This window comes from Narcine bancroftii, chromosome 3, assembly GCF_036971445.1.
Source record: "Narcine bancroftii isolate sNarBan1 chromosome 3, sNarBan1.hap1, whole genome shotgun sequence".
In the NCBI taxonomy this organism is placed as follows: Eukaryota; Metazoa; Chordata; class Chondrichthyes; order Torpediniformes; family Narcinidae; genus Narcine; species Narcine bancroftii.
The window spans coordinates 117,592,658-117,664,746 of NC_091471.1; positions in this window are offsets into that span (position 1 = coordinate 117,592,658).

Consider the following 72,089-nt stretch of genomic DNA (forward strand, 5'->3'; position numbering starts at 1 on the left):
TAATACTAATTGTGTGCATTAACTTGAAAAAATAATAATTTTTCTCTCTCCACTAAACCTGTTGAGCATTCCCAACATTCTATGTTTTATATTATTATTTGTGTTTTGTTTATTGAGCAATTTGTACCTGGTTAATTGAAGCTCTTTTCTACCTTATTGGAAGTAGATGCTTTATACAAGCAAATTGCCTTATCATTAATTTTCTCCTTTTCTTTTGATGCTTTATATACAATACATTCTTCAGTTCTAATCATAATTTCTTAATGATACGACACATTAAATGATGGTTCTGGCCATTGAAATCTGTGCTGCCCAATTGCACCCAATTGTACATTTTTGGAGGAGGAGAGGAAACTGGTGTGTCCAGGAAAAAACCCATGAAGGTCATGGGGAGAATATTCAGACTCTCGATTGACAGCTCTGGATTCGAACATGGGTCGCTGGCAGCTGTAATAGAATGACGCTATCTGTGCTGTCCTGTGGTTTCAATGACTCCATTGTTCCAGCATTAAAATGGAATTTTGAATGATGCACTGCAGTCTCCAATATTCTTCCTTTACTACTTCAGTAAGCAAGAATGATAAACTCCCAGCTCCCCCAAACTCAGGCCACAATTTTGATAATACTCTGATAAAGGAACTTTAAATCAATTTGTTTCTGAACATCACCAATTTCATGTATAATTATCTGTGCCATTATGTGTATGGAACTTGTAATCAAGTTATACTTCATCAATGTCCCTTTTACAAGACGGCCATATAACAAATACACTAATGACACACAATGTCTTGTACAAGGTGAAATATCGAAGAAAGCAACAACAACAAAAAAAAATTCATTAGCATATTTCTCAAGGATCACTGGGAAACATCAAACAAACTGCAGGAGTCTGTTGTGGTTGGTAGCACCATGTGTGAGAAGCTGCTTGGCACTTCCTCTTATAACTGCGGGAATCTGGATCTTCTCAGAGTATTGCCCGAGATCTGAATTCCTGAGAGCTGAGGAAATTTGGCCTTGCATATTAAAGCTGACACTGACAGTTTTTAAAAAAAAACTCTCTATCTCCTGCCTTTTTCTTTACTCAAATCTGCTGATAATTTCTTTTTTTCTCTCTGTGCAGTCTTCAAATTGTGCTGCCCTTGCTCACACCAACTGTGAATCTCAACATTAACTTACTTTGTTGGGAATTTTTCAATGGGCCAGGCTTTGCTAGCTCCATGTCACTGAGGAAATTATGACTGAGTTACTTAATAGGCTGATCCTAGATTCAAACATTTCAAGCTCCTATGGTTGTTTCGTATTTGGCAAATTACATTTTGGAAATATCTCATGTTAGCTGCAGAAGTCTTGTTCATGCATTCAATATGAACTCAATAGAAGGAGTAAAATAAAGCAGATGTTTGCAAATTAGTCATGAACAATCACAAAGCCTTAATTTTTCATCAGTCCAATATTCTAGCATGGTTCATTGGAGTAGAATTAGACACAACCTAAGACCACCCTTACTTTGACTCGTACAACCACCAGCAGCTTCTCTTCACCTTTGCTTGGTGCTACACTGTGAACTTGTTTCGTTCTATGCTGCCATTACAATGTGATTGATGTATGCACATGGCCATCCATTGGGTCATCTGAAGAATTCAACTGTATCAATGAGAATCCTTGAAGAAGCTGGTGACCCTGTGATATCTGTCTCAGAGGCCAACATCAGAACATTCAAGAGGGTGAAACCTTGTAATTCGTCAGGTCCTGATGGTGTAACTAGCAGGGTACTGAAAATCGCTGCCAACCAACAAGCTGGAATGTTCAAGCATTTTTTAAATCTCTACTGTTGGAGGTTCCTACATGGTTCAAAAAGGTACCTAGCAGAGCAAAGTCAGATGCCTCAATGACTATTGCCCAGTAGCACTCACATCTACAGTAGTAAATGTTTTGAGAGGTTGGTCACAGCCAGAATTAATTTGTACCTAAGTAAAGACTTGGAGCCACTGCAATATGTCTAGTGCCACAATTGTACCATACCATATGCAATCTCACTGGCTCTCCACTCAACCTTAGATCACCTGGAGAACAGCAACATGTACATCAGGCTGCTTTTCACAAATTAAAACTCAGCTTTTAACATAGGCTCACTGTCATGGGGTACCTGTTGGTTATGCCCCCACCCCCAAATAAGTTATTGTGCCCTCCCCACCCATCACATTTGCACAAACTCCTCCACAAAGAATGAGGAAATCCTCCCATGCTGGCTTTTCTTGTAGGCTTTGCAGGCATATGGAGGGGCGCTTCTGATTGTTGGAGAAGTGCTTCATCACATTGGTAACAAGAAAAAGCCCAATCAGACAGATGCTCATTCACCAATGATCAAAGAACAAAACAACAATCATGGAAAATAACTGGCAATCAACATCTTGGAGAATCAATCACAAAGAAGTCTCATCATCATCAATACTTCATGAACAGTTTGAGGAGATTTGGTATGCTACTAAAGACAAGAAATTTCTATAGGTGTACTCTGGCGAACATTCTGATGGATTCCATCACTGTCTAGTATGGAGGTGCAATGCACAGATCAGAAAAAGGCTATAGTGGGATGGTAAACATAGCCAACACCACCATGGACATCAGTCTTCACTCCATTAAGGTCATCTATAAGAGGTGGTGTCTCAAGAAAGCAGCTTCTATCATCAAGGACCCTCACCACTCAGGCCATGTCCTCTTCCAACTGCTACCCAGAAAAGAGGGTACTGGAGTCTAAGATGAAAACCCAACATTTCAAAGACAGCTTCTTCCCTTCTGCCATTAGTTGTCTGAATGGACAATGAAGCATAGACACTATCTCAATTTTTCCTCTTCTTTTGTACTAAATTATTTATTTTTAAATTGCATTTTTTATGGAGATATAATTTTTGCACCTGTAATGCACAATACTGCTGCCATAAACAACCTTCATGACACATGTTCATGACAATAAACATGATTCTGATTCTAATTCTGCTGCTTATTCCTGGTACCATAATTAGCTAATTTCATACAATGCTTGTGTTGGCACGAAGGATGTGACAAGTTGCTGTGCCTTCAGTGCAATGTTGCTAAAGGGCAGAAGTATCAAACATGCACCTAATTAAAGTGAGGGTCAAAGTAGTAACAAAAGAAAGAAATTGAAGAGAATAACAGCTTATTGGGTTTCAAATTGGTTGTACTCTTCTCTTTTAATCTCTCTCTCCCTCTCTATCTATCTATCTTTCAGTTTTTTTCTGCTACCTCCGTCTCCTGTCCCCCAACTCCAACTCTCTCCCACCTGGCATCATCTGTCCATCATCCTGACTGCTCTTCTGTCCTCCAACCATCCATTGGCCCCAGTCTCATCACTTCCCTCTCCACTCTTGACCGGCTATTTTGTTTTGACACCATTCTCCTAAAATTGATACAGGATCTCAAATCCTTGAATGCTACTCAACCCCTGCTGAATTCTTGCGGCAATTTGCTTTCCTGCTCCATATTCCAGCATCTGCAGTCTCTTATGCCACACCTCCACCACCCCCCCCCCCCCCCCACCACCTCCCCCTGTTTTCTTTGACCACATACTTTAGTTTTTGGATTGTTTATTGCAAGTTGAGAAGCAAATTTACTAATTTTGCAGCTAATTCTGAGAGAGAAGTCTTTCCCTTTAAAGTGGATTAAATAAATGCTTGAAAGATTTGAGTATTATCTAATAAAGAATGAGCAGTATAGCCAATATCAATATAATCCATTTCACAGCCTTGACATTTTGCAGTGATTCGGGTACTCTTTGCTATAATATTTGGTGAAGACTATCTAAAATCGATCTGAAACATCATGCAGATCCTCAAATTGATTGATGAAGAGAACAGTACTCCATCAATCTAGCATTCTCTCAGCATTCTATTAGTGTGCAAACCTAAATTATTGGTTTAAAAAATGGGTGTGACTTCTAGATTGGCACAAAAGTACTATAAAGTGATAGCCAGGCCTTGCAAAGGGTCAAGTTGATAACTCATGCAAACCCAGAAATAAAAATAATAGCTCCAAATTAGATCAACCAGGATGAATTGCAAAGATGATTTTCTGATTCCAGTATCCTATTCTTGGCTTTCCGTATTTGTTTTAAATTTGTTGAATCTTCATTCTTTTAGATGGGTGACAAAATTAATAATGTTCAGTCAGTCTAAAGAGACAATTTTCATGTCAAAACAGTGGCATACTCAATTTATGTCATCAGTAAGAGAATCCATGTTAATGAAGTTTCAATAACCCTTTCTGTACTTTGGTATAGTCTCTAGCATCTAAATTGATTAAGTTGGGGCGAGCAGAATTTTGTTCTTAAATTCTATAATTTTCCTCGGTGAAAAGGCATAATTTTAATACCATTTCTTAGTTTGAGCAGGGAAATAAGCCGATGAAAACTTTAAATAAAACACTCGCTGCTTCATTTCCACCAGAGACTTGATTTCTGTGAAAGCTGTCAAACAGTAAGGACTCCCAACAGGAACTGCAGAGGGAGCTGTAAGTAACAGAAGCTGTAATGGAACTGAGCCTCAAATACCCAATCCAGCATTTCTTTGGAGGCAAATAAAGGCTGTCAGAGAGCACTATGAAAACATTGCTTCTGATTTTTCAATATGCCTCATTGCATCACCCTCACCTCTTCTTCCTTTGCACTCCCGACTCACTGCTCCCATTGCCGACTTTCAATAGATTTTATCTAGTCTCTCTCGAGGAACCATAGATTTTCCACCAGCTTCAGTCTAAATGTTGCTTACTACTTGCCCATTGTGGCAGCTCCCTGCTATCGCTAGATAGTACCAGAGAACAAACACAAATTATTACACCAAAAATCAATCCATTGGAGAAATGCAGTGGGTAAAACAGCAACAGTGGGAGAAAATCTGTTCAACCCACTGACTTCTTCCAACAGATTGATTTTTGCTCTACATTCCAACATCTGCAGACTCTTGACTCCAAATGATTACAATATTTAAAAAAAAACACTGACACACGAGGTTACAGCGGACACTTCTGCTCTTTACAAAGGTGAAATCCACTGTCCTACGCCTATTGTGTAGGATTGGGAAACACAAGAGAAAATAAAATTATGAGCTGGACTCTCAAACTGGAGGCTCAGACTAGTTTGCCATTCAGTGGTTTTAACTTCCCGGAGGAGACAAACCAACCTGCAGTAAACCATGGAGTGGATCACTGGAGATGTGTGGGAGGCCATCGGAAGAGCTGTGCAAAAAGACAGAAGCATAGCAAATGGGTCAGCATCTGGTTAGACTGAGAGTTAACCCCTTCAGGTCCACATTCCTGATGACCTTACTCCCAAATGTAAGATAGCTAGAGAGGAAAAATTGATTAACTGAGTCTGCATTTGGACCAGAAAGAAGTGCAGGGAGGCTGTGCTCTGGTGATTACAGAAACATGGCTCCAGGACTCCATTCCAGATTCAGTGATCCAGCTGGATGGCCATATACCCTTCAGAGCACTCAAAGATGCTCCTGCTTCTGGCAAGATGAGAGGAGGGGGTCTGTCCATTTACATCAATGAGAACTGGTGCACAGATGTCTCTGCTGTAAAGACCTTCTGTTCAGCAGAGATAGAGTATCTAATGGTGGAATGCAGACACTTCTTCCTCCCCAGATAATTCATGGCCATGCTAACTAATGCAGTTTACATTGTGCCTTCACCGAAAAAGGATGAACCAATGAAGGAGCTATATGGCATGACGTCTCACCCTGAAGATTGTATGATAGTAGCTGGTTACTTCAACCATGCCATCTCGAAAATTGTTCTACCACGGTTTCAGCACCATGTCAGATTCACCACCAGAGGAGGGAATACCCTAGATTGAGTGTACACCAGTGTCCCCAGGATGCCCCTTGCCCCCATCTTGGATACTTGGACCAAATATCCGTACTACTAACCTTGACTTATAGTCTGCTGGAAAAATGAATGAAGTCAGATAGCTAGAAGATCAGGAGTGGCTGGGGGAGGGGGATGTTTCTTTAAGGGGGTGGAGGGTGGGTGGGTGCACAGCAACACCAGTGACAAGAGGCACAAGTGGCAAGGTACAAAAACAATAATGGATCACAAGAGAACCTTGCAAGTCAATGACAACAATGCCTTCCCTATGGACAGACTAAACATCGTATATGCATAGTTCGACAAGATGAACAAGTTGATGCCAAGTAAAGATAATTCTTCCTCTGAAACACAAGCCCCTTTTGTAGCCGCATCTGAGGTGAGAAGAATCCTATTGAGAGTGAATTCACATAAGGCAATGTACTAAGGAAATGGGCAGACCTACTGACAGTGGTCCTGACAGAGATTTTCAACACATCATTGTGGCACTCCATCATCCCTAAGGGTTTCAAGGCAGCTACCATCATCTCAAGGAGAGTGACAGTAACAGGCCTCAATGACCACTGCCCAGTGGCACTGAACTTTAATATTATCAAATGGTTCAAATATCTGGTGTTCAATGTTTCAAAGTGCACTTTCTAGAGACACTGGACTCATTTCAATTCACCTACAGACATAACTGTTCCACTGATGATGCTATAACCTTGTAACTCCACTTCATCCTGACCCACCTGGAGAATGACACCTCATGCACCATTTAATACAATCTAACCCCAGAGGCGGGTGGAGATGCTGTCCTCGCTGGGAATCAATGCCCCTCAATGTAACTCAGTTCTGGACTTCCTAACAGAATGACCACAGTCTCACTGGGTGGCCAGCAGAACATCGAGCATCATCAAACTGAGCACTGGTACACCTCAGGGGTCTGTGATCAGTCCACGGTTGTTCACGCTACTGACCTACAACTGCAATACCGGATTTGGCTCCAAAAGTGCCATCAAGTTTGCAAATAAAATGACAATGGTCGGCCTCATCAGCAAAAGCCATGAATCGCAATATAGAGAAGGAGTGGAAAATGTGCAAGAATAACAACCTGAGTCTCAATGTGGACAGAACAAAGGAGATGAGTTTGGACATCAGGAGGACTAGATACAACAACCTTCCATTTCATATTAATAGCTTGATAGTAGAGAGCACCAAGTTGTTCGGAGTCCATTTAAGAAGTAAATATCTTGGACACTTGACATCTCCTCACTTGTCAGGAGGGAAAAACAGTGACTACACTTCTTGAGAAGGCTGAGGCAGGCAAGGCTACCAGCCACCATTCTGTCAACGTTCCACAGGAACTCTATCGAGAGTGTCCTGGCCGGCAACATCACAGTGTTTCATTTGGTTGCTGTGGAGCATTGGATCGGAGAAAAATCCACAGGCCCATTAGAGAGGATCGCTGATGTCTCCCTCCCCCCACATCAATGTGATTTACCGGGATCATTGTCTAAGGAGAGCTTTCAAAATCATTGAGGATCCCTGTAACCCGGCATGTAATGTCTTGCAGCGACACCCACCAGGAAAAAGATAGAGAAGTATTGGAGCCAGAACCTCCAGGCTGAGGAACAGGTATTTACCACAAGCAGTAATACTGCTGAATGCCTGTTAAAATAACTCTCTCAAGCTCTACTATGTATTAATTGATATTTCTATTAATATATGTAGATATGCTCTGTGAATGCAAATCATATGTCTCTATGTGTGTTTTACACTGTTCTGTAGCATGGACAGGAGAATGCTATTTCATCGAGTTGTACTATACAATCAGATAAAAAATACACTTGAACTTCAATTTGAATATTGTCAAAAATAGGATCAGCCCCCACCATCATCTTATTTTTCAATTTCAATGATTTTTACAACATTTATTTAACTATCAAATGGGACATCTTAAAATTACTATTGTCCAGTCTTACATTTGTATCCAAATGTGTTATATAAATACAAACATTAAATGGTGGAAACATTCAGCAGGCAAATCACCATTTGAAGTGCAAATCTAGCATCTTCAGCTCCTTTTCAGATCCCAAGCGTCTGCATTCCTATTTTGATTTTCACCTAAAATATGCTATTCTGATTTAGGAAGCTGAACTTGTCGTGCAAGCCAAAGATAATTGTTTTAGTCTTCCTCACACTTGTTCGTTGGCAATTGCTTCTCAAAAAACAACAGACGTCAATTTAACAGAGTAACGAATCTTAAGAGTGTTGTGACCCAGGGAGGTGAAAATAAGGTTGAATTGACTGTTATTATGCCTGCTGTGTCTTTTAAAGACATTGCTGAGAAGTGACAGGCTGATGAGTATAATAGAATTTCTGAAATGGGGTGTGGTTCTGGCTCTGAAGTTTATAGTCCGCAATGAAAGTGTTTTATCTTTCCAATCAAGGTGTTGGAGACATTCGGAGATACACCACATTCATTCAGAAAACTGCTACAATCTAACAGACACACTTTAAAGACACAATGCTTGAGTGAAGTGGTTGGTGTTTTCTGTTTAGGGACAGAAACAGGCCATTCGGCCCACTGACTCCATGACAAACATAAAGCATTGTTTTACATTCATCCAACCCAAAACTATTTAATTCATTCCACATTTCTAACAACTCCTAGATTCTAATACATTTATCTACATACAAGGAGCAATTTAAAGGGTCCAGTTAACCTAACATCCTGCATGTTCTTAGTCTGTAGACCATTTGAAGGAAACACATGTGGTCACAAGGAGTATGGTTTATTTTGTGTAGCTGTGTGAATCCTAATAATAATTATTGAGGATGAGGCGGTTCACCACAAGGCAGGCGAACTGACTCCACTTGTAAGCCACGCGGCGGAGCAGCTGGCCAAAATGGCGAAGTCGGGGGTGTTCCCTTCCTCCCAGCATGGGGTTCAGAAGCCCGCGCTTGGGGACCACGTGATGCCTGGGTGACGTCAGCGCCCTCCAGCGCGGTTATCAGCCAGGTCCGGGCTAGGAGTATAAGTGCAGCCCAGCAGCCTGCAATAAACTAGTCTGCTCACTGAGCTCAACCTATCTTGTTGTGTGTGTGTTATTGCAGGAGCAGAGTAGCTGCTGCTACAATTGGTCACCCTGACTAGTTCAAACATCTTTGAACCCATCACGAGCGAGCCTGAGATCAGCGCTATAGCTGTGAAACTTCCTGAATTCTGGGTTCAGGAGCCGGAGACCTGGTTCAGCCATGCAGAAGCTCAGTTTCACCTCAGCCACACTTCGTCCATCACGACCAAATTCTATCATGTGGTCACTGCCCTGGACTAGGCCATCGCCAGACGCGTGTTGCACCTTGTTCAGCACCCACCCTCTGAGGACAAATACGAGACCATCAAGCGAGTGCTTACCGGGTCCCTCGGACTATCCAGTCACCAGCATGCCGCTCAGATGCTACACCTCTCCACCCTAGGGGACAGGTCCCCAATGGAGCTGATGGACAAGATGCTCGTGCTCATGGGTGAGCACACCAACTGCCCACTCTTCGAGCACATCTTCCTCGAGCATATGCCCAAGGACATCCAGTCGCTGCTAGTGCAGGAGAGCTTCACTGACCCAAGGAAGGTCACCCAAAAGGCCCAAGAGCTATGGCTCGCAGAATTCCCGGAGGGCTCAGTGGTCCAGCAGGTCACGAGGCACGGGCACGACCACCCCAAGCCTGCCCCTAGTGCTGCGGTAGAGCACCCGGCTCCTGCAGGGGCCCCCAAGAGCATAACCAAGGCCAAAGCATCTGCTCCCGGCTTCTGCTTCTACCACCAGCGTTGGGGAGCAAAGGCTCGGAAGTGTCGTCAGCCCTGCTTGTTCCAGGGAAACGACCAGGTGGCCACTGTTAATGGCTGCAGTGGCTGGCCAACGACACAGCCTCCTCTACCTGCGGGAGTCAGTCAGTGGGTAGTTCCTCATTGACACTGGAGCCCAGATCAGCATCATCCCGGCCACGGCCATTGAGTCCAGGAACTGACCTCATGGACCTCTCCTCCGTGCAGCTGATGCAACAACAATCTGGACATATAGAGACAAGACAGTCCACTTCCAGATCGGCCAATGGAATTTCGCATGGAGATTCACCGTCTTGTCCCTCCCAACTGCCATCCTGGGTGCAGACACCCTCCTCACACATGGGCTTCGAATGGGCATTTGAGGTAGGTGCCTGGTGGACGCCTGTACCTTCCAGGCCATTTGCTTCAATGTCTCCTGTTCAGAGCAACCACAGATGGCCACAATCAGCATGCCCAGAGATGAGTTCCAGCGAATCATGGATGAATTCCCGACACTCCTCAAGCCACAGTTCTCCTTTGCCTCACCGCACCACGGGGTGTTCCACCACATCCCTACCCAGTGCCCACCGGTTCACACTAAGGCATGCCAGCTTCTGCGTGAAAAGCTCCAGGTAGCGAAGGAGGAGTTTTCACACCTGTTGGAGCTGGGGATCATTCAGTGGACCGACAGCCCAATGGGCCTTGCAGCTCCACCAGGTCCCGAAAGCCTCCGGTGTCTGGCGTCCCTGCGGAGACTATTGATGGCTTAACGAGGCAACTGTTCCTGACTGTTACCCCATCCCTCACATCAAAGACTTTACGGCCTATCTGCACGGTGCAAGGGTTTTATCCAAGGTTGACCAGGTGCACGGATATCACCAGATCCTGGTGCACCCTGAGGACATACCCAAGATAGCCATCATCACCCCCTTTGGCTTGTTAAAATTCCTGCGCATGCCGTTCGAGCTCAAAAATGCCGCTCAGATCTTCCAGCGCCTCATGGACTCTATGGGCAAGGACATGGATTTCGTCTTTATTTATTTGGACGATATCCTTGTCGCCAGCAAGGACTGGATGCAACACAAGGCCCACCTACATGATCTTTTCTCCTGGCTGGCCAAATTTGGCCTTACCATCAACCCGGCCAAGTGCCAGTCCTGGGCCATACCATCACAACTGAAGGAGCCATGCCCTCCGCTGCGAAGGTCGCCGCTATCAGGGAGTTCCCAGGCCCAGACAGCCACAAGGGGCTGCAGGAGTTTGTGGGTATGGTCAACTTTTACAACCGCTTCATCCGGGAGCTGCGCGCATCATGCAGCTGCTATTAGCTCTCTTCACGGCCAAACACAAGATGCTTGTTTGAAACCCAGAAGCCTGCGCTGCATTCGAGGCTACCAAGAACACCCTTGCGAAGGCCACCATGCTCGCCCATCCGCACACCGACCTGTCAATGCCTCTGCCACAGCCATCGGTGCCATCCTGGAGCAGCAGGTGAATGGACATCGGAAGCCACTGGCATTCTTCAGCCGCCTGCTCTGCCTGCCGGAAAGTAAGTATAGTACCTTTGACCATGAGTTACTGGGCATGTACTTGGTGGTGCGGCATTTCCGCTATTTTTTGGAGGGGAGGACTTTTACCATCTTCACTGACCACTAACCCCTACCCCAGGTGCTCGCGATGGCAAAGGATCCCTGGTTGGCCCACCAGCAGCGTCACCTCTCCTTCGTGTCGGAGTTTACCACTGACATTCGGCACAAGGTGGGGAAGGACAATATGGTTGCCAATGCACTCTCGCGACCGGCCATCTGCGTGCTGACTCCCGGCCACGACTTCAACCAGCTCGCCTGAGACCAGGAATCTGATGAGGTGAGGAGACGAGGGCCTTCAAGATCGCCATCATGGGCCTGCGGTTCTGAGACCACCCGACTCCGAGCAGCGAAGGCACCGTCCTGTGCGATATCTCCTTGGGCACCCCATGGCCAGTGGTTCCCCAGCAGTGGTGCAGGCAGGTCTTCCGTCACATCCATGACCTTTCACATCCGTCCATCAGGTCCATGGTCCAGATGGTGACAGAACGATTCGTATGGCATGGGCTATGGAAGCAGATCGTGGGCTGGGCCAGAACATGCACACATTGCCAGATGTCCAAGGTGCACAGGCACACCAGGGTGCCCGTACAGGAGTTAAAGCACATCCGGGAACAATTCAGCCACATTTACGTGGACATCGTCAGCCCCTTACCCATTTTCCAGGGCAACCGTTACCTGCTTACAATGGTGGACCACACCACGCGCTGGCCTGAGGCGATCCCGATGCCAGACACCTCCACCGACTCCTACTCCCGAGCACTGTTGCATGGTTGGGTCACCAGGTTCGACGTCCCAGGTCACCTCACCAGTGATTAGGGTGCCCAGTTCACATCTGCACTCTGGGCACAGCTCGTCAACAGCTTTAGTTGGGGATCCAGCTACACCGCACCATGGCCTATCACCCGCAGGCTAATGGATTGGTTAAATGTCTGCACTGCCACCTTAAGACGGCACTCATGACTCGCCTCACTGGTCCCGATTGGGTGGATGAACTGCCTTGGCTGCTCCTGTGCATCCACTCCACTCCCAAGGAAGATCTGCAGGTGTCATCTGCTGAGCTAGTCTATGGTGCACTGCTGGCACTCCCTGGTTAGTTCGTCAACGCACCTCACAATCCCCTGCAGTCACCACACAAACTACTTCCTTACCTTAGGGTTTGAACCCCCACTGCCGCCCAGGCATGGCACTCGCCTGTCTCATGTTCCCAACGAACTGCTTTCCATGGAGTATATTTTTGTTCAGTGGGGCCCGACCGTGGCACTTCTGCAGCAACCGTATGAGGGGCCATACAGTGTTGTAAGTGTTCCGGCTCCAAGTTCACACTGGACATTGGCGGCAGACGGGAGCTGTTTACCGTGGACAGGCTGAAGCCAGCGCATCTCGATCCCACTGAGCCCGTGGTCATAGCCCAGCCCAAGAAGCGAGTCCGCCCAGCGAAAAAGGACATTTGTGCCGGTTCTGGGGGAGTTGTGTGGCAGCTCACCACTAGGCAGGTGAACTAGCCCCGCTTGTAAGCCACGCGGTGGGACAGCCAGCCAAAATGACACTGTCGGGTGTGTTCCCTTCCTCCCAGCATGAGGCTCAGAAGCCCGCGCTGGGGGACCACAGGACCAGCGCGGTTCTCAGCCAGGTCTGGGCTGGGAGTATAAGTACAGCCCAGCAGGCTGCAATAAACTAGTCAGCTCACTTAGCTCAACCCGTCTGGTTGTGTATGTGTTATTGCAGGAGCAATGTAGCTGCCACTACAAGGGAAACAATACAATTGTAATTATGTTCAATACTTAACTGAAAAATCAGCCAATCATTAAGGGTACATTAATCACTAATTGAGATACACACATAACAGATTTCAGATTTATTGTCAGAGTACATACATGACATCACATACAACCCAGAGATTCCTTTTTGCTGCAGGCGCAGCTGAATTACTCCTTAATGGTAATGGAAAAAAAAACCTGTACACAGCATAACACTTGTAAACAAAGAACTGTAAACAGATAATGAATGCAAACAAACTGATTGTTCAATATAGAGAGAACAAAAATAAAATCAATTAAGTGCGCAAGTATAAGTCCTTAAATGACTCCCTAATTGAGTTTGTTGTTGAGGACTCTGATGGTTAAGGAGTAGCAGCTGTTTGTGAATCTGGTGGGGTGAGTCTTGCAGCACCTGTACCTCTTTCCTCATGGCAGCAGTGAGAACAGAGCATGTGCTGGGTGGTGAGGGTCTTTGATGATTTCTGCTGCTCTCCGACAGTAGCATTGCTGTAAATGTACTCAATACTGGAGTAGGTTTTGCCTGTTATGTTCTGGGCTGTGTCCATTACCTTTTGAAAGGGTTTATGCTCAGGAGCATTGCTATTTCCATACTAGACCATGACACAACAGGTCATCACACTTTCCACGACACCTGTGTAGAATTTTGCCAGGGCTTATGATGTCATATCAAACCTCTGCAAACTCCTGAGGAAGTAGAGGTACTGACATGCTTTTTTTGGATTGCAATTGGTGTGTTGGGTCCAGGAAAGATCATCCAAGATAGTGACACCCAAGAACATAAATTTGCTCACCCTCTTCATCTCTGATCCCCCAATGAACACTGGACTTTCCCTTCCTGATGTTCACAATCAGTTCCTTAGTTTTGGTGACATTGAGTGGAATGTTGTTATTGGTGCACCATTCAGCCAGGTTTTCAATCTCCATCCTGTATGTTGATTCACCCCTTCCTTTATACAACCCACTAACTTGGTATCATGGGCAAATTTTGTAGATGGTGTTATTGTCATACCGAACCACATAGTCGTAGGTGTAAAGTAAGTAGAGCATTATAAATTTAATTAAATTTAAATTATAAATTTAAACTATCAATGCAGAAATCACATTAACATTTATACATCTGAAATATCATCTGTAGCATCCTGGCTGGGGACTATTATGGTATTTCAGTTTTGATATCCACCCACTGTTTTTCACAAGCAATCAGCTTCCCATCTGTGCAGTTAACTCAAACTTGTTCTATCCCATTTATTTAAAAAAAAATGTTGCAAGGAAAAATTAGGCTGGTAATTATGTTGCAAAAGGAATTGTGATTTTGGGTTTGTGTCTTTCATTACTTATTTGTGCTAAACAAAACAATATCCGTCAAGCTAGAGATTTGCCTGTGTCATTCTTCTGCCATTAAAACAGTAACAAAGGGTGAATGGTTACCTGGACAAATGAGTGGGAAATCACCGTATCTTCAGAGTTTAAGAAAGAATGTAATTTGTGTTCCCCTGAAGTTCGAAAATCTGTAAAAATAAATCTCAATATTCCACAGAGTCATGTGAAATGCTATATTATCTGGTTTCCTTATGCAACACATCATTGCTTCAGAAACATCAGGCTTTACTATAATCCTGCAGCTAAATACTTATACAGCTGCTGGTACTTCACCATATGTTATGATCGCATTCGTCACACATTAAAGACAAAGGCTCACATCACCACCATCACACTGCAAGGTGCTCATGCATTTAGAGACCTTCCCCAATTATTTTTGAGGAGAGGGTCCATGGTCCCAGTTTTAGTGAATAGGACTTGCAGAATCAAGTGGATCATTTCTCCTTCTGAAAGGATATGCTCTGTTGAATAGAGCTGTGGAGGCTTAGGACTACCAGAAAGTGATACAAATAGAACGTTAGCATTGAGATTTGCCAGGAGTAATATTGGTTGTCCTTCTAATCATGTGAAAGTAAAAAACAAGACTTCACAAGACCAGCTAAGAAGTATCCTCAAAGTTGATGACTTTCTCATTTCTTCTTCAACTTTCACCCTCTCTTTCATTCATAATCTGCAAACATTTCGTCAAAATGGGTGGGTGGCATGGTTCAGGTAGCAGTCAGCACAATGTTATTACAGTGCCAGTGACCCGGGTTAAAATCCACCACTGACATGCTCTCCCCATGTCTGTGTGGTTTTCCTCTGGGCATTCCGGTTTCTGCCCATCCTCCAAAAAATGTATGGTGTTTCTAGGTGAATTGGAGCATTTGGGCAACATGGACATGTGGAATGGAAGGGACTGATACTATGGTGCATGTTTAAATGTTAAAAAATTCAAAAATTGTATTTACTTTACATCGGCTCTGGAAAATGCTTCTGTCTCCTTTTGCCACTCGGCCTTTTTCCCTGTTCTCCTGTTTTCCGTAAGCCCCTCTTGTCCTCTTCCTTCCCTTGCAGCTTTTTGTTGCTTTTTCCCTTTTCTGATTGCTGCAGCTGCTCTCTTTCTCTGTCTTCCCTCCTATCTCTGCTCTTTACATTTCTGTATCTCTCTCTTGATTTCTTTGTGTCTCTCCTTCACATGCCCCTCTCCTTCTCTTTCCTACCATGTCTTGTCTTGTCCAACTTTCTCCCTGCATCTCCCTCTTCTTAATATCAGAGATCCAATAGAGCACAACAAGTGAGAGCCGACTTCAGTCATGGAGGAGGATTGCTGGATTGGATCCAGGCACCCCACGAGAAGCAAAGGATGTTGTAGATATACTTGGTATAATTTTCACCTCAACACCACCTCATATGTCAACACTTGTACATAAGGCACAAAAAAAAACTGCTGATATTTAACTGAGAGGAAAAATTGAAGTGGAATACTCTATTAATCAGGCAGCAACCAAGGAGAATAATGGAGAGGCAACATTAGGTCAGGACACTTTATCGAGATTAAAGTGGGACGGGACATGGAAAATAGTGAGCATTAAAGGGAAGGGAAAGAGCTGGGGAGACACTAAAAAGTAATGAGTTACTGGACAGTTGGGGAGGTGGAGAGGGTTACAGGTCAAGGAGATGAACATGAGAGGTGGGGTACTTGGAGTGGAAAGCTATTTTTGGAATGGAATAGAAAAAATGGGAAAGGACAGATGGAGACAATGGAGCAGGATCAGGGTGGGATTACCTTAAAGTGAAAAATTTAATGTTCGTTCCAGGGATTACCCAAGTGGGATGTAATATGCTGTTCCTCAAGTTTGTATTTGACCACAATCTTACAATGGATGAGGGTGAAGTCAGACATGTCTGTGTGGGAAATAAAATGGCATACAACCAGGAGTTTCAGCCAGTGTATGAGGGCTAACCACCCTGATTCAATCAAGAATGAACCCTGGCCAACCCCCACCCCCATTTACACACACACACACACACACACACACACACACACACACACACACACACACACACACACACACACACACACACACACACACACTTTCTGCTTTAAGCACAGGTAGTGTATGAGTTGTAAGACTCACTTCCATCCAGGGATAGTAACATCTTCCAGGTAAGTCAGAGTTATATTCACCTCCTCCAACCTAGTCTACTGCATTTTTGCATTTTGTACTGTTAATGTGACCTCCTCTAAATTGATGTATGTGTAAATGGGGGTGGGGGTTGGCCAGCGGGAAAGGAAGTAGGGTAAGTTTTGAAGGTGGGAAGAAAGAGTAAACCAGGGAATTACAGAATACTTGTAGACTCAGCACCTGGTTTAACTTAAATCCTACACAATTAATCGACTATACAGAAATGAACAGCAAAATAAAAAAAAGTACATTAACGAGGTGAAAACAATGGTTCACATGTCAAATATTACTGAGATGCCAAAATTCACTTGGGTAGGTGGACCACCCCTTCCCCTGCAAACTCACCTCCAACCCCCCCACCCCCACCCCCACCCCAGACATAGTCCACAGGTTAGTTCAATATGTTAACTAAAGAAACCACCACTATACACCTCCATCTCCCACTTTGAAGGTCTGAAAGCACTTTGCTTCTTCCTGGAACAAAGACCCGACTAGTCACCCTCTACCACCACCCTCCTCCACCTGACAGAACTGTCTTCACTTGAAATAACTTCTCCTTTAACTCATTCCATTCCTCCAAATCAAGGATTAGCCATGAGTACCCGTATGGGTCCCAGCTATGCCTGCCTGTTTGTGGGCTTTGTAGAGCAATCCACTCTGCAACCTTGCACTAGAAAGAACCCACAACTCTTCCTCTGGTATATAGATGACTACATTAGGGCTGCACCCATGATGAGTTTGTCAACATCATCCACTTTGTGGCCAACTTCCACCCCAATCTCAAACTCACCTGGTCCATCTCCGACAATACTCTCTCCTTCCTGGATTTCTGAGTCTCTATATCTGGAGACAAACTTGCCTCTGATATATACTACAAATCCTTCAACTCCCACAACTACCTGGACTACACTTCCTCACACCCTGCCCCTGCAAGGATCCATCCCCTTTTCCCAATTTCTCCATCTGCACTGCATTTGATCCCAAGATGAAGTCTTTCAGTCCAGAGCATCTGAAATATCTGTCTTCTTCCACAAATGTGATTCCCCTACACCACTATCACCTCAGCCCTCACCTGCATCTTCTCCATTTCCCACTCATCTGCCCTGGGCCCCTCTGCCCCCAAACACAACAATCATAGAATCCCCTCATCTTCACCTACCACCCTACCAGTCTCCGCATCCAACACATTAACCCTGGAATTTCTCGCACTTATGACAGAATCCCATCCTGCCACCAGACACATTTTTCTTCTCCCACCCCCACCCCAGCCTTCTGTAGGGACAGCTCCCTTCGCAATTCCCTCATGCACTCATCCCTCCCCACCCATCGCAAACCTAGCAGCTTCCACTTTGCCTGTAGGAGGTGCAACACTTGCACCCATACCTCATCCCTCACCATGGTGTGGTGCCCAAAATTGGCTTTTCAAATGAAGCAACACTTCATTTGTACATTCAGAGGACTTATTTACTGCATCCGGTACGCACTTTGTGGCATTCTCTACATCAGAGAGACTAGTTGGAGACTGGGAAATCGCTTTGCTCAGCACCTCTGCTCTATTTGTCACCACAGTGACCTCCCAGTGGCCATTCATTTAATTTCAGAGACACACTCCCAGACTCGCATGTCTGTCCATGATTTTGTGTACCGTCCCACCCTGCAGATTGGAGGAACATCACCTTATTTTCCATCTGGGCATCCTCAAGCATTAACGCTAAACCTGCTTGTTTTTCTCCCTGCCCCTTTTCCTGTCTTTCCAGTTCTTCTACCCATCCAGCCATCCCTCCTCCCCCTCCCCCCCATTGCTGCTGTCGCCTCCCTCCTTTCTCCACTTATCATCTCCTGCCTTTGCTACTCCCTCCCCCTTTCAGATACTTTCTGGCATTTTCTCATATTTTGATGAAGGGCTCTAGCCCAAAACATCAGTTATGCATCTTTAACTTTGCTACATATAGAACACTGTTTGACCTGCTGAGTTTCTCCAGCATTTTGTGTTTTTTTACTTCAACCACAGTGTTACAGAATTTTGTGATTTACTACTGTACATGTATTCAGATACCACCCCCACACAAATATCGTTGGGGAAGCACAAGTTAAGGATGCTTGTAATATGCCAGGAAGACATAGGGAACATATGGTTCACACATTGTGAGAACTCTTACCATAACAGAAGTGTAAACATGTGACCAAAGTGTATTATTAGATACTTGTCATTATCATAATATGTCACAAGTGACTCTCATTGAAAACTCTTGCCTTTAAACTATATGGTGGTACATAGAACACATATATTCAAATTCAATTTATCTCATTATTATGCAGATAATAATCCACTATGTGAGAAGTATAAAATTTTTGAAGCTTCACAGATTCATAAGTTTTGGTAGTGCCCCAATTTAGGAAGATTTTGGGAAATCATTTTCCAAACTTTATCAATGATTTTTAAGATCAAAATAGAACTAGGCCCTTTAATTTACTTATTTGTTTTTTTCTTGTGAACCGAATAGACCTCTGTGTGTAATCTAGGAGAAAGTTTTAGTTTTTAGCACGTTGATAGCCAGATGAGCAATTTTAATGAAATGGAAAGATGACTCTTCAACTACTCATACACAGTGGTTACATGATGTAATGTCCTATTTAAGCTTGGAGAAAACTGGATACATCATTATAGATAGAAAGTTTCCACTTGAAAAGACGTGGGGTCCATTCATAGAATATTACCATGATTGGAAGAATTAAAGAAGTTTGGATGCTTTGGCGATTTTCTGTCTAATATCTGAAGGTCACTATTTGATCCATATCTTCATATTCTTTTCTACAAGGTAACCTTGATTAGAGGGAGGAGATAGATTAGATTTAGTTTTAGGGATTTTTTTGTTTGCTGTTTTTTTTTTTCTTTCTTTTTATTCCTTTTTTTTAAATTAACTTGTTAATATGGGTTTAATTATGGCTGGCCATCATTAAATTAGACAGAATTTACCCTTTGTTTAGACCAAGAAATTTTCTAATGTGGTTTAACTTATTTTTTTTATCTGGAATTATTTTTAAGAAATATTGTTAAATAAACAAATATGGATAGGTTTTTGATCTATATTTGTACTAATTTGTGATGTGTATATGCTATATCCTGTTATTTGTTTTACTAGAAGGCTTTGTATGTAGGATTTGTATGTTAAACTCAATAAAAGTAATTTAAAAAGAAAGAAAACCCTTGCCATTTGCAAACATATCAAGTCATGACAGTTAATGATGGCATGAGCTCATCTCTCAGACCCTATTAACAAATAAATGAAAACACATCCTGATGACAATATTTGTACAAAATAAAACAGACACACTGCAGTAGAATAATGTAAAACAATATCCTGCAGAAAGAATACAGTGCGTTGAACGGCATAGGGAAAAAAATGAATGGTCACTGTTATGCTAGTATTGGATCTCCATGAAGGGTTCTGATCCAAAATATTGACCTTTATTTTCTAACCACGGGCTCCTATGTGCCTTTGGGATTGTTGTTGCTTTTTTAAAAATCATAGTTTAAGATAACATATAATATTCATAGTTCAACGGCAAAAGCCAGAGTTATTTAAATGCATTAAACACTTAAAATGCAAATGGGAGGAGGGGAATGAGTGGAGAAAATAGGAGATAAAACTTCTGACTAAAATAAAAGGTGATTATGGAAAATGCAATGTTCAAACATTAAAAGCTTGGGGAGAGGTAACAAAGCATACTTTCAGCATATAGATGTGCAACTTTATAAGCATATAGAGAAAGAACAATTATTAAGAAAAGCAGAGTACAGGTTTTAAGACAAAAATCTTTCTGGACATGTGAGTGTTGTCCTGAGACAAATGGAGGTAAAAACAAAAATTTGTGAAAGCTTAATAGTTACTTATGAGAGAAAATAGACATGAAAAATAGTGGTGGAGCACAAATTGAAAAGGACTTGTATAAGATAGATTTTTAAAAAGTACTTGGAAGTCATTCAAAGATTCAGGGAAGTTTTGTACGACATTGTTTCTGATACACTCAGATTGGGAAATGAGTGGAAGGTTTCCAATCCATACCTTTCATGAGATAAAGTTCCAACAAGGCAGATGTAGATTAATCAAAGGAAAATAAGTAAAAGATTAGCTTCTAAATGCATGGTGTGAAATTCACACTCACTTAAAAATAATTTAATAAGGAATAATTTACTCTACAGGCAAATCCAAATGCTTCTGTAACCAAAATCCATTCTTTACGATTTTTTACATTTTCTAAATCAACTTCCTCTCCTGGCCCAGGGGTAGGTCTGCTTTATTTTCTTTTTATGTTCATGTTTAAGCGAGACAATCTAATCTCCCTGATTCTGAATGTTTTTTCCTGAAAAATTCAAATTTTCTTGTAAACTAACCTCTGGATCCAAAGATAGGTTAGACAATTAAACTTAAATCAGAGAAATGTGAAGTGATGTTCAACGAAATGTATAAGTAAGAGTATTTATTACTTTAAATGTCAAACTATAAAAGTACAATTCTCTTCCCTCCATAGCCTTCCAGTCAGTGAAAATTAATTTCCTGTTTAAACTGACCACTTGGATTTCTAACTGGATGGCTTACTTTTGTCCTCATTCTATCTAGCTCTCAGATTTCACATATACACTGCTAGATGAATTAACATTCCCTGCGTTCATTTGCAACCATTCTGGAAGGGTGCGCATCCTGTTGTCTTTCCTCCCTCTTATAGCTAGGTGCTGCATTTCATAGTTTGAAATTGTGTTCTAGGATAACGAGTGCCACTGCTCAATTATCTGAAGCCTCCTAATGCCTGTGTTGAAATATCATCCTACTTCAGTAAATTAGACAAGTCCAGATAGCAATAGTGTCTCTCCAGCAGAAATACTCCTGAACTGAGTTGCTCAATGAATCATGAAAGCCACCTGTGTCTGAAGCTTGTAAGGGGTCACTACCATAATGAGCTACTTGTTGTCTCTATACATTCACAATAGGCTTAAGTCCATAACCAGTGAGGCATTAATTTTAAATAAGAGAGTTCAGACTGCTTTGCCACAAACAAGTATGTAGCAACTGAGTTGTATGCCACCTGCCTATTTCACAGTGGAAACTTGATAATAAATGAGAATTTTTAACAGATACAATTATCCAGGCACCAATTATTTCACAGGCAATATGTGCTGCAATATTTAATAGGAATAGGCAAGCAAAGAAAATGATATTTGGATTAGTGAAATCAGACAGGCTCTTTAAAAGTGAAGGTAAAGTTGTGGAAAATTTCATAGACTTTTGAGCAAAACCAAATATAATTGGGAAGCTGAGAATTATAACTAACATTTACAGTTTTACAGAAAAGAGACCAAAGATTTCACTTTGATTTCTCTTAAACTCTGATTTGCATCCTGAATACTGTGTGACTGAACCTTCTTGACCAAGCTCCTATATGGGACTTTATCAGAGTCTTTACAAAGTGCACAAAGACAACATTCGCTGCCTTTCCTTCATCACCTTTCCTGTAAACCTCCTCAAAACATTATTTAAGATTGTTTAGACATGACCTATCTCACACAAGCCATGTTGACTATTCCTAATCTGTTAGAGAACATGGAACACCACAGCACAGTATATGCCCTTTGGCTCTCAGTCCTGTGCCAATCATATATTCCTTAAAAAAATGTACTAAACCCTCCCTGACCTGTAAACCTCTATTTTATTTTTACCATCCATGTGGCTGTCTTAAATGCTCTTACTGTTGCAATTTCTACCACCTCCTGGGCAAGGCATTAAAGGCACCCACAACTCTCTATGTAAAAAAACTTACATCTAATGTCTTCCCTAAACTTCCCTCCCTTAACTTTGTACCTATGTCCTCTGCTGTTTGCTATTCTTGCCCTGGGAAAAAGGTGTTGGCTGTCCACTATGCCTCTCATAATCTTATAGACCTCTATTAGGTATTCTCTCATTCTTCTACACTCTGCTTATCTTGCTTTGTAAGACTTATTTTCCAATCCAGGAAACATCCTGGTAAATTGTCACTGAAAGAGGAGGGGGATAGACTCTGGAGAGCTGTGAGTGTTGGGAACCAACTTAGGGTGAATGTAGTTCAAAAGGAAGGAGTTGGCAAGTTAAGGATTAAACAAAATGGTGATTGGTGGGAGGAGTAATAAAGATAAGGGCCAGTGACAAATATAAAGAGGATTAGCTCAAGTGGAGCGGTCAGTAGAGAGTAGCCAGTGTGTAAGTGGCCATTGTAAGCTCACGAGGCTTTGGCGAGCTGAGGACAAGCTTGATTCCAGTGAGGTAAAGCCATACAAGATATTTGAATTTAAATAAGGAAGAGTTAATTGAGACAGTGAAGGCAGTGGAATGCTCTAATTGCAGGATGTGGGAAATCTGGGACAGCACAATTGTCCCTGATGACTATATCTGTAAGAGGTACATTCAGTTGCTGCTCATGGGAGACCAAGTTAGGGAACTGGAGCCGGAGCTAGATGAATTCTGGATCATTTGGGAGGCAGAGCCAGTGATCAAGAGGGAGTTTTAGGTAAAGAGTCACCCCCAGAATTGGGAGACAGGTAACTGAGTGACTGTTAGGAGAGGGAAGGAGATTAAGCAGATAGTGCAGAGCACCTCTGCGGCCATTCTCCTCAACAACAAGTATACTGCTTTGGATTCTGATGGGGGGGACTATCTATCAGGGACAAGTTGTGGTGGTCATCTCTCTGGCACGGAGGCTGGCCCCTCAGCACAGAAGGGAAAGGGGAAATAGAGGAGATCTATGGTGAGTGGGGACTTGTAGGTTAGTAAAGTGGATAGAAGCTTCTGTTAATGAGGTATGTTACTCCCAGGTGCTAGGGTTATGGATGTCACTGATCAAGTTCACAGCATTCTGGAGGGGGAGGGGGAGCAGCCATGTGTCATGGTCTATGTGGGGTCCTAAGTCATAGATAGGAGTAGTGATGAGGTCCTGAAGAGGTAATATAGGAAATTAGGAAAGAAGATACAAGGCAGGACCACAAGGGAGGAAATTTTGGGATTGCTGCCTATGCTAGGTCAAAGAGACGAAAGGAAGGGGGGCAGGGTTTCTGATTTATGGATCATTAGGATCTCTTCTTGGGAAGATCTGACCTGTACACAAAGGACAGGTGCAGCTGAACTGGAGGGAGACCAATATCATGGTGGCCAGGTTTGCTAGAGCTGATGGGGATGGTTTAAACTAGTTTGGAAGGGGGATGGGAATCAGAATGTAAGGGCAGAGATCAGGGAAGAAGGACAAAGGCATGATACTCTGTGTTCTGAGTTTGTGAGTAAGGACGGGAAGGGGACAAAACATAAAGGTAGCCAGTTAGAGGATTCAGCACCCCCGCACCCAATGCCCCACAAAGGACTCCATGTACTCAGGATGCAGTGAGCAAGGGCACTGGGTGAAGGTCTGCAGGGCAAACGAGAGTGACCACATGAGCAACCCCCAAAACATCGCTTGACCCATGCCCAAGTCCCAAAGTGCCAGCCTCAGCCTCACCGTGCTGCTCGCTGCCAGCATTTTGCTGCACCTCATGGCGAGACCCACCACCAGAAGTGAAACATGATGGGAAGCTACAGCAGTCATCTTGCCATGTCTCGAGGTCGATGCCACCGAGTCCTTCATTGAATCAAGATGGAGGGCAGCCATCTTGCCCCGCCTCATGGTTGACACCATCTTTTCTGCACTGGCATCGGTCGTCCTGGATCATGCAATACCTGATCAATTGAACAACGATGGAGGTGAGGGTAAATGGGCATTTTACAGATTTCTTAGTAGACACTGGCTCCACGGAGAGCTTTATAAAGTGTGTGATGGCTCTATGGTACAACTTAAGAGTGTACCCGATGGACTATCATATATTCCTAGCTTCACACTCACACTCTGTGATGATCCAGGGTATTGTGTAGTACATCTAACTGTAAAAAGGGAGGAATTTTCTATGTTCTAATTGTACGTACTGAAGAATTTGCATGCTCCTGTGTTGCTGGGCCTGGATTAACTGTGTCACCTTAAAAGCGTGACCATGGAGTAATCTGACCCACTTCCTTCAATCACGATGTGGAACAGAAGGTCCAAAAAGTTGGACACTACATGCCGTCTTTCCACCGTAAATACCGATCCCCCCTACTGTTTCTGAATCTGACTCCCGATTGCAAGCCAATAGCTACAAAGAGCAGGAGATACAGTGCGGGGGATCAGGAATTTATTAGAGCCGAGAAACAGCGGCTGCTCAAAGAAAACATAATTGAGCCCAGCAACAGCCCATGGAGACCCTAGGTGGTAGTTGTGAAAGGGGAAGAAAAGTCTAGGCTAGTGATTGACTGGAGCCAAACATTTAATCATTTCATACACCTGGATGCATATCACCTCCCACAAATTTTGGACATGGTAAACAAAATTGCGCAGTATCGGGTCTATTCGACCATTGACCTGAATGCTGCATACCACCAGTTACTAATCCATTCCAAGGACTGCCCCGAGACATCATTTGAGGCAGACAGACTCCTCTATCAATACCAGAGGGTTCCTTTAGCATCACTAATGGGGTCTCAGTTTCCAGAAAAGATGGATAAAATGGTCGACAAGTATAGGTTGAAGGCCACCCTTCCCTTATCTCAACAACATCACCATTTGTGGACACTCTCTGGAACACCATGACACCAACCTCCAGAGGTTTCTCCACATGGCCAAAGCCCTAAACCTCACGTACAACTCCAGTAAGTGCGTGTTCTGGATGAAACATCTGGTGATCCTGGGATATGTGGTGGAGAATGGCATAATTTGCCCGTACCCTGACTGAATGTGCCCCCTGATAGATTTCCCGATCCTGAAGATGATGAAAGCCTTAAGGAGGTACCTGGGCTTCTTCTCCTACTATACCCAGTGGGTCCCTTACTACACGGATAATGTCCTCCCCCTCTTAAAATCCACCTCCACCTGAAGCCCAGGTATCTTTTGACTACCTCCGGAGCTACATTGCAAAGGCCACTATGCATACAGTGAATGAGAATGTGCCCTTCCAGGTGAAAAGCAATGCCTCTGTTGTAGCTTTGGCTGCTAACCTTATCCAGGTGGGTAGGCTGGTTGCCTTTTTCTCCCACACCCTGCAAGGCCATGAGCTTTGCAATCCAACAGTGGAGAAAGACGCTCAAGCCATTGTAGAGGTCATCAGGCATTGGAGGCATTACCTGGCCAGCAGAAAATGTACACTGCTCACCGACCTTTGATCGGTGGCATTCATGTTTAATAATGCAATAAGGAGCAAAATAAAGGATGATAAAATCACTAGGTTGCGGATCAAACTCTCCGCCTACCATGACATAGCATACAGGCCAATACTCTCAATGAACCTCCAGATGCCCTGTCAAGAGGAAGCTGTGCCTCTGCACACACCAGCCAGTTACAGTCACTGCACAATGTGCTTTGCCACCCAGGCATCATTCGCATGGCTCATTTAGTTAACATACTCAACCTGCCCTACTCCATTGAGAACATCAGGGAAATGACCAGGTCTTGCCAGGTCTGCGTGTTGTGCAAGACTCATTTCTACTGCCCTGACAAAGCACAACTGATAAAGGCATCCCTCCCCTTTGAATAATTGTCGATTTCAAAGGTCCCTTCCCTTCTACCAAAGAAATGTATACTTTTTCAATGTTTACCATTTGCCATCCCCTGCCCAGACATGAACACCACCATGTCCATCAGGGCCTTGCACTCTATTTTCACCCTGTACAGGTATCCCAGTTATATCCTTAAAGACTGGGAGTCATCATCCATGAATGTAGAGCTACACCAGTACCTGCTTGTAAAGGGCATTGCCTCAAACAGGATGACTAGCTACAATCCTTGTGGGAACAGACAAATTGAAAAAGAGAACGTGACTGTAAGGGAGGCCATGAAATTGGCTCGCTGGTCCAAAGACCTTCCAGACTTATGCTGGCAAGAAGTCCTACCCACAGCGCTCCATACCATAAGGTAGCTCCTTTGCACAGCGTCCAGCGCAACTCCTCATGAGCTTATGTTTATGTTCCAGAGGAAATCCATATCCAGGAACACTCTCCTGGCTTGGCTAATGACACTGGGACCAGTCCTGCTGAGAAAGCATGAGGAGGAGCAGGCAGACCCCCTAATTGAGAAGGTGCAACTGCTGCATGCCAACCCAATGTATGCCTATGTGGCATACCCTGATGGCGGAGAGGACACCATCTCGATCAGAGACATGGCACCCACAAAAACTGAAGGTCTGTTGCCTCAAGTGTGCCAGGAACTACTGAGTACCCCACTCAGGGTCCTAGAGGACACTGCTTCGGAAGTGGTCCAATCCACTCCATGACCAGAGCTGGAGCTCTTGAGACCAACTGACCCTGTACCATGGGGTGGTCCAGGAGGTTCAGGAAGCCCAAAGTCCTCCAGTACTGCAGCATTTGACCAGAATTACCAGACCCCCTGACAGGCTTATCTTGTAAATATTTGTAAATCATTAATTTTTTTTAATGAATGCTCTCTGTTTTTTCACCCATAGGCTCAATTCTGAAGGAAGGGGTGGATGTCGTGAAATGGAATTCACTGTCTGTGTATTGTTCAGATGGCCGGCTCCTCCCCTGGCTCCACCCTCACCTACCGCAATATAAACCCTGGTTTTCCTGCCTAGCCTCAGTTTCACCTGTCTAATGGCCATTGATTGTAACCTATTAAAAGCATGTTTGCACTCCTCACTTGTCTCTGAGTGCAAACAGTCGTGTTATATTGGCTTCTAACCTATCAATGCCTCCCATAATCTTGTAGACTTCTATTAAGTCATCTCTCATATTTCCTTGATTTTGAACAAGTGCAAAGTTGGATACATTTTTTTTTAAATCAGACCTTGCATTGAAACTTTTTCAAAATGCCTTATTTTAAATGTCAACATTTTACAATGTACCATTCATTTTAGTTTTAATTATAGGTACACAATCCTTTTTCCAGAACCCTTGGAGGATAGTGTGTTCTAAATTTTGGATTTTTCTGGATTTCGGAAAGCCAGATTTAAGCTCACCCGAATTGTGCTACCGTATCCATCCCCATCCCCCTCCAGTTGCGCTGCCATCTCCCCCCTGCCCACCTGACTCACTCCGCCGGTCTCCCGCCTGCCCGACTCGCGCTGCCTATCTCCCCCCCCCTTGCCCACCCGACTTGTGCTGTCAGTCTCCTCCTGCTCGCCTGCCCACCTTGCGCTGCCGGTTTCCTGCCCATCTGACTCGCACGGCAAGTCTCTCCCCCTCGCATGCCTGACTCGCACTGCTGGTCTCTCCTCACTTGCCGAATTTTGGAGCTTTCTGGATTTTACAAATCCAAATAAAGGATTGTGCACGTGTATTTTCTTTTCACTGCAAAATTTTCCAATACTGGCAAATAAATTGCTCCAATTATTCCCACCAAACAGGGAACTTCACCTGCTAGAGCAGTAGTTTCCAACCTTTTTTATGCCCCGCATCCCTAAAAAAATTTAATATGTTCTCGCACCCTTTAAAGTAATAATTTATTTAAGAATAAAGGTGAAGATGACCAAAACAAATTTGTATAATCAATTTTTAATAATATATAAACAAAAATGAAACATATGGAAAATAAAAAAATATTACAACAAATTAAAAGTTGCATAAACCCTACAAAAAAAAAATTTTCATCCATGCATGAAATTTCTTTAAAAAAATTAAAGAACTAATGTTAAAATGTTCATAAGCCAATTTAAATTTAATGACTCTTTTGTTCCTGTTTATTGCCTAAGAGTTTTTCAAAACGTGGCTCTTTGTAGCTGATAGCAACCCACACGTCTCCCTGTGCACCCAAGCGGTTTCTAGATTTTGTCTTGATTGACAAAAGGGCATTAAATCCAGACTCACATAAGTATGTCGTCGATAATGGGATGAGCACAGTTAGTCCTTTTTCACAAAGTCTTGAAAACATGTCCATTGCCGAACACCAATATTGTTCCAAAGTTTTGTTTTCGAACTGCATTTCAAGAACACGATTTGTGCACAGTTCAATAAGATCTTCCTTCGGTTCTTCATCATCCAACATATTATCCAAATTGAAGGAGTATGGATTTATTTAAAAAAAAACTGAAATATTATCTCGCACCCCCTGGAATGCTATCTCGCACTCCCAAGAGGTGCGAGCACCCCTGGTTGGGAAACCCTGTGCTGGAGTCAGTTATCAGAAAGTGGGATTGAAAACAGAATGTACTCAATGTACCCATGGAATTGATGAGGCTCCTTGGTGAAGACACAGAGTTAGAAAATGAACTGTTGTTCCCTTGTGAGAAAGTTGTTTTCCCAATGCAGGAAAATCAAGGCAATTATTTGCAATTCTTGTCTAAGTTATATTGAAGGTACATTGATGAAGCTGGAGGCTCCAAGGTTGGGATGAGGCAGTTGAGCATAATTTTATCAGTAGTGCAGAAAGGAATTAGATACTTTTCTTACACTGCCAAAGCTTATTTTGTGCAATAATGATTGACAAGTTCATATCTGAAATATTTGCTGAAAAGCTGTACTGAGTGATATGCCTAATGAACAGCATTCATGTATTTATGTTTAATGTTCTAAGGTATTCATGGATATCTTCAACATCTCACTTCAGCAGGGCATGATACCCATCTGTTTCAAACAAGCATCAACCATATCACTGCCCAAGAAGAGTGTAGTAACTTGTCTTAACGACTATCAACAAGTAGCACTTACATCAACAGTGATGAAGTGTTTGAAAGGCATGTGTTGAAGCAAATCAACTTCTCCTGTCTTAGTGATGACATGAATACATTCCAGTTCGCCTATCTGAGTAACAGGTCTACGGCGGATGCCATCTCATTGGTTCTACTCAAAGTCCTGGAACATCAGGACAGTAAAGGTGCATTCATCAGGATGCTCTTTATTGACTACAGTTCGGCATTTAACACCATAATCCCTCAAAATTAATCAGAAACTCCAAAACCTGGCCCTCAATACATCACTGTGTAATTGGATCCTGGATTTTCTCACCTCCAGTCCACAATTAGTGAGGATTAGTAAGTATATCTCCTCCAAAGTCTCTTTCAGTAGCAGAGCACCACAGAGCTGCATTCTTAGCCCCCTGCTCTACTCACTTTACACTGAAGACTGCGTGGCATGGTACGACAATAATACCATCTACAAATTTGCTGACAAAGGAAGGGGATGAATCAGCATATAGGATGAAGATTCAAAACTTGGATGAATGGTGCACCAACAACAACCTTGCACTCAATGTTACCAAAACTGAGGAGATGTTTATTGACTTCTGAAAAATAAAGCCAGAAGTAAACGATCTAGTGATCATTGGGAGATCAGAGGTGGAGAAGGTGTTGGTTCTTGGAAGTCTCTATCTCAGAGATCTTTCCTATACCCAACACACTAATGCCATCAAGAAGAAAGCACGTCAGAGCCTCTACTTCCTTAGAAGTTTACAGAGGTTTGGTATGACATTGGAAACCCTGGCAAATTTCTACAGATGTGTGGTGGAAAGTGTGCTAACCAACTGCATCACTGTCTTCTATGGGGATGCCAATACCTCTGAGTGTAACACCCTCCAAAAGGTAGTGGACACAGCCCAGGACATTACAGGCAAAAATGCTCCCCACTATCAAGAACCTTGACGGAACGCTGCCGTCGGAGAGCAGCAGCAATCATCAAGGATCCACCCCACACAGCACACACTCTATTCTCCCTGTTGCCATCAGAAAAGAGGTATAGGTGCCACCAGGTTCAGGAATAGCTAATACCCTTCCACCATCAAACTCCTCAACCAGTGATTCATTTAAGGACTCTCATTTGTGCACTTTGATTTTTTTTTAATTTCTCTCTGTATTGCAGTCAGTATGTTTACATTCACTATCTGTTTACAGTCTTTATTTGTTTACGTGTATATGCTGTGTACATGGTTTTTTTTACACTAGGAATAAGTGGTAATTCTGGCTCACCTGCAAAAAAATAATGAATCTCTGGGTTGAATGTGACATGTATGTACTCTGACAATAAATCTGAAATCTGTAATCTGAACTAGTCTGTCCTTCATTTCAGCCTCAATGAGGGTTAACTTCCCTTTAAAATGGAACATAGAAAGTTCATGAGAAATTATCTTTTATTTTTGTTTATACATTGCACACCATATTTTCAATTCCTTTCTTAATGAACTCTTGCATTTGGTATATTTTAAATGAACTTGAAAGAAAAATTGAAGTTGTTAATTATGATAGATTGGAATTTTCAATCATGTACATCAATGGTGAAATTCTTGATTATTGAAAGAAGTCCTCGGCTCTATGTCAGATTTTCAAATGTGAATATTTTAGATGCGCAATTTTAAATATTCTCACTTTTTGCGCTACCTAAAAAAATCCATCTTGTCATAATCAAGTGTTTCTGATTTATTGGTAATACGATTTAATTAATATCTTTAAATTTAAGTAAGATTAGCTCATTTACAATCCAATGTTTCACATTAATTGCAATGCATAGCACCAGTCAAAATTAAAATGATTATTAGAATTATAATATTGCCAATAAAAATGTTGAAATATTCATGCTGATGCAGCCAGACCTCCTCCTCCCTGTTATGCAAACAGTGGGTTGACATAAAAATGACAGCAAATGCAAGAGTAGCTTTAAGATAAATTTCAGCTTGTGGATCAGGGATTTCTTAGGCTTATGCAATATTAAAGTTGAAATATAAATAATATTTATTATTTGCTTCAAAACTGATGACCCATAATTCCTTGGGATTAACTAACTGAATGCTGTGCTAACTTTACAGTGACAGATCAGTTTGCAAGCAATACTGAGTTAGGAAGAGATAGGGACAGTCTAGGCTCCCCAACACCCCCTCCCCCACCCCGAACTTCATCAATAGCACACACACGCTTAAAAATATTTCAGGTGTTAATTCCTTTTTTAAAATTAAATTAGTTATATAGAAGTCATGGCTTCGCCCAATGTTCACTAATAACCGTCAAATGTCCCCTGAATTGAGTGTCTTACTGATCTATTGTAAGTTAGAGGTTATATATAGCCCAGACTACCTAAGACAGGCACACTTTTTTTCTAATGGACATTCGTGAAATAAGTGATAATTTAATAGTTTCTATGGGACTAGCTCTTCTTTTAATTCAAATTTATTTAGATGGTTGAATTTTACTTACTGGTAATCATGGTTGTCATGATAATGAATATGTATGAGATATACCGGAAGTCATGTGGTATGAGAGAGAGAGAGATAAGAGCACAAGCAAGAGAACAAAGGAAACTGGAGAATAAAAAGACACTAAGAAGTTTACCTGATAAACTTGTGTTTAATGTTTTATTAACTTCACATTTCGGGCCACAAATGTGACATTGGCGACGAGGATGAAAGAAGCTTGAAGAAAATTAAAGACTAAACAAGATTACAGAGGATTACTGACAACTTCAAGGTGAAAAGAATTTTCTCTGTGACTCAGTACTTTTGGGGCTGGAATATTTCCTCATGGCTGGGGCAGACGGTGTCTTTCTTACACATAGTGGAATTGCTCATTTTGACCCGACTGGTGATGCAAGCACTGTAAGTGTGAAGTGGAAGGCATGGCTGGAAGAATTTGAATCCTATGCCGACAGTCGTGGCCTATTTCTAAATACCAGTACAGTTGAACAAAAAGCGCAGAGAAGGGCGTTACTTGTTTTCACTGCAGGATCCGCAGTTCGGGAAACATTTAAGACACTTTTGAATACTGGAAGGAAGGATGAGTACCGGAAAGCGGTAGATGCATTAAATGCACACTATGTAGTGACACCGAATGCTACATTTCAACGCCATTTGTTTCGGAGAACGAGACAAGAAGATGGCCAGACAATTGCTCAGTACGTGACGAGACTACGCCAGCTAGCTGTTGGATGCAATTACATGCCAGCTGATTTGGACAACCAATTATTGGATCAAGTCGTACAGCACTGCAGATCAGATAAACTCAGAAGACGTCTACTGGAAAGAGGGAGTGAGTTGGAACTCACCGATGCTTTAACCATTGCTGCTGCATTAGAGGCTGTTGAAGGGCAATTTCATACCATGAAAGACAACTCAAGCCAGCAAATTAAGAGGCTCTCACATCGCCATAACCAGCCAAGATATACGTCGACACAGGACATGGAGTGTTATCGATGTGGAAACCGAGGTCACTTTGGAAAAGACCCATATTGCCCGGCCAAAGGCAAAGTTTGCAAAAAGTGTGGAGGTAAGGACCACTTTGCAAAGAAGTGCAAAAGCAAGTCCAATGCAGACCAGAAGAGGAAGAGTACAACTTCCAAAGGCAAAGCCTGGGGAAAAGGAAAGTATCCTGGAAAGAAAGATACCATTCACCATATAGACGGTGACAATGATGATACCCAGGAGGAACAGAGTTGTTATCAATTTACGTTGAATGAAGTACATCATGAGAAGGTCCCAGTGATCATTGGTGGAGTGACAGTACAGGTCATTGTAGACTCAGGCAGTGACAGTAATGTGATTGATCGACATTTATGGGAGAAGTTGAAAAGGAAAAAGATCATCTGTACCTCAAAGAAGTGTTCCAAGAAACTGTATCCATACACAGCAACCAAGCCATTGCAGACCATTGGATGTTTTACTGCAACTGTTGAAGCTGGAGATAAGTACACCGAAGCAGAGTTTATGGTCATAGAAGAGAGGGGAGAACCATTGCTGAGTAGAAGCACAGCGCAAGACCTGGCAATACTTCATATTGGAGCTTGTGTCAATTCAGTTCAGTCATACGAGGATATGAAGCAAGAATTCCCCGCAGTCTTCCAAGGAGGAGGAAAGCTGAAAGGTCGACAATTGAAGCTAGCGGTAGATGAAACGGTCAAACCCAAGGCACAACCAATGCGCCGAACTCCGTTTGGACTTCGTGGGAAAGTCGAAACCAAAATTAAAGAATTGATCGAACAAGACATTATTGAACCTGTGGAACATTCGACACAATGGGTCAGTCCCGCAGTGATTGTGCCCAAACCAAAGGGTGACATAAGACTATGTGTTGACATGAGAATGGCCAATGAAGCTATAATTAGAGAACGACACCCTATACCAACAGTGGAGGAAATACTTCAAGAACTAACTACCAGCAAGGTATTCTTAAAAATTGATCTGAAATGGGGCTATCATCAATTAGAGCTGGATCCAGGTTCCCGAGATGGAACTACATTTGTGACTCACTGTGGATTGTATCGTTACAAGAGACTATCATTTGGAATTAATGCAGCTTCGGAGATCTACCAGTATGAAATCCATCGAGTGATTCAAGGCATTCCTGGAGTTGCCAACATTTCTGACGACATCATAGTCCATGCACCAACAAAGGAAGAGCATGACAAACGGTTGAGGCGTGTACTATCTAGACTACAGGACGCAGGCCTTACCGTGAATGGAAACAAGTGCCCGTTCGGTGTGTCAGAAATGGACTTCATGGGACACAGACTTACACGGAAAGGACTAAACCCTGCAGAGGCCAAGGTGAAAGCTATTGCAGAGGCACGTGCACCTCAGAACGCAACAGAGGTGAGGAGTTTCCTGGGATTAGTCAATTTTTGTGCAAAGTTCATTCCTAATTTCGCTACAGTGGCAGAACCACTAAGGAAACTAACCAGGAAAGAAGTACCATTTCATTTTGGATCTGAGCAGAAGAAAGCGTTCACAGCGCTGAAGCAAAGCCTGACAGATGCAAAAACTCTTGGATATTACGATCCGGCGGCATCAACCAAAGTCATAGCGGATGCCAGCCCGGTTGGTTTAGGAGCCGTGTTGGTCCAGATGCATGATGGAGGACCAAGAATCATTGCCTATGCCAGCAGATCATTATCAGATGTGGAAAGAAGATACTCTCAGACAGAGAAAGAAGCACTCGGACTTGTATGGGCCTGTGAGAGGTTCCATGCATATTTATACGGCATTGAATTTGAACTCATCACAGATCATAAGCCATTAGAGGTGATCTATGCACCTAGATCCAAACCATGTGCCAGAATAGAGAGATGGGTACTCGGACTACAACCCTACAAATATAAAGTAATCCACATTGCAGGGAAAGCAAACATTGCTGATCCGCTGTCCAGATTGGTGAAGGATGGTGGTCCACAATCCAAGTCAGAATTGGGAACAGAAACAGAGAGCTTTGTATGCTTCATAGCTATTCAGGCGACACCGAAAGCTGTTACTACAAAGGAAGTCGAGAGAGAATCCGAACGTGATCCAGAACTCATGGAAGTAAGAGAATGCATACAGGGTGGACAATGGGACAAGTGTACTCACAAGGCTTACATTCCCATTAGAGACAAACTTTGTTGCATCGGACAGTGTGTATTAAGAGGTTGCAGATTGATGATTCCGCAAAGATTGAGACCGAAGATCGTATCCTTAGCGCATGAAGGACACTTAGGCATTGTTGGTACCAAGCAAAACCTCAGGACTAAGGTTTGGTGGCCAGGTTGTGATAAAGACGCAGAGAAATTTGTTAAAACTTGTCACGGATGTCAAATCACAAGTAGGAGTAATCCGCCAGAACCGATCCGGAGTACGCAACTTCTGACAGGACCATGGATCGACGTAGCTGTTGATTTTCTTGGACCTTTACCGATGGGTGAATCAATTATCGTAGTGATAGATTACTACAGCAGATACTATGAGTACGTGGTGTTGAAGTCCACAACCACTGAAAAAACAATACAAGCATTAGCATAGATATTCGCAAAATATGGATTACCTGTTACATTATACTCTGACAATGGTCCACAATTAATTTCAGAGACATTTGCGGAATACATGAGGACCACAGGTATCCACCATCATAAAGTTACTCCGAAATGGCCGCAAGCCAATGGAGAAGTAGAGAGACAAAATCAATCCATTGAAAAACGATTGAGGATTGCACACGTTGAAGGACAAAATTGGCGAGAAGCATTGCTATCTTATGTGGCAGTCTATCGAGCAACGCCTCATGCAACCACTGGAAAAAGTCCTGCAGAAGCATTTTTTGTGAGAAAAATCCGCACAAAAATGCCAGAAATAAAGGAAATCCGAGACGACCAGGAGATGAGGGACCACGATGCTGAAAAGAAAGGTGCAGCAAAGCTGTACACAGATTCGAAACGTGGAGCCAAGTACTCAGACATCATGCCAGGAGATAATGTTCTAGTGAGGCATGAAACTGGTGGTAAGCTAGACACACCTTATTACCATCAACCCTATACTGTCGTATCCAGAAGTGGCAGTATGGTGACAGTCAAGTCTCCGACTGGAGTCCTGTATAAGAGAAATGTCTCAGGTGTAAAAAGGTACCAGTCCAGAGATACATCGAGCGAAGAGGTTGAAAGGCCAATATGAGATACTGAAACTGAGAGACCTGATGATGTTCCAGAGGCAGTTACCAGCACTCCTGATGAAGTGACTAGAGCACCAGAAACACCCGAAGCCGTGGCGAGCAGTATTTCCGACGCCGAGAGTGAACAACCGAGAAGCGACGACAATATCGCAGGCAGGCCGAAACGAAACTGGAAAGCGCCCAAACGATACGAAGACTTTGTGCCATAGTTTTAATAAGAACTTTGGGACAGTATTTTAATCTTATATCATAAAGTGCATGTATGAGTGCTGTAGGAAGTAAATTTTATGTCGTTGAGTTATAGTATTACCATTAGTTACGATGTTTGTATGTTTCCGAGGGATATTGGTAAGTGAAGGTAAAGTTTATTTCTGATTAAAGGAGGGATGTCATGATAATGAATATGTATGAGATGTACCGGAAGTCACGTGGTATGAGAGGGGATAAGAGCACAAGCAGGAGAACAAAGGAAACTGGAAAATAAAGACTTGGAGTAGTTTACCTGATAAAACTTGTGTTTGATGTTTTATTAACTTCACATTTCGGGCCACAAATGTGACAATGGTGGGATGTGAACACATTTCTATACCAACAGCTCAGATCTTTGGATACTGGTTGAGTAACTTACTACTAATTTACTATCCCAATGAGGCACTGAAAATGACAAATTGTTAACTTCTACTATGACCAGCAATAATTGTTAAATTATTAAAAGTGCTACACAACTTTTCTATCCTTGCTGATAAGGAACAAAAATAAAATGATAAAACTTGTCATTGATTGACCTTCCAGTAAAGTAACAAATTTGTATTGTGCAGAAGTTCAGTTACTGGAGCCTAGCTAAAAAAAAATGTATGAAACCATATTCCAGTCTGTTTAGCCGATGAGTTGTCACCAAAGGGTTTTTTTTAGAGAGCAGCTTCAGTTCCTCACATGGTCTCATCAAAATGTATTAAATGTTTTAAACATAACAGCTTTCTTCCCTTTCATCTGCTCACAATAGAAAATCTCACATTAAACAACCAACAGTAACTTTGAACCTGCATTACAATCAATGAATATGAGACCCAAACAATCCAATTAAAAGCTACCTGTCTGTGCTGAACACTACACTCTGCTGAGGTTGCTGATCTTTTGAGATGGTTGGTGAGAGCAGTAGTTGTGTTTAATGTGCCTGAGTTCAGGACTGAAAACACTTTATGCAAGCAAAGTCAAGGATAAAAAAATAAAAGGATGTTAACATTTTTCTGGTATCTTTACTGTTCAAGCTAATATACAAACTAATCATGAACATCTTCAATGTTTTGGCTCATTGTTCCGCCTAACAGATTATTCCCATATTCAAATTGGTATTTATTCTGTAAATTAGAGTTACCTATTTATTTTTGTATCTTTCTTCATAATTTTTAGTCTAGTTTGAAGAAGATATAGTCTTTAAATATCTAAAGAGGTCCTTTTTTCTTCGATGCTACATTCAGGGCTCAAATACTGTAAATATGCAATTGCTAATTAATGATGAAATCCACTGATATTTAAGCTTAGTCTTTTTTATTGTGAGCTGTGAGTGCAAGTAAAGCTGAGAGATACCAGGCAGTGGCATGATGGACAAGTTGTGGAGTAATTGAGTTATACTATCCACCAACTCCATGCCTAACCCCAAACACCCATTTGAATAATCAGATGAGTGAGTTTTAATTTAATTTAAAGTAGTCCACTGGGTACACTTTTTCAAGGTTCAGTTAGTTCAATTTTATCCTAATATTTCCTCTATATGCGAAAAATGCATAAATGAAGAAGGCACGTTTTATCATATGTTTTGACTCTGTCCTTCTCGCTTTAATTTCTGGCAAGAGGTATTTTGCCCCTCTTCGTTAGTTCTTAATATTAACTTGACTTCTAGCCCTTTCATTGCTATTTCTGGAGGGAGTGGGCCAATGGATTTAATACTGACTTTTTCACAATCCATGTAGTGGCTTTTGCTTCCTTCATTGCTAGAAGGGCTATTTTGCTGAGATGGAAAGATGCTGTCCCTCCCACTCATACTCAATGGTTGTCGGATGTGATGGCATGTATGTCTCTAGAAAAAAATAGGTATTCTATTACTGGAATGGATCTCAACTTTCTTTCTCTTTTGGGTCCTTTTCACAATTACTTTAAAAATGTGTAGATGAATTATCTTTTTTTTTTACAACCCCATAGTTATTATTAGTAGTGGACTTCGTAACTTGGTCAGCAAACCTCATAGGGTGGGGTTTGATTTTTAGCTTAGGAATAAATGTTTCTTTTTCTCTTTCCCTTCTTTCCATTTAATAAGATGGGATCATATGTACCTTTTTCATTTTTTATTTGATATTTGTAACTTTATATCAATTTACTTTATTATTATATGTGCCTATGTTTTTTTGCACATGATAAAATCATATGTTTGAAAAAGAAAGATGAATGAGAGTTCATTTTCATACACAAAAGCACAAGGTATGGCTGTAATAAGATAATGCTTGTTGAAGATTCCCAGCTACATAAAACATATTAAGGATAATTAACAATTCATATTTCTTGTTCAATATGATGCAATATTTGCACTGCTTTGTAATTATCAAGACCTTCAGGGTGCAAAGAAAATTTATTGGGATGTTGCCTGGACTGGAAAATATGTCTTATGAGGCAATATTAGCAGAGCCAGAGCTTTTCTTTGTAGAGCAAAGAAGGGTGAGAGGTGCAAGATTCTGAGCCATAGATTAGGTAGACAGCCAGCACCTTTTTCCCAGGGTGACAGTAGCATACACCAGAGGACATATCTACAAAGTGAAATGAGAAAAAATTAGGAGAGATAACAGGGCTAAGTTTATTTTTATACAGAGAGTGGTGGGTGCCTGAAATGCATTGCCAGGGGTGGTGGTGGAGTGTTCTAAACTTTTAGTCATGCACATGGGTTTAGAATTTTTTGATGAGGTAGAATGTATAGGTCCACCACACCATGGGCTAAAATGTTCTATATTCTATTGGCCTTAGGAATCACAGAGTGAATCCATTCACATTTGTGAAAAAGAATGGACAGCAATTTCCAAGAGTGATGATAAAAGATCTTGTTCAGGTATTTATACCAGTCAGGACTAGAACCGGTCGCCACTGGTAACATATCTGGTGGGACAGACAAGAGTAGTAACATGCATGTACGTACATCATGATGGACTGCATGAATGCACAGGGTTGGAGGAGGAAGATATTAGGAGTGCCGTGGACATGTGTGGCGGAGAGCCAATGAAAAAGGCAGGGGGGCTTTGCTGAGTGGTATTTTATGGGAAGAAGAGTTGTAACTGGGGAGAATAAAAAAAATATCAATATCATTTTTGTGCTCAAGGAAGAGTGAGTGTGTTCTTTTAATTGTGTGTATATCATACAACTTACAGTCAATACAAGTGGTGACCATGTGGGTTCACAGGATCTTCTCAGTTGAAATGGAATGCAATGAGGATAAACCCATCACAAGAGCATTTGGGGAGGTCAAGCTTGAGGTTCTCCCCTTTTTAATCAAAGACATGGTTCTTGATCCTCAAGCCACATTTCTCTTTGGTCAATATGATGAGTCAAAAGATGAAATTCAGTTTGCTTGTGGTATGAATCACAGAGCAGATTGCTTGTGAAGTGAAAAAGACATTCTAGTTAATCAAGCTGAAAACCTCCGATATCACATCCTTAAAGCTGCTATTTTGGAGTGAACTCAGCCATCCCAGGAATCTTGCATTGCTGAACTGCTTGCCAACAACTCCCGAGGCACAGAAAGCTGTCACAGATGCTGAGAAGATGGTGCAGGCTGGCTGGAGAAGAGCCTATTGGAAGTTTAGAAGCACAGATTCCTTTGCTATTTGCCTCCTCGAATTCAGAGACACCTGGTAAGAGTCTTTTGGTTGTCCACCTTGATAAGTTAAGGAGACACACTGACCTCGTTATGTCCACAACCTTTGCAATGTGGCTGGAGGCAATGACCACTGCCCCCAGTCAGCATGAGCTGGAACAACAATTTACAATACCCATCACCTGAAGACAACTGACCTGGAGCAGCAAATGACAGCACTCATTGTGCAAGTCCAGGCTTTAACCACCTAATTATCCTTGTTTCCAGCCTAGTTGGAATCATGCAATTTTGGGACGAGGTAGAGGTGATAGATGGGATATATTTTTGAAGCACTGGAAATTTGACGCAGCAGTCTAATCCACCTTGTAACTTCTACAAACAACAACCAGGAAATGACTAAGCCCTGCAGTAGAGGCAACTGCTGCTCATGGGCAATTCAACTTCCATCTTTTCTTCACAATTGTTTTTTGGATGTTCAATTTCTTGTTGATTCCAGTGCAGAAACTTCTGTGGTCCATCCAACTCCTGAAGAGTGCAGTCACCCTAATATATCATGTGTTCTGTCTGCCGCAAACAATTCTCATATTCAGACTTGTGGTCAGAGGTCTCTCAAACTTAATTTTGGTCTCAGCAAGCCATTATGGTGGGTTTTCATGGTTGCAGATGTAGTGAATTCCACTGAGGGGGAAGATTTTCTGTCACATTTTTCACTCCTGGTGGATTTGAAGAATTGCTGTGCTGTGGACTGAAGCACTTGTATGCAAGTGAGCTACATTTGTCATCCCTCGAATGTTGTCACAGACTTGATGAGTCTCCAACCTAGCTCCTGCCTCTTCTGAGCATTTCTCAAGTATTTCCCTCACTTGGTAATCCCATCATATTGCCATGGGGACATAATACATGGAGTTACCCACCACATAGAGAGCAGAGGTCCTCTGCTTATAGCGCTTGCTCGTAGATTGCCCCTGGATCATCTTAAAATTGCAAAAGTAGCAATCAAGCTCATGCAGGAGCTTGTAATATTTCATTGATCTGACAGCTGCTGGCTGTCACCACTGCATATGGTCCCAAAGAAGTTTCCTGGGGACTGATGGCCTTGTGGTGATTATCATGCACTGAACTATTCCACTGACTGATCCAGCATTCCCATTTTATCGGATTTCTCAGTGTACAGGCAAGTGTGTACACCTACTATCAGATTCATATTTCATATTTATTGTCAGAGTACTTACATAACATCACATACAATCCTGAGATTCCTTTGTTCCTGCTGGCACAGCACAATTACCCCTAATTAGTAGAGCAATAAAAAAATAACAGTACACAGCATAAAATGTAAGCAAATAAAGAACTGTGAATAGATAATGAATGTAAACAAACTGTGCAATACAGAAAGAACTTAAAAAAAGAAAAAGAAAATCAATAAAGTGTAAAAGTGTCAAATGATTGTTAGAATGAAAAACTTAGTTGCTGCTTTCCAAGCTTTACTTAACTTAATTCTACAATTAGAATTTAGAATTACAGTTAGAATTTAGCATTATTTAGAACAATTAAGAATAACTGTAATAATACATACTTCCCTCCTAAAAATAAATAAATAAACACTAGCAGTATCAAGGAACATTTTACAAGAATAATCCCATTCATATCGGTATTATGTCCCCATACAATACCGTGATGCAGATGGTGAGAACACTTTCCATCACATCTCTGCAGAAATCTGCAAGAGTTTCTCCATGACAGCAGTAATTACTCCTTTCAACATGTATGAGTTTCTTCAGATGCCATTCGGTTTCCGAAATGCAGCTCAGACATTCCAGTGGTTTATGCTTATACTCTCTGGCTGCAATTTTGTGTATACCTACACTAGTCATATTCCTGTTGCAAAAGTGGATGAAGAAGAACACAAGCACCATCTTATGACACTGTTCCAGACACTCGATGAATTTGGCATTGGGATCAATCCAACTAAATGTGCTTTTTTTTGTCCTAATGAACTTATATTTTTTGGGACATAAATTTACCAGGCAAAGTATCTTACAATATAAAATGAAGGTGCAAGAAATTTGAGATTTTCCTACTCCTGTTATGTTTGGCCAGTTACAATGTTTTAGAGATTATGAATTTCTACCACTATTCCTGCCAAATGCAGCAACATCGCTCTTACTCCTTACTGACCAACTTAAGTTTCTAAAAAAAAAACATTGTGCTTGGGCAATGATGTCCTTCATGCTTTCAACTATGTAAAGACTGCACTTGAGAATGCCATGGTGCTTGTACACCAGAACCCCAACTCCTTGCTCTTTCTTATCACAGATCCCTCTGTCAGTGGCATGGGAGCTATGATAGAACAAAGAGTTGGTGGGAGGTTGGAGCCTCTAGTGTCCAACCAGCTCAGGTTAAATATAACACATTCAGGGAGGAACTCCTTGTCATCTACCTAACAGTGAAGCATTTCTGTGTTTTGGTAGAATGTCGCTCTTTTACCATTTATCAATCTCTAACAATAATGTGCAAACAAGCGCACATTACCTCTCACCACATGAAATTCGTTAGTTGGATTTATCTTATAATTTTCCTTGAACAGAAGACACATTGAAGTATGGCAAATGCAGTGGCTGGTGTCCTATCCAGCTGCGACATAGAGACCTTACATATGACGACTATCATCAGTTTCACTGCCATGGCTCACTCACAAAATCCTGATCCTAATCTCATCTGGTACTGCCAGATCAACACAGGTCTCCACTTAAAAGACATATGCCTGGATGACTCAGGTGAAACACTAATTTGCAACTTTTCCACAGGTAGACCCAGGGCAATATGGCAGAAGGTTTTCAATGGCTGGCATAACCTGCCTCATCCAAGCAGGAGAGCGGCAATCAAGCTGATTACGGAGCAGCTTACCTGGCCTCAAATTAAGCGGGAAGTCAGATTATGGATAAGGACCTGCTTGACATGTCAATGTTCTAAAGTATCCAGACATACAAAATCCAGGCTTGGAGATTTTGCTGTTCCACATTCTCATTTCGATCACGTGCACCTGGACTTGATCAGTCCGCTTCCACCATCAAGAGAATACAATTATGTGCTTACGTGTGAGGACTGGTCTACCAGGTAGCATGAGGCCAATTCTGTCACTGAAATTTCTGCGGAGACTTTTGTAGATCATTGAGTTCCAGTTTTAGGGCACCAATATGACAGATAGAGGTTCTCAGTTCAAGTCCACATTGTTCTGAGCTCTCACTAATCTTTTGAGATCCACCAACATTCAGACTACAGCTTACCATCCACAGGTCAATGACATCATTTGGCGTTTCCACCACCAATTAAAAACAGCATTGACAGTGAGTGGCAATGTGTCTTTATGGAGTAAATGTGGGCCCGTGATTATCCTTGGTGTGCACGCTGCTGTAAAAGCAGACCTTGGTTGTTCCGCATCAGAAATGGTATATGGCACCACACTGACTCCATCTGGCAAATTTGTTGATTCAGGTACAGGAACAGTGCTGTATGTTCCATCAAATTATGTTGACCATCCATGGCAGTGGTTCTCAACCTTTTTCATTCCACTCACATACCACTTTAAGTAATCATTATCCCATCATTGCTCTGTGGCTAGTAAGGGATTGCCTAAGGTGATTGTGATTGGAAAGGGATGGTTAAGAAGCAATGCTTTAAACCCAAATGTTACTGAAATATTTTGCTTGAGAAAAATTGTCATTGGCCCATTTCCATTGGAGTTTGAAACCGTGCACATGACGAGTCAATTAGGTACAATTAAAACAGTGGTTTTTGAACTTTTTCTTTCCACCCACATACCACCTTAAGCAATCCCTTACTAATCACAGTGGTATATGAGTGGAAAGAAAAAGGTTGAAAACCACTGGTCTAAGGGAAAGAATGTGGTTGCTCAAATACTTATGTGACATATGTCACTTGCAGTATATGTGTCAGATGATTTACAACACTGTACATGAGTGCTTGTTCGACATGACGCTGTTTGCCAAACACTTCAGCCTGCTTATAAAGACCCTTATGAGATCATACTACACCACGCAAAATGTTTCATGATCCAGAGAAATGGGAAAGCTGACACTCCCTCCATTGACCATGTGAAGCCAGCAGATATTGACCGTTCACTTCCTTCATCATTGCCAATGGTGGAGGAACAGCTACACTAATGCCAGATGGAACATACAGCACTGACCTTGCAGTACAGGACTAGTTCAAGCCAGAATATCAGCCCTCCAGATCCAGTCAATCATCTCCTGGTATGGCTCGGGGACTAAGGTGATGGGGGAGGGGGAGGTGGTGGGTGGCTGTCGCGGTCGTGTACTTACTTGAGTTGGGAATGGAGTCAGTCGCCGCTGGTCATGTATTCAGCATGACGTGAAAGAGTAGTATCACACATGCACAGATGAGAATGGGGGGGAAGTGGTGTGCATACATTGTGATGAACTGCACACATGTCAAGGTGAAATTAGTTGGGGGGTAGAGGTTGTGCGTACACCATGAAGGACCACACACATGTGCAGGGTGACAGGAGGAGGAGATTATGTGCATTGCAGTCACCTGTGAGGTGGAAATTCAATCCAGGGGCACTTTGCAGTGTGTTGTTTTTTGAGAAGAAGAGGAGTTGTAGCTGGAGAGAAGAATAAAGAAGGTCGATGCCATTTTTGTGCTAAAGAACAAGTGAGCGTGTTCTTTTAGTTGTGTGTGTATCGTACAACTTACAGTCGCTACAGTTTCAGTAGGTCAGAATTGCAATGCTCATTTGCTCCTCAAGACTTTTAATCCTGGAAATGGGAGACTCATAAGTCTCTCCTGAATGAACATCTTGGACAATACAATTTTAATATAACTGAAATTTTGCTTACTTCATCAGATAAGTGAAAAACTTTGCTCTCAAGAACAAATGCACTATGCCATTATATGGCTTAAAACTAAAGAGTCACAGAGGGATTAACACGTATGCAGGCTGTTAGGCCCAATGGGTCTGGGATGACCATCAGCCACCCACTTACACTGATCCTACATTAATCTCCTTTTGTATTCCCCCACATTCCTATCAATTTTTCCAGATTCCACCTCTCATCTACGCTACAGGGGCAATTTACAGTGGCCAATTAACCGACCAACCACCACATCTTTGCCTGGTTGAGCAACCAGAAGAAACCCACATATTCACTGTGAGAATGTGTAAAAGTCCGTGCAGACAGCCCCTGTGGTCAGGATTGAACTCAGGTGTCTGGTATGGCAAGACAATGGCTTTAGTTGCTGTGTCACCATGCTGCAGTTATTAAAGCTATTTTTATAAATTTGCTGGTTATTTTTAAAAAAAATTTCTGATGGCTATTTAGTGGATTTCCATTCTTGTATTTATGTCAGAGCAATGTATTTCCTGCATATTTTTATTGTTTCCTAACACTTCAGGAAACCAACTGGTAATCCAGATACTACTTAAGTCATACTTGCTGCATCTACAGGAAATTGATTACACAGAAAAATTGTTATCCATAAAGGATGAGCAACAGAAGCCATTAGGATCCTTTACACACATTGCTTTCGATGGTCAAGATTAATCAGGGAGGACTCGAATCTTTGCTGTGCCACTTTGTTCAAGCAGCAGAAAACAAAAACTGTCATGAGAGTTTGATTATGAAGAACCATAACTGTGCTACGTATGTTAGTCTGTGCTTATTAATTGAAGCTGTAATATTGCTTTAAAAGTTTTGCATTTTCATGACTGGGGAATAATTGAGTTTAATACAGTTTTCCATTTTATCCTCAAAGCTACGAATGTGGATCAAAAGCTTGAAATACACTTTCAGGTTTAATAATAACTGAAAATGAAGAGACTCTTCCTATCTTAAAGCTTTTTACTTTTTTTGAGGTTAATATAAAAAAAATATTACTAAAAAATATTACTACAGACCTAAAATTTTGACATTGAGGGAGGCACTATCCCTGATTAAGAATAGGTTTCTAAATTGCCCTTGATTTTGCCTTGGAGCTGTTGTCCATTATTTGTGCATGAAAAAGCCCAGCAATAAAATTAATCTGGCCACACATATCTTTTGAGGGTTTTGAGAGAAAATGGAACATGCACTGTCTAAATCAGCATCAAGTAACAAAAGCTGAAACATTCCTGGGTGTCAATATCTCTGAGGATCTGTCCTGGAGCTTCCATGTTGATGCAATCACAAAGAAGGCTCGCCAGCAGTTATCCTTTGTGAGGTGTCTGAGGAGATTTGGTATGTCACCAAAAAAATTGCATAAACTTCTACAGGTGTACTGTGGAGAGAAATCTGACTGGTTACATCACTGCTTTGTATGGACGCGCCAACTCTCAGGACAAAGTGGGCAAAGGAGTTAAGGGTTATGGGGATAAGGTTGGAAAGGGGTACTGATGGTAGTGATCAGCCATGATCTGTAAAATGGCGGTGCTGGCTCGACGGGCCAAAGGGCCTACTCCAGCTCCTATTCTCTATTGTCTATTGTCTATTGACAAAAAGAAACTCAGGAGGGTTGTTAACTCAGCCTGCAACATCACAGGCTCCTGACTTCACTCCATCCAGAACATCTACATGAGGCAATGTCTTTAAAAAAACAACAGCCTCCATCCTCAAAGACCTCCACCACCCAGGCCATGGCTATTTCACTCTGCTACAATTTGGAAAAAGGTACAGGAGCCTAAAGACGAGCACTCAGAAGCACAGTTTCTTCCCCGCTGCCATCAGATTCCTGAATAATCAATGAACTGAAGACACTGCCTTACTTATGGTGCACTATTATTGTTATATTTTTTATAGTAATGTTGTAAGATGGTAATAATATGAATGTTTGCTCAATGGTGTTGCTGCATAACACACAATTTCAGGAAAATAAATTCTGATTCTGAACATTCCATAGAACTTATTTTCCACAACTTGCAGTTGCCATATTGTTTCCAAAATGCTGCTTGATGTGGAGCTCAGTTGTTATGGTTGATCAGAGTAGAAAAAGAGTCAATTTCTTGGCATTAACAGAATTTGGGACAAAGGGAATAGGGCTCAAATGGAAGATCAGTCATATTCTTAATAAATGATCAACTGACCACATAGATAATTCCTGCTCCTCTTTCTTGTTTTAAGAACCTTCAAGGTTAGAATACCAGTGAATTCCCAATTCCCCAACAGTTTTATACCTTTTTCAACCCTCCATGTCAACAAGCAGATGTCTGCTTTGCCTTGAAAGATCCCCTGGTTCTAGAAAACATTTTACATCATTTCAATAGTGGAAAATGTGCTGATTTCCATTGTGATATTTGTTGTAAGGCAAGTCAGAACAGTAGAGATTGAAGTTTAAGTTGAAGATTTAGTTTTATATTAACAGGTATCAGTGTTGTGAAAGTGGATCAGAAAATAAGTTCAGTTTTTTAATATTTTTTCCCCAATATATTTATTGAAATTCCACATTGAAAAAAGAATGCATGAATTATTAAAAGTAAATACATTACATTTAGGTCAGACCAGTTTATCCAAAGTGCCCCACATTCTCAATTAAACAAATTATATTACAGTATTTTTTTTTAATTATAAAAAGAAAATCTAAACCCACTACCAAAAATGAAGCTGTTTGGCAGATGTAAAACAAATTCCTTATCAAGGTGATAAATTACCTTACTAATCAATATTCCTGCATTCATATTAAATCAGAGATTCCAAAAATAATTCATAAAAGGTCCCCCAGTGTTTGAAAATTTAATTCAAATCGGAAGTTGAACATCTAATCTTCTCTAAATTTAAATATGATATGATACCATATGGCCATTGAGCATAAGTGAGCGAGACAATGTCCTTTTGCATTCATCTGAGTGCCTTTTCAAATGAATGTGGATGCCTCCTCACAAATTCAAATTGGGGCTTTGAGCTATACATGACTATGTTCAGAAAATACCTGTTGGCAGATGAGAATGTAAGACAGAGGGATAAATCATAGCATTGCTGTTGTATACCAGATAGCTTTCTTTTATTCTCACAAGACATGATTTTCTTCACAAGGTTCAATACAAAATTGCTCCTTTTGTTGAAGTGAACATTCAGATCATTTGGGCAACCTGCAGAACAGTGTCACATCCTGCCAGCTTCCAGACCATGGTCCTGTTCTCCGTGAACACCTGAAGTGCTACTTCTGCAGTCTGACCCAGCACTCGAGGAAACACTGCTTGGCGAAATATCCAGTTTGTTCTAACTGTGGGAAGAAAGGACATTACGCGGAAGTGTGCAAGTTCAAGTCACATCAACTCAACAGCACCATGTGCTCGCCATGGGAGCCACCATCTTGGACACTGACATCTTTGGACCAAACAGAACATTCCACTGCATCTACAGATAGTGATGCAATACTGGCCTCCATCACACTAGATCAAGGCAGCTTGCACCAACTCACCAGATTGATGATGGATATCCTGGTAAACACCCATTAGATGACCTGCCTGTTTGATAGTGGGAGCACAGAGAGTTCATCCACCCCAACACAGTGCAGTGTTACTCCCTCATGATAAGGCCAGTAAGCCACAAAGTCTCCTTGGCCTCCAAGTTCTATTCGGCTGATGTTCACAGCTACTGTGTAGTGACTCTGACTGTGCGGGCACAGATTACAAAGACGTTAAACTGCTGGTCATGTTACAGCTCTGCACTGCTGTGCTACTGGAGCTGGACTTTAAGTGCCACCTTAAAAGTGTGATGGAATACAATGGGCCCCATTTACCACCTCCCCCACCTGTATGTAACTAGCAGTTTTTAACTGCTCACTGCACTGCACTCCACCAGCAAAAATCCCAGCTTATTCCCCCAATTTCCAACCAGAAACCCAAAGATTTCCCACTGCACATGACCTGCAGACTCACAACTCTCAAGATCACCCCTGATAATTTGAAAATACAACAATGGTATATAGAAATGAATAAATGTATTCCATTAGAAAAAATAACATATAGTTTAAGAAATAATATTGAAATATTTGAACAAATATGAGAGCCTTACATTAAATACAATAGCGAAAACCTACCGGGAACAATCATTATCTAAGTTGATGGAAGGAGAAGGAAAGAAAAGAATGGACTCAGTAGAATTTCTGGTGTTTTTTTTTGTTGAGTGACAACATTGTCTGACTGGTTTAATGTATCCTAGATTGTATACCTTAAATGGATGGGAGGGGGTTGGGGGGGGTGGGTTGGGAGGAGGGAGGGGGGGGGAGAAAATGTCACTGTATATGTATGAAAAGGAAAAAGTGTGCATCATGGCTAATGTGATTTATGGTGTGAAAAATAAAAAAATTTAAAAAAAAAAGATCACCCCCCCACCACTGTTTTTCACTAACCTTCCCCCCAACTGCAAACCCGTTGCCACCAGAAGTAGGTGGTACCGTACAGGGCCTTTATTAGGCTGGAGGTACAGCGGCTACTCAATGAGGGGATCATTGAAGCCAGCACCAGCCCCTGGAGAGCCCATGTGATGGTGGTGCAGACTGGGGAGGAAAACAGAATGGTCATTGACTACAGTCAGTCCATTAACAGATACATGCAGCTGGACCTGTACCAACTTCCCCACATATCTGATATTGTAAACCAAATCACTCAATATTGGGTATTCTCCACCATTGATCTAAAGTCAGCATACCACCAGCTCCCCATCTGCCCAAAGGACCACCAATATACTGGTTTTGTGTCAGATGGCCGCCTCTACCATTTACTGTGTTTTCCCTTCAGTGTCACCAACAGGATTTCAGTCTTCCAGTGGGAGATTGACTGTATAGTCATCAAGTATGAGCTGTGGGCCACATTCCTGTATCTGGACAATGTCACCATTTGCATCCATAACCTACAGGATCATGATGCCAACCTCCAAAAATTCTCTAGACTGCCAAACTCCTTAACCTTGCATACAATAAGGTAAGATGTGTATTTCGCACAACCCAGCTTGCTATCCTTGGCTGTGTTGTGGAGAACGGAGTCATTGGCCCCGATCCCAATTGCATGTACCTGCTTTTAGAACTGCCCCTTCCCTACAGCATCAAATCCCTGAAAAGGTGCCTGGGGTTTCTTCTCCTACTATGGCCAGTGATACCTTAATTATGAAGACAAGGCCTACGCCCTCATTAAATCCACCTCCTTTCCCCTGACGTCAGAGGCTCATGCAGCCTTCAGCTGCATCAAGGCAGACATTGTCAAGGCCACAATTAATCCACCCTGTTCGTGGAGAGCAATAGATCCAATTTTCCTCTGACAGCCATCCTTAATCAGGCGGGCAGATCCGTAGTCTTATTTTCCCACACCCTCCAGGGCCATGAAATCTGACACTCCTCCATTGAGAAGGAGGCCATTGTTGAGACAGTACAGTACTGGAGACACTACCATGCTGGCAAACAATTTACCTTGCTGACTAACCAACGTGCAGTTGTTTTCAAGTTCAACAAGCAGCAACAAGGCAAAATCAAAAACGACAAGATATTGAGGTGGAAAATTGAACTTTTCACTTACAATTGTGATATCTTGTACCAACCCAGGAAACTCAATGAGCCCCCAGATGCTCTATCCCATAGAGCATGTGCCAGCGCACAAATAGACCGATTGCAGACCCTCCACAATGACCTCTGCCACCGTGGGGTCACCAGGCTCTTCCACTATAAAAGCCTGCAATCTGCCTTACTCCATTGAGGAGATCAGGACTATGAACAGAAACTGCCAAGTCTGTGCAGAGTGCAAACCACACTTTTATCGATCAGACAGAGAGCATCTGATAAAGCTCCCCCCCCCCCCCACTTTGAACGCCTGAGCAAAGGATCCCTCCCCTCCTCTGACTGCAATGTGTACTTCTTCAACATCATTGATGAGTACTCATGTTTCCCATTTGCAATACCCTGCTTGGTCATGACAACTGCCGCAGTCATCAAGACCCTATTAATCTGTTCACCCTGTTATATCCAGGGGATTCTTTTTCATGAGTGATGAGCCGCATCTGTACCTGTTGGCCAGAAGCATCGCCATGAACAGGACCTCTAGTTACAACCCCCAAGGGAATGGGCAGGTGGAAAGGGAGAACTCTACCATCTGAAAGGGAGAATGCTACCATCTGAAAGACCATCTTCCTAGTCCTGTAATCTAGAGGCCTTCCAGTCTCCCACTGGCAAGATGTCCTCGCAGAAGCACTTCACTCAATCTTATCACTCCTATGTACTGCCACTCCACACGAAAGAATGTTTTCCTTCCCTAGGAACTCCACTTCAAGGACTGGCTTATGTCACCAGGGTTAGTCCTACTCCAGATGCCGGTGAGGAGCCATACGTCTAACCCACTGGTTGAGAGTTGTCACCAACCCCCAAATATGCATACATGGTTTCTGTTAAGGACCTGGCACCCTCAGGGGTTCCATTAATGACCATCCTGCACCCCCTCCATCTATCATTACCCATGGCATGTTACCCCAGTGGATGGCATGCCAGACATCACCACACATCCACCAAGCCACCGCCAATGACTACATACAGGCATTCCAGACTGTCTAAGACTCAACAGCTTCACCACAGCCGGTACCATGACAGTTGCAGTGGTAGACCAGACCACATGAAAGACTTAATTCATAATAATACCTAATTCTCTTCACCCCACCAGACTCCTAATACAAGGGGTGAATGTGGTAAATCACTGTATGTATGCTTAGCTGTCTGACATGTCCCTTGGCTGACTGTATCTGTGGCTCCTTCCACAGACTCCTGAATAAATGTGACTGTCCCACAATCCCCTCCCAAGTTCAGGACAGTCGACCAACATGGATGTGCCTCCATTCTATTGCTAATAAAAGCCTAGCAGTTTTACATAGTCCAGTGGTTCTCAACCTTTTTCTTTTCATTCACATACCACTTTAAGTATTTCCTATACCATAGGAGCTCTGTGATTAGTAAGGGATTGCTTAACGTGGTATGTGGGTGGAAATAAAAAGTTTGAAAACCACTGTTTTAATCGTACTTCATTGACTCGTTATGTGCATGGTTTCATAACTCCAATGGAAATGGGCCAATGACAATTTTTCTCAAGCAAAATATTTCAGTAACAATTGGTTCTAAAGTAGTGATTCTCAACCCTCCCTTCCCACTCACATACCACCTTAAGCAATCCCTTACTAATCCCATAGTATCAATGGCATAGGGTTACTTAAAGTGGTATGTGAGTGGAAAGAAAAAGGTTGAGAACCATTGTTTAAGCTATTGATCTTTCATCAATATCATCGATCCTGTACGAAATATCAAGAACTTAAACAACAGGTTTTGCTGGTCAATAAGGCAGGTGTATCACCATTGTCCCTCACCTAGATATTCCTTCAGCTCATTTTGTTCTGCCATTAGCTGTGCTTCAGCTGTCAAAATGGTAACTTGGTTTCCCTATTCCAAATCCAAAAACTCACTTTTGCCCATGCAATTGATAAGCAATTCTGAGGCTGTTGTTAACCCGCAAACAATTCAAGTCTAAATAAACCTCAAAATTATTTGCCACAGCACAAAAAAATATTGCCCTCAATCTCTGTCTGAAGAATCAGTGGTTTCACAGGCTGCCTCAGAGAAATTATTCAAAATGACAGTTTAGGATGAAGAGTTTTGGCGGGATACAATAAATGATATTAATTTTAAGTGGTGGTTCACAAAATCTCCATCGATGAAAACTTAAAATACATGGCAATTGATGAACCTTTTCTGTAACTCATCGCCATGATGGTCTTTGATCCTCTCTGCAACTTTTTGAAGATTTTTTATTCCCCCCGCTGCAGAACTGGTATGTTTACTGAGATGTTTCTTCATGTCAAATTCTCTGGTCCTCCAACTTCCTTCTTGCAAACTGACCTTTACAACGGTGTAGTGGAATGATTCTGACATGTGTTTCAAAGTTGAACTGAATCTTCTGAGTTTACTGGAACTCATCAATGGAACAAGGAGAGAGCAGAAAGAGATTGAAAGAAGGCAAAGAATGGAACAATTGTCATCTTTTGTTCACACAACTTGTGCTGAAAGTTAATTTTTTTTTAAACATCAGGTCTATTTTTATGAACTTTGTGGTGACTACATGTAAACTATACTTAGTAGCTCTCAATACTCACACAAGTCTGCTTGATGTTAATGCTCCCCAACTTTGGAATTCCAAGAAGGTCACATGAGCAGCAGCAGGATACAATAGCAACTCCGCACATATGACCAACGGCACAGGAGGGAACAGATCAGCGGAGAGATGCAACTCACAGAGATCAAGTTTGCAACACATGATAATCAGACAGTGAGAAAAAGTCCATGGGATATCTGACTGCTCTTGTCCTGGGAGACTCGAGCATTTGCATCGGGTAGTGGAAAACACATTGCAATAAAGCTGGACTTGGTGGCATTGTTATCATAACAAGCATCAGTTACCTGGTCAACAAATTTTTTTCCCCCAAAGCTATGCCATTTACATTTTGAGAAGTCCAGTCTGTAAAACCCAGTCCTGTGTCCTTAGGGTCATTTAATACTGAACTCTAGACCTCTGGACCCACTGGCCAGGTAGGGTTTCAGTAGCCATTAATGGGCCTGAATCATTGAGGCCCACCCGTTGATAACCCAAGTCCTCAAGGCTTATTACATTTTGGGTTTGGTCCTTGGGATAAACCAAGAGACACGGTTTGCCTAGCAGTTAGCGCAATGCTATTATGGTGCCAGTGACCTGGGTTCAAATTCAACGTTATCTGTAAAGAGTTTGTACCTGTGTGGGTTTTTCATGGTTCTCCGGTTTCCACCTTCTCTCCAAACCACATGGGGCTGTAGTTGGATTGGGTGGCATGAATTTCAGTTGCTCAAATTGGCATCTAATGTGTTGTAAATAAATTATAAGCTTATAAAAAAGAGATAAATAAATCAATCTCAGCTTTGCTACTTGGCTTAACAAGATCTTAACTTTTAGTGTCCACATTGTTGAGTTTGATTCTGAGTCTTCAGTGCCAACTCTATATCAGCTCAGGACCCAGTCTTCTCGCCTCCAATTATACACTGCACCCTACTCTCTATTGATCTAATTTTTGGATACCAATAATTACTAATTTCAAAGAGCCAATTTGTTCTGATCAGTTGGCCTCTCAATAAATTCATGTCAACAGAATAATTTTATTACTATAAACTCATCAAATAAGGGTTAAAAAATGAAGTAAAGATTCCCAAATAATTTTCCAGGAGTTAGACCACAAACATGTTGCCAATAATTATTTAAACAAGTAAACTTCAAATAAGCCAATTAAAGAAACAAGAAGTAACACATTCAACTGCAACAAGCAATGATGAAAATTAACAAGTATGTGACTGGTGGAAGTAGTCTTGGCAATGGAATGCAAAAATAATTAGCTAATGAAATAACACAGTTATAGGTTTGGCATTTACGCAGAGTACAAAATAAATTTACTGACAATATTTAAGTCTGCTAAAATTTTTGTTGTCATTATTTTCTCATCAGTTCAGGCTATCCTTGGAGGAACGAATCAGGATTTATTCTCTGCAGTAATATTTCATATTATGTTCAGTTACAGGAGAAAGTTCATCCTAGAATTTTTCAATACCTCAAAATTCACTGCCCACCAACTTCATTGACTAACACCTCACTCATCACACCCAACTCCCAAAATTTCACCCATTAACTCTTCCCCAACTTCCACCCAAAAACCAAATCCCCCCTCCAATACTTCAGCCCTAATACAGCATTCACATACACTCCACCCCAATATTCCATCCTTACATTCCACTCACTATCCCTACCCCAAACTCAAACCCCTGCACACTCAGGAACCTTACTCCTAACAAACCCCTCATTCTGTCCATTTTTATCCAAATGGTAGAATAAGGCAATTTTATTGCTTCAGCATTTGTCGAGGAGTTTACATTTTACGGACTGAAACTATCATCTTCAGCAAATTTCCTGCTTGAAAATCTGCTCAACTGACAAACTTTGCTTCTACTGAAGGGAAAATTCTGCAGCAGGAAGCAAGAACATGAAGATCTATCATGCCTGCTATTGCTTGTGAGGCAAAGTGGGTCTTGATTCCCCAACCAAAACTCACCTACTTCTTTTTTTTCCACAGATATGGTTCTTCACTGCACAATTGTTTTTAGAAAATTAATTTGAATTTATCATGATTCTCAGACTTAAAATAACAGTCCTTCTGCTGGTATAATTGACATTAGGTAGCACATCTCAAAGCAATTCGTGTTATTAAATAGTTGGCCTGAGCTCATAATTTGGAGTTAAATTCCAACATGGGGTAATTAAATGAAGTTAACTATTTAAAGAGATCAGGACTAAAATGCTGTGATCAGTAATGATAATCAGACAACTATTAGACTATTTAAAAAAAACTATTTTCTTCATCAATATTTTAAGGGAAGTCTGATGCCACATAGAGAAAGATGAATGCTAATTATATTAGAGTAAAACCTCTGGCATCCGGAAGTCAAGCAACTGCCAAAAAAAAAAACGAGGCGGAAAATAAACAGGTAAAAAAAAATTCACACGTTTAAAATGAGTACACTTTGCCATTAGTTCAGCAACCCAAGCAACCTCACAATCTCAGGCAATCAGAAAATATACTTATCTGCCATCTATCATTCCTCAAAGGTGCCGAATACCAGGGATTTTACTATTTTATGAATAAAACATGTTAGCTAAAATAAGAGAGTAATTTTGATCAGTAGCCTATCAACCATATTTGTTGTTGTCAATTATTTTGGAGGCTGAGGTAAACACATAGTTAATTCTCTGATGAAGGGTATTTTTAACCTGAAATATTAGCTTTATTTTTCCTTGCACAGATCTGGCTTGACCCCCCCCCCTGAGAATTTTCAGCATTTCTTTTAAAGTTTTCCAGAAACTGCAATTGTTTCTTTTTATTTTCATTTGCACAGTTGATACTGATTAAGGATATATTTCATCTCTTTTTTTTCCTTTACCTGTGGTGTTTGAAATTTTGTTGTACTCCAACAAATTATTTTTATCTCATATAATAAAGATCATGTTTCATATCCTCATTTTAAATGCTATCTTTCAATTTTATTCTTTGATACAGTGACCACATGATTCACATTGTCTTTCTGCATGGATCTTTGTCCTGTGTTTTTATTGCTTCAAATCTCCTAAGTACCAGCATTGGTTGATTTTAGGTCATGTACTGTGTCTCCTCTGAGTATTATTGGGCTAGATCTTTTTTGCCCATTGATTATGAATCAAGGGGAAAAAGTGAGACCTCTAATCCATAAAACATCTTACAAAATGTTTGATCATTTTCAATGATTTTGTCAGCTTAGTCAATTCAGAGATTTTACAATGAATTCTTAATAGAGTTACATGGTGTTCAATAACATCAACCACTTTCTGTAACCATATGAAAGACCTTGCCTTTAGTAAACCATTTTAGACTGTGGTATCTCTCAAACATTTTCATTATTACACCCAGATATAGTCTATTTTCTTCCCCACTCCTGAAATCCCAATAAGCAAGCGTTGGCTGTCGTGGTAACACATAAGAAAATGGATGATTCATTTCTCATTCTTAACCTACTGCAAACAATAGCATTTAAATCTTTGACTTCTGGGCATGTGTCCTCACTTCACAATTGTGAATCTATTTGTTAAAAGAAAAATATTTCCCAAGTGCATTTCACTCATATTTTTAAATTTTTTAAATAATTTCCATTGGATGATTTACTTTCACTAAAAACCCAGCCCATGGTACAAAACACTTTATTGTCAATGCCAATAGAGTAAAACTCTGTTTATCCAACACACAGAGGAATTTGATGGAGCTGGACTGAAAAGGGGTGGCAAGGTTGGCATAACGGTTAGTGCAATGCCTTTGCAACAACAGCGATCAGGGCCAGGGTTCAAATCCCACCCTGTCTATAAGCAGTTTGTATGTTCTCAGTGTGGGTTTTCTCAGGGGCTCTGGTTTTCTCCATCTGTTCAAAACATAATGAGGGTTGTAGGTCAATTAGGTGAAATGGGGCGGCAAGGGCTTGTGGCCTGAAAGGACCTAATACATGTCCAAATTTAAAATTTAAAATTTTAAAACACAAAATCAGAGGGTTCAAGAAAATGGCAGATGAATATATAAATTTTACTTTTAATTTTGACATACAGCATGGTGTCATGCCCTTTCAGCCCACAATCCCATGCCATCCAATTACACCCAATTGACCTACAACCTCTGTACCTTTTTTTTTTGAGGATGGAAGGAAGCCAGAACCCCAGGGGGAAGCCCACACTGAATGGAGTAAACATAAATCCTTAGAGACAGCCCTGAATTCAAACCCCGGTCCTGATCGCTGATCGCTGATGCTGTAACAGCATTGCACTAACTGCTACACTAACCATGCTGCCCTATAATATAATGTAGCAACATTCAAGGTCATCCACTTCAGTGCACAAAAGCATAAAAGAAATATTTTTTTAAAATAATAACTGATTGAGAAATGTTGCAATTCAAAGAGATGTAATTGTTCCTGAACCAAATTGCAGCTAGCAATTAGAAAAAAAAGTTTTTGCATTTTTACACCAAGCTTCAAGTTCAGGATTAAAGCTAACTAAATACTATGATACAGGATGTTAATGAAACATTACCTCCTTTGAAGAAGACCGCAGAGCCCACCTCACTGACAAAAGGCAAAGGAGGAAAAACCCAACACCCAACCCCAACCAACCAATTTTCCCCTGCAACCGCTGCAACCGTGTCTGCCTGTCCCGCATCGGACTTGTCAGCCACAAACGAGCCTGCAGCTGACGTGGACTTTTTACCCCCTCCATAAATCTTCGTCCGCGAAGCCAAGCCAAAGAAGAAGACCTGGAATATCATGTGCCATTTGTTCTCATTGCATACAAATGAATAATGCTACGATTAGGGAGGTGCTCTGAAGATTCACCTGACTGGTTCCATAGAAGAATATATAGGTAGATTGGTCTTATTTTTGTGAGAGCACAGAAGAAAAGGAGTTGATTTTCTTTAACCTTACACATTTCATACAGGATGAATATAGAGAGGATGATCCTCTGGATGAAGAATCTAGAAATAAAGGTCAAAGTCTGAAATAAGCCATTTACGATTGAGAAGCTTCTTTATACAGGAAGTGATGAATATTTGGAATTCTGTACCTTGGAGGATGAAGGCAAAACATGAGTCATAAAGAATTAGTGTTAAAGGGCAAGGCTTCTGAATTCTTATGTTTTTATTCACCATCTGTGCCAGCACTCAGGTTTGCTGAAAATGTTAAGCACTTCACCTTACTATCCCAACTCTCTCTCTCTCGTCAATTTTTCAGTTATCATGTTTTCATCTAAAAAAAAACCTTTGTATTGACTTGCATTGTAACTGTATTGCCAACTAAAACTCATTCCTTTCTATAATCCTGGGAATTATTGCTTTCAGAGCTCGTCAAAAGAACCAAAGGCTTGTTGTTCCAAACCAAGGCTTTTATTTAATAGAAAACTGGAGCGTATCACATGTAGGTCGACCAGTCCAGAATGACCTGGTCTGGCTAGGAGCAACCCTTTAAGACCTGCCAGTAGGTGTGGCTACGCTCTCAGCCAATCACATTCATCCTACACTACAATCTGTACATAGGTTAATCTTGGCCATAATAACTATGATTGAAACTTATCTGAGCCTATTATATGATTTCAAAATCATCCCACACTGCCCTTCTTTTGTCATCCATTTGAGTATATTTGCTCTGTCTATTGCAACAGCAGGGATCTCCCATCATCCAATCACTTCAGGTCCAACCCCCTTGCCACACTGACATGTCCGTATATAGCTTTATGTATTTCATACTGAGGAACAATACTTTGTATTCCACCTTCGCAGTCTTCAACCAAACAACATTAATATCAACTTCTCCACTTACCATTAACCCCCGCTCCAGTCTCTTCCTTTCCCTCATCCCTCTTTCCATTCACCAAGCTTCCCACTCCTTTCCCTTCCTTCTCATGTCAGAAAGCCACTCTATCCTCACCCGCTCACCTCAGCTTCTCCTCCCAGCTTTATCCACCTATCACCTGCTAGCCTGTGCTCCTCTTCCTTCCACTCTCCTCCCCCACCTTTGTCTTTGGGCACCTGCCTGAGTTTTGACGCTCCTGAAGAAGGGCTCATGACTGAAACATTGACTTCCTTGTGCTTTCTATTAAAGCTGCTTGTCTTCATTAGTTTCTCCAGCATGTTTATATACTGCACTAGATCCAAGCATCCGTAGATTTCTTGCTTTCCAACATTATCTTCTCTTCAGGCTTTTGCACAGTTAGTGCAGAAATCTGCAATAGAAATCTACAATCTCCTTGATCTCCTATTTCATATTTGCAAACAGCTTTGGCAACTTCATCTGAAAACATGCTCATGTTGCACTAGCAACATTCAGTTCCACCTCGGCATTTCATCTGTTGACTCCTCCAATTTTCTGATTTGTTTGACCTCAATCTGGCAGAGCAAACATTTCTTAAGCATAACAAGTGGGAAAACCAAAATCACCACCCTTTTTCCCCCCCACAAAAAAAATACTGTTCTCTCATCACCAACATCTTCTCATTCCTGTCATAATGCCCACTTTTCACCACAAGTTGAGTTTTCAGCCACATATTTGTTCAATCAGCAGAACTGGAGACAAGCTAGGGAATGGGGAGGAGCAAATGGATCTGGGAGTACTTGTTCACCGATCACTGAAGACTAGCATGCAGGTTCAGAAAGCTGTGAAGAAGGCAAATGGCATGTTGACTTTCATAAAGAGGGGATTGGAGTATAGGAACAGAGATGCCCTTCTGCAGTTGTACAGGGCCCTGGTGAGACCCCACCTGGAGTATTGCATTCAGTTCTGGTCTCCAATTTTGAGGAAGGACATACTAGCTATAGAGGGTGTGCAGCGCAGATTTACAAGGTTAGTTCCAGGGATGGCGGGGTTGACATATGCTGAAAGGCTAGAAAAACTGGACTTGTATCCGATGGAGTTTAGAAGGATGAGGGGGGACATGATTGAGGTATACAAAATTATCAGGGGGATAGACAGGGTGAAGTCAGATTACTTGCTCCCAATGATGGGGGAGACGAGGACTAGAGGGCATAGTTTAAGAATACAGGGTAGGCCCTTTAGGACGGAGATGAGAAAACATTTTTTTACCCAGAGAAGTGTGAATCTGTGGAATGCTCTACCACAGAGGGTGGTCGAGGCAGATTCGCTGATTATGTTCAAAAGAGAGTTAGATAAGACTCTAGTGGGCAAAGGAGTTAAGGGTTATGGGGATAAGGCTGGAAAGGGGTACTGATGGTAGTGATCAGCCATGATCTGTAAAATGGCGGTGCTGGCTCGACGGGCCGAAGGGCCTACTCCAGCTCCTATTGTCTATTGTCACCGCGAATCATAGAATCCATTGTCAAAGCCATAGCAGACTTAGCAGACTCTTGGCAAATAATCTAGGTACTTCTATGCCTTTGCTCTCTTCCACATTTGTTTTTCCTCAAGTATCTGATTATTTATTTTCTGAAAACTAAAGTTGAATTCTATTTTCACCATTTATAAGGGAGAACTTTCAACATGAACAAGACATAGATTGAAGAAGGAATCTTAAGAGGGAAATTAAAAAGGCAAAAAGAAGGTATGAGGGGGCTATAGCAAATAGGGTGAAAGCAAATCCAAAAGGTTTTTATAGATATGTGAACAGCAAAAGGAAATTTAAGGATAAAATAGGTCCACTGGAAAATCAGAGCAGAGGAATGTCTGAGGAACCATATGAGATGGGGGAGATATTGAATAAAATCTTCTTGTTAATGTTCATGAGGGAAAGGAATATTGAATTGAGTAGGATAAGTGAGGCAAAAGAGTTAGTTTTGTAAAAGATAAGGATTAATAAAGAGGGGATTTTAGAACTTCTAGGGTATGTAAAGGTAGATAAGTCTTCTATTCCTGATGGGATTTTTCCCAGGACCTTAAGGGAGATCAGGGAGGAAATAGTAAAGGTTCTGACAGTGATTTTTCAATGGTCACTGGACAAGGGTGTGGTGCTGCGGGATTGGTGGGTTGCAAATGTGGTTCCGTTGTTTAAAAAGGGTGCAAGGTGTAGGCCAAAAAATTATCGGTCAGTAAGTTTGACATTGGTGGTGGAGAAACTAATGGAAGGAATTCTTAGGGATAATATATATAAATATCTGGAAAGACAGGGATTGATCATGGACACCCAACATGGGTTTGTGAGGGGAAAGTCGTGTTTGATGAATCTTGCTGAATTTTTTGAAGAGGTGACCAGAAAGGTTGATGAAGGTAGAGCAGTTGATGTGGTCTATTTGGATTTTAGTAAGGCTTTTGATAAAGTTCCACATGAAAGGTTAGTGAGGAATGTTCAGTCTCTAGGGATTAAAATAGAGATAGTCAGATCGGTTCAATGGTGGTTGGAAGATAGGCACCAGAGATTCATGTGGACAACTGTTTGTCAGGATGGAGACCGGTGATGAGCAGAGTGCCTCAGGGATCGGTGTTGGGTCCTTTGTTGTTTTTCATTTATATTAATGATTTGGATGAGAAAGACAGGGGGAGTTGTGGATAGTGAGGAGAGTTTTCATGGACTACAGAAGGATTTGGACTGCTTGGAAAGGTGGGCTGACAGGTGGCAGATGGAGTTTAAGGAAATAAGTGTGAGGTACTTCATTTTGGGAGGAATAACCAAAATAGGATGTAAGCAGTGAAGGGGAGGACATTGAGGAATGCAGAGGAACAGAGAGATTTTGGAATAATGGTTCAGCATTCCTTGAAGGTGGATTCCCATGTAGATAGGGTGGTGAAAAAGCCTTTTGGTATGCTGGCTTTTATAAATCATAGCATAGAATATAGGAGCTGGGGTATGACATTGAGACTGTTTAAGGCATTTGTGAGGCCAAATTTAAAGTTTTGTGTGCAGTTCTGGCAGTCTGGTCTCCAAATTATAGGAAGGATGTAAATAAGGTTGAGAGGATGCAAAGAAGGTTTACAAAAATGTTGCCTGGATAGACTTCATTCATTGGAGCATAGAAAGTTGAGAGGGGATTTGATGGAGGTATTTAAAATTATGAAGGATATAGGTAGAGTAGATGTGAATAGGCTCTTTCCCTAAGGGTTGGAACAAGGGATCATAAGTTAAGGGTTAGGGGGCAAAACTTTAGGAGTAATACAAGAGGATGCTTCTTCACTCGGAGAGTAGTGGCTGAGTCGAATGATCTTCCACAAGAGGTATTTAGGTAGGGTCAATTCTGTCATTTAAGAGGAGGTTAGATGGGTACATGGATGTGAGGGGGTTTGAGGGTTATGGGCAGGGAGTGGGTAGGTGGAACTTGTGGATCGGTGTGGACTAGAAGGGAAGATATGGCCTATTTCCATACTGTAAATTTTTATATGGTTATATGGTTATATGAATGAAGAGTATTTATCGGGAACACTTCTATCATATTGTTGCGGGCCCAGAGGACCCCAAAGCCCAGCAGCATGAAAATTCACCAAGATAAATAGTTACTTAAACAAAAGTCATTTTAATTTTTTTTAAACATAAAAATAGGATCAAACTTGAAATTATTACTATTAACTTAACCCCCTTCTATTTATAAGTGCATGTGTAAGTAATGTGTATATGTCCAGAAATGTTCTTTGATTCACAGTCCAATCTCACTGCTCACTCCTTCAAGTTCAACAGTATCAGGCAATCCTTATACTCTGCACAGAATTTAACATTTATGATTTTTCACCATGCTCTGGTACTTAAATAATTACCACACAGGAAGATTGTTGTTGGATTCATAGAGAGGTTTGTTACTTGTTGGACACACACAAACTAATTCCTTCCAATCAGCCACTTCAGTGTCTTGGCAAAGAAACTTGCCCCATCAGGGTTTTCCTAATTATAACCTCTTCTTCTGCAAGACACCATGGAGTTCCTTTTGTTTCCCTTGTTTCAGGTGAAAGACTCTAGCCAGCCATTTCCTCTTGTATCAAGGGTTTTCAACAGAACTCACAACCTGTCTTCAAAATGGGGTTTCAACAAGCTGCCAGCTTGCCATAACTGCAGAAACCAGTTTTCTCTCTCTCTCTGTTTCTCTCTTAGAGAAAGGCTGTTTGGTCTTCTCTTTCTCTCTGCTTACAAAGCCACATGACCTTCTTAGAACAGAAAACTGCAACCAGACAGATTGCGGAACTGGACCCAATCTTCTGAGTTGTTCATCTGTTGCTTTCAAAACAATAGCCCATTACTCCACAGCATGACCAATTAACACCTACTTGTGAAATCTCAATAGGCATTCTTCAAAGTTTTTTTCAAAGGAACTCAGAGCCTGGACTGTCTGATTGAGTAAAGCTCTGGAATTTTAAATGAGATCTGTTTTGTGAAGTGTTTGTAGTTGTTTGTGACCTACACTACTCCCACAATCTATCTACTTCAAAAACATATCTATATACAATATAAAATATGATATAATCCATTGCAACAAAGTGAGTTGCTCCCAAGAAATAAATACTCTTCTTTCATTAATTCTATGCCCAAGGTGGTGGTGTCTATGCTCAGCAATGGACTTGAGGGGTTGCAACCTCTGGATGACCATGTATGTTACATTTTCAATGTATTATTATGTGACAATAAAGGGGACCTTGAAGTTAGTATACTCTGACTCAAAACTCTCAATACACTATAAACAGAGCACCCAACTTAATTGCAGCCCATCTTATTAAACATTCTGTTTCTTGTTCATTACTGCTCTGTGGCTACAGATTGAAAAGTCTCTAAAACAGTGGTTCTCAATTTTTTTCTTTCCACTCACAGACCACTTTAAGTAATCCTTATGGCATAGGTGTTCTGTGATTTGTAAGGGATCACTTAAGGTGATCTGTGAGTGGAAAGAAAATTTCAAAAACCACTGTTTTAATCATACCTAATTGACTCGTTATGTGCACTTTTTCTTAACTCCAAAGGAAATGGGCCAACGACAATTTTCTTAAGCAAAATATTTCAGTAACAATTAGTTCTAGAGCAGTGATTCTCAATCTTCCCTTCCCACTCACAGACCACCTTAAGCAATCCCTTACTAATCACAGAGCACCAATGCATAGGGATTACTTAAAGTGGTGTGTGAGCGTAAAGAAAAAGGTTGAGAACCACTGCTCCATAAGGTTGTTAACTCAGCCTGCGACATCGAAGGCACCAATCTTCACTCCATCAAGGGCATCCACAAGAGGTGGAATCTTAAGAGTGTAGCCTCTATCTTCAAGGATCCCCACCACCCAGTGGTCACCAGTTGTAAAGACACTGATTTACCTCATCTTACAAACAAAGAATACATTCACTTGTTTTTTTCAACACACCGTGAAGTTGACTTTATTTTATTATTCACTAGACACCACATTGCATTCTTCATCTCCTCAAACACCACCCAGCCAAACTCCTCTGACCTTCTCATTGGCTCCCTGTCACATGGGTGATCCTGACCCTCTTACTGTCCAGCTCCTGACAAACGCAAATATCCAACAGCAACAAATCAATGCTTAGGCATCAACTCTTCACAATCAGTGTAAATAATTACATTGAGTAGCCATTTTGTCATACAGCCAACCTTGGTGATGTTCCTTATTGAAGATTGTGAGAAGGATTCAAAATTTTCAGGTGGATTTAGATAAGCTAAGTAATTTGGGAGAACAGGAGAAGTGGAATATAACACAAAATGTAAGGTCATCCTCTTCAGCAGATAGAAAAAAAATATCAAGGAAATTTTTGCATTCTGTGAAGTTGAAAGAATTGGTAGTTTGCGCATCAATCAATGAAATGGATTGTTGGCTTTTATTGTAAGAGAATTTAAGATTGCAGATTCCTTTATTGTCACGTGATAACACAGAACATGTAATATTTCACAAAATTGCCTTCCGCCTGCTGTAAGGCAAAGAGTCATGATTAGTGTTGCCTGTTGCCTCTTTTAGTACGAGAAAGAGAAAGAGAATCAAAAGATAGTCCTTTCAGAGTTAATGAGCATCCATGGATTTTCCTCCATTGATAACACAGTCTCTACACCTGCACAGTCTCCTTTTTACATCTATTGGCAACCCAAGCTCCAGATTCAAACCTACAATGTGATAAGGAAACCTTCAGAGCCTTTCAGAAGATGTTCTTGTCCTCAACATACTCTTGAATCCCAGCTTCAATACTTTGTTCCCATCAGCCAGGCTCCAACAGCCCTTCTAGGTCACCGACCACAAGTTGTCTGCAACTCATGTGGGTCTCTCAGTTACGAAGCCCCTCGCTGGTCTGTCGCCTTGATCACCATCCTGAGGGGGTTGTCTCCCTTGCTTGTCCTCCTCAATGGGGGTGTTCTCTGCATTTCTAGTGCCCTGCACCAGTCCACTCCACCCCAGAGGCTGAAACCCCTCATGGGTTCTGCCAAGCATAGGTGCCACCATCTTGGGCAGAGACCTGGGGTGGGAGGATATGAGTTTCAGAACACCATAGGCTCCTCTAATAAGCCATTTAAAGCCTATATGGCACTGGTGGTATTAGGAGCAGGCAGCTGAACTCTTTGGAGCAGTGCAGCTTCCCTGCTCTCCTGGGTCAATTAGTGTCGCCATTTATTGTGCAATTCTGATCTCCCTTCCTAAAAAAATCACATATTTCTTAATTTTAAAAAAGTGATGGAATTTAATGAGATTGATTACTGGAATTAAAGAGGGAAGGAATAAACATGATTAGGGATGGATGGATTTTGGTCCTTGTGAAGAGTGATGAGCAGAATGAATCCATTCCCTCTTCACTGTTGAAGAATTTGGAGTTATGTTCATAAAACTGCTGAGTGTTTCCAAAGGTTTTATGGTCTTGATAATATACATACAAAATTAATGTTTCTCTTGGATGAACTGTCAATAACTAAGTGCAAGACTCTTCAAATATGGAGTCAGCCATCCAATACTACAAATAAAATAAATTGTTTTACACGAATGGTACAGAATATTATGACCGAGAGTGTTTGAGATGTTTAGTGATTGTGAATTTGAGTCAGAGATTAACAGAATCTCAAAAACTAAGAAAATTGACAGATATAAGGTTTATGCAGGAAGATGAAGCAGAGATTGAAGTTCAGCCTTGATGTTGCAGATGCAAGAGAATGAGTTGCCCATAATCCTGCTTCTATTTTTTGTGCTCTTACATATTGTTTGATGGCGAAAATTTTGCAAAAAATGACATTGGATACATAGGAGTCAAGGTAAAAGCATTAATTCTTCAAAGGTTGAAGTCACGCAAAATATTCAGATCAAGAATTTGATAGGCCAGGTTTATGAGTTTTAAACCAACCCAGGCCATCAGAGCATTTAAAGGTCAAGGAACATAGCAATCCAACACAAATTTAGTACAAGGATTTCCACATATTCTGATATTTTCCAGCATGCTTTCTCTCAAGCTTTGTGTCATCTATGCTTGGTCAATTCCATCAGAATAATTGTGGAATCTACCATCCTGCAACATTTCTTTGGCAAGCCATAGCTGTTATTTCAGCAAAAGCTGTCTCTAATAGTCTCAGTATTGCATTAAAATTATCATTGAAAATTGGTAAGAAATTCTCCACAATCTCCATCAGTACCGGAGCACCACAGGTCTGTGGTCTTAGCCCTCTGCTCTACTTGCTTTACACCTATGTTGTGTAACTTGATATGACAAGTTTCAATAACACCATCTACAAATTTGCTGACGATACCATGGTAGTGGGTTGTATAAAAGGGATGAGTCAGTATACAGGATGGAGACTGAAAACTTTGAATGGTGTACCAACAGCAACCTTGCATACAATGTCATCAAAAATAAAGAGCTGATTGTGGACTGCAGGAATGGAAAGCCAGAGGTAAACAATGATCACTGGGGGAATCAGAACTGGAAAGGGTGAGAAAATTTAGGTTTATGGGAGTCACTCTCTCAAAGGATCTTTTCCTGAATTCAACACACCAATAGCATCATGAAGAAAGCACGTCTGCACTTCTCCTTCCACAAGAGTTTATGGAGGTTTGGTATGATCCCAGAAACCCTGGCAAATTTCTGTAGAGGTGTGGTGGAAAGTGTGCTGATCAGCTGCATCACAGTCTAGAATGGGAACACCAACACCCCTGAACATAAAGCCCTGCAAAAGATATTGGACACAGTCCAAGACATCAAAAGCAAAACCATCACCACTATTGAATACAGCTACAGGGAACACTGTCATTGGAGATCAACAGCAATCATCAAAGACCCTCACCACTCAGCAGACACTCTTTTCTCACTGCTGCCATCAGGAATAAAGTATAGGTGCCACAGTATTTGCACTATCAGGTTCAGGAACTGAACCTACCCCTCCATTATCAGACTCCTCAATAACCAACTCAATCATAGACTCATTTAAGGACTCTTACATGTGCACTTTATTGATCTTCTCTTTTCTTTATTTCTCTATATATTGCACAATCAATTCATTATCTCTTTTTACAGTTCTTTTACCTGTTTACCTTTTTATGCTATGTACAGTTTTTTTTTGCACTACCAATTAGTGGTAATTTTGCTGTGCCCACAGGAAAAAAAAGGAATCTCAGGGAATGTCATGTATATACCTTGACAATAAATCGGATCATGTCTTTGGATACGACTTTGTAAATAACTCTGAGCATTACAGCAGTCCATTAATTTGTTCTTCAGTGGACCAATGGAATCTGTTTATTGACCTTCTCATACTGGAGAATAAACACTTTTGTTTATTCTTATTCTACAACCTCCTTGCTAACTTAACTTTGACATTAATAATTATTTGTTGTAATGGCATGATAACTTAATGATTCATGTAGTTAAATGTACAATTCCTCAAATTGGTCTATTCACTTTTAAAGTTTATTCTGCTTCATTTTCTTCCCACTAAAATGGGTAATATCCCATTCTTTCCACAAAGTACTTCCACTATCATGTTCATGCTAAATTAATTAATGAATCATCTCCCTCTGGCCACTTAGCCCTTTTCCATTTAGCTTTGTTTCACCTATGGTATAATCCCTCTACTCTTATTATACATCACAAGAACTTTGATGCCATCTGTCTGACTGATAGAGTCTTTACTTTATCCTTTCTGATACACTTCACTGATATAATTGTAATGCAATGATGTGTCAACCTAGATTATGTGCTGGAAGTCAGCAGTGGGAATTGATTGCATGACATTCTGAACCGCAGGCAAGAATACTACCACTTAATCATGCAACAACTGGAATTCCTCTTTAATGAGCTTGCAAAGTTCCATTGAAAGTTTATATAGTTATAAATTTATATATATGTAAAATTTAAATTTAGATATATGGCACGGTAACAGGCCATTTTGGCCCACGAGTCTCTGCTGTCCAATTTAAACCCAAATGGTGGGAGTAAACCTGAGACCCAGGGAAAACTCATGCAGACATGGGGAGAACATACAAACTCCTTACAGACAATGCAGGATTCGAACTCCAGTCCCAATCACTGGCGCGTAAAGGTATTGCGCTAACCGCTACACCAACCGTGCCACCCATAATATATACTGAATATAATGCTTTATAGTTAGTAATACATTCAAAAACCATTTGACATTTACCAGTTTCAAAAATAAATGTTATCCTGCTGCATTTTTTTCACAACCAGCCAATCAAAATTCATGGATCCAATTGGATCAGAAGTAGAACATGTAATTACATTTTCTCAAGCATGCAACAGAAAAGAAGATGATGCACTGAATTCAATTAAACTGGGAAATATGTGGTTTATTAGATGGTGCAGGAACCAGCTCAGAATATCTGCTCTTCAATCAGTCCAATTGTAAATAGCAAAGATAAAAATCTCCAAAGATAGACCTTACAGCTACAAGGCTACACACCGTCAATCATATGATATATCAGACTGCACATCAGGATCATGTGCACCACAACAATAAATAACATCATAAAGTCATCAGAGATCTCATGTACAATGCAATTCAACCAGTTCACTTACAGCCTGTTGGATCATAATGCAAAACAGTGAATCAATGCATCAACCATTTAACATGTGGAGAACCCCAGTTATAGACTCAGTGGTAAGACTTCTGGCCACTTTCTTTACAGGAGCTAAGATGATAAGTACTATTAGAACATAGAACAAACAACAGCACAGCTCAGGAAAAAGCCTTTTGGCTGACATGTTACTACAGAACAGAGTATCCAAATCATAATTCACATGATAGTATCCCTTCATTCATATTCATGATTCTATCTTTTTCTTTGGCTTGGCTTCGCGGACGAAGATTTATGGAGGGGGTAAAAGTCCACGTCAGCTGCAGGCTCGTTTGTGGCTGACAAGTCCGATGTGGGACAGGCAGACACGGTTGCAGCGGCTGCAGGGGAAAATTGGTTGGTTGGGGTTGGGTGTTGGGTTTTTCCTCCTTTGCCTTTTGTCAGTGAGGTGGGCTCTGCAGTCTTCTTCAAAGGAGGTTGCTGCCCGCCAAACTGTGAGGCGCCAAGATGCACGGTTTGAGGCGATATCAGCCCACTGGCGGTGGTCAATGTGGCAGGCACCAAGAGATTTCTTTAAGCAGTCCTTGTACCTTTTCTTTGGTGCACCTCTGTCACGGTGGCCAGTGGAGAGCTCGCCATATAACACGATCTTGGGAAGGCAATGGTCCTCCATTCTGGAGACGTGACCCACCCAGCGCAGCTGGATCTTCAGCAGCATGGACTCGATGCTGTCAACCTCTGCCATGATTCTATCTAGAATCTTTCTAAATGCTATGACTGAACCTACTTTCACCACTACTTCTGGCACTACTCAGGGTACCCCCCACTGTGTAAAAAAATACCCCACACAGCTCCCTTGAACTTCCTTCCCAGCTCTCCCCCCCTTAAATGTGCCTTTGCAAATGTGTCACTTTTACCATGGGTAAAAATTCTGAGTGTTTACCTTCATCAATGCTGAACAAGATCTTATCAGTCCGATTCCTTCATTGTCATATAATAAAACAGGTGCAATATTACACAAAATTTACTTTAGTCTTCAATAAGGCAGAGAGATTCACAATCAGCAGAACTTGCTGGGTGGCTCTTACAGTCAGAGAAAGAGAGCAAAAGAGAGTACCACAGAGTCACTGGGTGTGCATGGATTTGCCTCCAGCACACCTGAAACTCTGCAGCCACACATACTTCAATCCAAATAATTGGCAACCAGACATTCCAGATCCAAGTCTCCAGCAAGAAGCCTTCAGTGCCTTCTGCATGCTCTTGCATCCCAGTTCTGATACCTGGTACTCCTTTAGCCAGTCTCGGAGTTTCCAGCAGTTTGCACCCTGGTGCAAGTCTTTTGTCTGCAGTTGCGAGCAGCACGAGACTATGTTGGTTCCTCACCTCTCGTCACCAACATCTGCTGGCTGTGTTTTTCAGTTCCAGACCTTTGTGGTCAGCATCCTGTTGGGTCATCTCCTTTGCTTCTTCTTTTCCTTTTCAAATTGGGTGCATTCTCCCTGTTTTCTGGTGCCTGTGCCAGTTCTTAACTTCTCTGGGGGCACAGAGTCTGCTGTCAAAAAATTGGTGGTGCCATCTTGGGGCCAGAGCCCATGACTCCTTTAGCAGACCATTTGAAGCTTGTATGGTGGCATTGATATTTGGACTGGGCAGTAGAACCCTCCTTTCTTTGCTCTCAGTGAATTTGCACAAGCAAAAACGCTCCTGTTTTTTTTTTACCCCAAAGTGAAAGGGTTCTCTGAAGATTCAAAGACATGAATCTCAGTTTATCCATCCTCTCTCCTTAATACACACCTTCTAAACCAGGCAACACCCTGTTAAACCTCTTCTGTATCCTCCCTGAAGCCGCGACATCCTTCCTGTAATAGGTTGGCCAAAAATGAACAAAATATGCCAAATACAGCCTAACTGTTTGATACATTTAGTAATTGGTGTTGAGTAGCCTTGTATCCACAAAACAAATTCCTTATTTATTGTACAGATTTTGGCACGATTTACCCTCTGTTTGGATCCTAGACTTTTCTAATTTCCTGAGCATTACAGATAACAAATAAAATTGTATCAGAATCACTCGTGATCGTTAAATAGACAGTGGCAATTTTGAGATGTATCCTCATGACATAGGCCGAATTCACATACTGCATTTCCATGTTTCTTGAAGAAACCATGTCTGATTCCCACCTGCTTATTAACTGTTGCCTGATTGGTGCTAAAATTCCCAGGCTACTTTTGAGATGGTTCAGTGCACAGCCAAACTCACACAGCATTAACATCAAAATGATCACAAGTGAGTAATCGGCAGCATCAGGTTTGTTGCCATTGGGATTAAACTTCAGGAGTAGCAGTGTTGACAGTAGAGCACAAGGTAGTCACAATTATACACAGCTCCAGTTCGATGACATTTGCTCAGCATTATAAGTGAAGCTGTTTTGCAGCAAAAAAAAAGCCAAAAAAAATGGTTGATCTATGAAGTAGACTGCTGATTTCTCGAACATCGGTGCTCCAAGGTCAAAGGAAAACCATCCAATGGGAACAACAACACTGGAGTTCCACTCAGAATATGTAATAAACAACTGTTCAAAAAAAAATACAAACTGGTGATTCGGGAAGTAATGGAGTTTGTGATCCCCCGCATGAACCTCAATTGATGAGAACGCTCTTATGGAGGTCATGTCTGATTTGCAACTTCTTCAATTTTATGTTCCTTTAATTTTACTGAAGGGACCCAGGATCACTGGTGAATTTGCAACATCGAACCTCTACCCTCAATTCTCCACTTTATTCTCACAATATTTATCCTTTTCTTTTTGAAGTGATTACTTGCTAATCACTTCTGAATTCTCTTCAGAAACTTAATCCAGCTAACAGCCCTATTTGTTATAAACATAAAATCATTACACAAGATCTGTCATCTCATCTCTACACTAGATGAGTTCTGAATTTTATTAATTTACCTTTTTAAAAATTAATTAACTATGGTATTAACTTTTTAACAAGGAGATTAATCCAGCATAATATTTCTTAACCTCTCTGCTGTGCATTTAGAATCCACACATTGTGAAGTTAGTGTTGTAGAAGTAACTGCAGGTACAATAACAAGGTTTTAAAGGTCATTTGGACTGGTAGACGGATAGTAATTGTTTAGAGCAGTGGTTTTCAAA